This window comes from Schistocerca cancellata, chromosome 1 (genome assembly GCF_023864275.1).
Source record: "Schistocerca cancellata isolate TAMUIC-IGC-003103 chromosome 1, iqSchCanc2.1, whole genome shotgun sequence".
In the NCBI taxonomy this organism is placed as follows: Eukaryota; Metazoa; Arthropoda; class Insecta; order Orthoptera; family Acrididae; genus Schistocerca; species Schistocerca cancellata.
In genome coordinates, this window is record NC_064626.1 from 127,009,624 (window position 1) to 127,081,712 (window position 72,089).

General features: G+C 42.6%; 1 non-coding gene across 1 annotated transcript; it reads right to left on the bottom strand.

Annotated features, from left to right (window-relative positions):
* Nucleotides 1-45,416: 45,416 nt before the first annotated feature.
* Trnas-gga (transfer RNA serine (anticodon GGA)) lies at nt 45,417-45,500 on the bottom strand. The gene is given in 2 exon segments: nt 45,417-45,451; nt 45,461-45,500. It is a non-coding gene; the product is annotated as a tRNA-Ser (tRNA).
* Nucleotides 45,501-72,089: the final 26,589 nt, after the last annotated feature.

Sequence of the window (72,089 nt, forward strand, 5' to 3'; positions counted from 1 at the left end):
CGCTGTCTATTACATTGCTGAAGCGACTGCAAAAATCTGGTAAAAAAATTGACATTGTTTAGTTATGGCGTTTTATTAACGGCACAGCTAATGAAATTATTGGAGTACTCATTTGAATTAGTCCCATTGACCCGGCTGTCGGCCACTGTTATGAAGGAGAGGTGAAATATGAATTTAGCCACATACGTCACACAAAAGCTCTTCAGCGCCACACACGGTGACACTGGCGCTACAGACGCTGCTGTGTTTCCATTCCAGAATTGGCCGACAGCCTGCGCAAACAGCGACCCGTGACCGCGCTTTGTTCAACGTCCGTTCGCGATATTGTTTTCTGGAGCTGTGTGGCGCGGCAAATAATCCCAGATATCAAACCCAAGTTAACCCGATCACCTAACGATAAGAGATGAGGTGCAGAACACTGCCTCCGTCAGAGGTATCACATACATGCAAAGAGTCTTCAGAAACTGTCATGTTTACATGTGCTTCGAAGTCCAATATTGCTAATTCTTTGTATATGACGCTATTACCCGACTACGTTATGAGCTGGAGCCGACAAATTTTATCTCTGACAAAATATCAAATAAATCGTGACACTGAGAGAAATGAAAATTTGTAACGTCTGTTGACAATAGCTACGACTTATTTAGAAAGAGGGAGCATACTAGAATGAAAGTCTTTCTTTATACCTGTCTTCTGGTCCTTCAATGAAACCAAAACAAAGTACTAAACTCGAACATAAATATTCATTAGCAAGAATGTCAAGAGAAGGAAGAAGGAAGTGAGACCGAGTTGAAGCCGATCCCCACGTTATTCAGGCTTTACATTGAGCAAGGAGAAAAAAAGACAGTTGAATGGAATAGATACAAGTAGTGAGATAAAGTCCGTTCTGGAACACTTTTGATATCAGATTGATATGCTAGTTAATTAAACTGATCAATAAAACCATTCCCCCCTAACCTATTATTATGATGATTGATTTATGTCCTCCTGAGGGTTGATTTATGATTGCATCAGGATAATGTGTCCTTCTGAGAAGCCCCACCCCCCACCCCTCTTCCTCCCCTTCCTCCTCCCCCACTCCCTGGGGAAAGGGACACTTCTTTTTCACCCCACGCCATTTCAGTTCTGAGCCTCTTTTCCCCTCTCCTGGGAAATCCCCCTGCCCTCCCCTCCCCTTTCTGACTTCCCCACTCCACTCCCCTCCCCCAGCTGAAAGTTGGTGGGAAAAAGACTCAATCTGTGCTGGACAGGAAGGATCTCAGGACACTAAATTCAGATCAGTGTCAATCCTAATATATTGTTCAATTCAATTTGCATATTCTTTATTCAATCAGTATGCAGGAGACAGGGTTCCTCCCTGGTGCGAAATAGCTCAGTTGTGGTACCTCCACTCTTATAATGCTACCTCACATGATATCAGTGGATACTGGGCCAGTTGGGTCAACATCTTTACTGCATTAATACCACAATCCACTGGTTTCTCAGAAATAATGAGACGCTTCGCACTGAGACTGAGCTCATTTGCAAATTTGGCAGAAAACGACTCATCAGACTGATCGACTGTGCGGAATATTCCAATTTTTTGGAAAAATGTGAACTTGAAACAGTCACTGCAGCCCAGATCAGCCGGTTGTTTGTCAGTAAGTCCGTTACATTGGAGGTAGCTGAAAATAATAGTGAGAATTTAAGATTTGAGATCAGTTACACTATGTCCTGAAACAATTTGCAGGAGACAGAGTGTACTCGCAATACAACAGACTGATAATTGGCAAATCTGACATTGTGACTGAAGGTGGTGTTGTATAAATGGTAGTTATAATTTGAAATTGAGGCGGGAGTTTATACAATCACGGTTTTGTAATTCCTGGCCACCTACAAGGCTGCTAAGTGTATTTTTTAAAGAATTATATAAATCCCACGTTTGTTCTCTCTGCTACATCAGAAAGAGAAAAGAGGAGAAAGGGTATACTGCATGATAGAATAGTACCAACAACAAATCCATTGCTATAAAAAAAATACAAAGCTGCCTCTCCAGAGTCTACTGGGATGTATTGAGAAGCACTCAGGGCCACACACAGGGGTTGTCACCTCAATGGCAGAGCACTTTGTAAATACATCCACTTAAATCACGCCGGCCGGTGTGGCCGAGCGGTTCTAGGCACTTCAGTCTGGAACCGCGCGACCGCTACGGTCGTAGGTTCGAATCCTGCCTCGGGCATGGATGTGTGTGATGTCCTTAGGTTAGTTAGGTTTAAGTAGTTCTAAGTTCTAGGGAACTGATGACCTCAGTTGTTAAGTCCCATAGTGCTCAGAGCCATTTCAACCAACTTAAATCACGACCCATTCTGTAGTAGTTTCCCTTCTAAGTTACTCTTTCTACATTAAGTGGGTCAGTTCTTCCTGCTCTAGGATACGCCGACTATCGTTCAAGGACGTACATAACACAAATAAAAGATGTGAGGACTTTTTAGTTGTCATAACTCTCTTTATTACTCGACAAATATGTGATAAGGACGGTGTGATAAAAGGGTTTCCCTACTGGGAAGCTATCCAGGCAGTGCAAAACGACACCCTGCTGGTGTAATCGTCGACATACCATAATTTTTTAGATGCTATACACCTGCAAATGATAATCACGTTACTTGATGGGAAGGTTATGCTGTTGGAACGTAAAGTTACTGTAATTAGTGTTCCGATATATCACCGGTAGTGTGTGGGAAGCGATGAGACGACCATTCCCTTAAAAAATTACGTATGTCTAGCCTTAAGAGGAGGATAGATTTGACGCGTGGAATTGTGATTTCAACACATTGACGAGTATATCCCACCATAAGGGGTGATAGATTCATTTCTTCTACACATGCACAATATACCAATGCAAGGGTTCAACTGGATCTGCTATAGCGTATAAATAAGGCGGGCAGTACAGCTGCAACGTCATGGATACCCAGAATGTCCTCTCATCGGCTCCTCTAAGCAGATCCTCAGATGTTATTTGTCGCACAATCGACTGTGATGTTTATTACAGTACACCAACACAAACTGGTGACGTCTTTCCCAATCCTTCCATCTGTGGGAGTGCTGTTGATTATCGCACAGTGCCAAACGCATGTGCTTTACGACACTGCAGAACTGTCCGGAAGCACTGACTGAGAATACCTGCAGTCTGTTCTCGAATCTGAATGGCTGGAAGACTGAAATGTCTAATACTTTCCTAGAACAGAGGAGAATCGAGACATCTATCTGATGTGATTGTGGACACAGGATTTTTTTTCGGACGCTGTACACATATAAACGATAATTGCAATGCTTGTCTGAAATTTGTATGTGTCGGAGTGTAAAGTTACTGTGGTCAGTACTCCGACATGTACGAAGAAAATGATGTGGGCGAGAAGTGAACAGGCTATGTCCGGTCGTAAGGGTGGTACAGATTCTCATATTTCTACATGGACCGAGCGGGGTGGCGCATTGGTTAGACGCTGGACTCGCATTCGGGAGGACGACGGTTCAGTCCCGCGTCCGGCCATCCTGATTTAGGTTTTCCGTGATTTCCCTAAATCACTACAGGCAAATGCCGGGATGGTTCCTCTGAAAGGGCACGGCCGACTTCTTTCCCAATCCTTCCCTAATCCGATGAGACCGATGCCCACGCTGTCTGGTCTCCTTCCCCAAACCAACCAACCAACCAACCAACCATTTCTACATGAAAAACTGCGAATTCAGTTCATATCCAGCCGTAGAACTATGAAAAATGTTATGTAGAAATTATATCCAGTCATAAGGATTACGCGGGAAATTGATATTTCCAGAGTCTCAGTTGTTATGAGGAGGTACATCCGATATTTAGCTCATTGTCAAATTTCACCAGATTGGCACTGCAATCGTAATATTTAATTGTAATTACACTGATAAATATGTGGCTGGATTCCTAGTACGAATCTGCTTGGTGTCTGGGTGCGTGGCAGAGGCAGCTTGTGGCCAGAACGAATGCATATTTCCGGCTTAAGGCGTGAGCCGCTGCAGAGTCTCCTGAACTGGTGAGGTGAGGCTCGAGGATGCGGCTGACCTAACAGTGTCGACTTCTGGGCAATGAATAGCGAACTGATACTCAGCACGTACTGGGCAGCCTCCGTGATGGCATGTGTTGCGAACATTCTCCGATTTTTACGTGGAATTATGAATTGGTTCAATATGGCGAGTGTTTGCGCTGGGCGTTATTCACACTATGTAAATTGATTAGTTGACTGTTGGCAATCATGGTGAAAGTCTCTCCAGCATCCAAACGTCTGATACGGCCCGTTCGTTGATGCTGGGAGACTGGTGTGCAAAGACGACTGACAGAGCTGGCCTACTGAAGTTTCCTTGATCCCTGATATCTAACCATGACGACTACTATGGACTGGTTTATGGTTGAAGTGTATGTGTTTACAAGGCGCCCTGTCCATGTAGTTACAGCTGCCGCGTGTGGCATTCAGTACTTTTCAGTACATCCAAGTGGACTCTGTCTTGCATTGGAAGTGTGGAGTGGTATTTTTTAAAATGAAGGTGGAGTTGTTGTTGTTACTATCCTATCACGTGGTAGACACTTTCCCTTCCTTCTTCTTCCTGATGTAGTAGAGAGGGCCAACTTCAGAATTCTATGGTGCTATAAAAATACATTTAACAGACCTGTAGATGGTTGGGAATTTCACAACCACATCTAATTTGCATAGTTTCCAGTGGTAGTATTGCAAGAAGACTGCAGTGAAACCGCTGCCCTGTCTCCTGCAAAGGACAAAGCGCAATTCAGGAGCAGTTTGAAATTCTCACTATCATTTTCAGCTACCTCCAACATAATGGATTCCCCACCAAACGACCAAACTGTGCCATTATACATCAGTAGGAGGCAAGGAAATCCCAGATGGACGAAGTATAAGATTTGGAAACAGGGCAGTTGCAGGAACAGATCCCAGGTAGCCTCAGTATTTCCCACCAAATATGCCAACCTTAGTATCCAGCAATAGGAAGCAAAGAAAAACTGTCCCACACTGGCAATATCAATTTGATTAATTAGTCAATCAGTTTGACTGAGTGCAGGTAGTACAAACGGACTATTTCCAAGATATTGACAGACCAGCATTCCCTGGGCCTGAGGACAATGCTTCTGCACACCATGGGAAGTAGACATGGTGTCACGACAGTCCCAGAAAAATGAGGTAAGGGAGTTATTTTTCTAGCACCATACACCTCCTTGCAACTATTACTGAGTGCGTGTTTTACAGGGTCTGTTTCCAGAGTATGTGTTAGGCCAGAGTTTTCACACTCTTTGTGGAATGTTTAGGGCTAGACTTTATTAGCTACGTTATTTTTGTGGTATGTTATCACAATCAGCACTGTAATCAGGACATCACGTCTGATGTTTGTGGCAGCAGAAAACTAGTGCTTTCTGGCACCTCTTACCTGTCGCTACAACTGAGTTAAGAGCTGCCATCACCTGATGCTTTGTTAAGGGATTAGCGCGACTTCTGGTCTCTGCACTACAGCAGCCAGCCCTGTGTGTGAGCCTCTCTGCTGACTCGTGCACGTGCAAAGACGCGAAGTCCCGGCCAGTGTGGCTGTGGTTCCCGGAATGCCTGTAGTCAGTGGACGGCGCGATCAGAAGGTTTCTCTTTTTTCGCCCAATATGGATTGCAGTGACTGTTTTAAGTGAGCTTTTTTCCCGAAAATTGCAATATTCCGCACTGTCGATCAATTGGATGAGATATTTTCCGCTAAATATATAAATGCCTGTAGTGATCAATCAAGAGGGCTTTAGTATTTCTGGGGAACCGATGGGTTGTGGGATCAGTGCAGTAAGGATTTTGACGTAACTCCTGCAGTATCCACCAACAGGATGGAGGTGGCGTCAGAAGACTGGACGTACCACAACCGAGTTATTTCCCAGCTGGGAGGAGCCCTGTCTCCAGCAAGCTAATTAAAAGAAGAATATGCAAATTGAATGTAATAATAAATTATTATCAACATTGAATTGTATTTCATATCCTGAGATCCTTCATCTGCAGCATAGACTGAGACTTTTTTGCTGCTAATTTTCAGATGGTGGTCTGGAGAGGGGAAGTGGTGGACGGGAGTGCAGGGCAGGGGAATTTCCCAGGAGAGGGAAAAAGAGCCTCAGAACAGAATTGGGGAGGGGTGATAAAAAAGTGTCCCTTTTCCCAGAGGGGTGGAGCAGGAGCAATGGGATGGGGTGAAGGGATTTTCAGAAGGGCAAATTATCCCCAAGGGGTCATAAATCAAGCCCCAGCGGGATATAATCCATCACTGTAACATTAGGTTAAGGGAGGGGTGGTTTTATTTACCAGCTTAATTAATTATTATACCAATTTGTTATCAAAAGTGTCCTAGAACTAACTCTATCCTACTACTTCAACATAAAAAAAGCAAAACAAGGGCCGGCCGCTGAGGCCGAGCGGTTCTAGGCGCTTCAATCCGGAACCGCTAGACTACTATGGTCGCAGGTTCGAATCCTGCCTCGGGCATGGATGTGTGTGATGTCCTTAGTTAGGTTTAAGTAGTCCTAGGTTCTAGGAGACTGATAACCTCAGATGTTAAGTCCCATATTGCTCAGAGCCATTTGAACCATTTGCAAAACAACGATAACACAATATAGTCGAATTAATTCAGGTGATGCTGCGGGAATTAGATTAGGAAATGAGAAACTTAGGGTAAGAGATGAGTTTCGCTACTCAGGCAGCTAAATAACAGATGATGGCTGAAGTAGAGAGGATATAAATTGTAGACTGGCAATGGTAAGGAAAACGTTTCTGAAGAAGAGCAATTTGTTAACATCGAATGTAGATGTAAGTATTAGAAAGTTTTTCTGAAGATATTTGTGGTTATGTATAGAGAGGAAACATGAACGAGAAACAGTTTAGACAAGAAGAGAATAGAAGTTTTTGAAGTGTGGTGGTACAGAAGAATGCTGAAAATTAGATAGGTAGTTCACATAACTAATAAGGAGGCACTGAATATGTTCCGGCGTATCGACAAGCGCCGGCACGAAGACGAAGATCGCAAGAGCAAACAAGACTGTGAGACGACGTCAGCCAATAGCCTGCTCGCAAGGACCGCACCACGACAGGAGCGCCCTCTAGCCGAAGAGAGTATAAGCGCCGCTCCTGCCAGCCTAGGCCGCACAGTACCAGACCAGGACTCGCAGACCAGCACAGTATTAGGACAGTACTAGTACAGCACTATGATAGCAATGGCGTGTGACCCATACCAACTTCTTACATGGACCTTATATACAGCAAAGGACTTTGATTGTTTGCATGTCGCTCATCGCTTGCGGCACCATTGTAAATTCAAAGTTTAGTATTGTCAATACTCTTTACTGTAATGAAAAATCTTAAAGTGATTTGCTTGAACTGTTGTATAGCATTCCTAAAATGCAGCATCCTTTTGGCACCTTATTAGGGACGAGGGGGCAGGACCCCACAGAATAGGACTTAGGAGACTAGAAATTTGTGGCACAAGTTGATTAAAAGAAGCAAACGGTTGATAGGATACATTCTGACAGATCAAGGGATCGCCAGTTTAGTGCTGGAGGTAAGGGTGGGGTAAAAATCTTAGAGGGAGACCAAGAGATGCAAACAGTAAGCAGATTCGGAAGGATGTAGCTGCAGATGTTATTCAGAGATGATGAGGCTTACACAGGATAGAATGGCATGGAATGCTGCGTCTTCAGGCAGAAGACCACAACAACAACGTTAAAGTGAAAGATAATAAAAGAATAATATCGGTGTTTTTTGTAATGCTTACCACAGTATAAGATTTTTTATCGTGTGCGTAAGCAAAACGGCGACTTAATCGCGCGTAACAAGTATTCGTGTCCTGTCACTAATATGGTACAAAATACAGTAATATTAGTTTTCGTCTCCTTCCCTGAAATCAAAATTGTGTGCAATTCCAAGGGTTAAAGTACATACTCTGTGTCTCTGTGCTAGACTAAAGATATAAATTGCTTTCTCCTAAAGTATAGTATTTTAAATATTGTTTGATGGAAATGCTACAAAGCCTGCGATGGGACAAGATATATATACTTGTAAACATGTCTACCATCAATCAATCAAAAAATTTCTTTGGCTGACAGCCATACTTACATTTCCTTTTCATAAGGATTCTTATTTCTATTTTTTTTATAAAATTTAGGAGCAATGTTATTCTTCTTTGGTAATAGTTTTTGCCTCCATAGGAGAAAATAACTGTACACAAAGAGATCAGCTATCAATGATCCGTAAACACTTCAACATGTGCTATCAAATAGATCAAAGCTACAGTAATAATCTATTGGTAATGGTTACGATTCGTTTAGAAAGAGATAATGTACTAGACTGAGGGTCCTTCTTCATGCTTCTGATCTTCGTCTTCATTGAAACTAATAGAAAACACAGTTACAATTTACAGTAACATAAATACCGTTTAGCAGTCATGTAAGGGATAGTAAAAAATGTCAGTGCCTTCTGTAATGCTCAACAAGTTGTAATTTTTCTTAATGTCTACGTACATAAAATGGCGACTTAATAGCGAGTAACAAATATTTACTTTTTTGTCAGTACAATGGTTCAAACGACAGTGATATTAGTTTTAGCCTTCCTCTTCGAAATACAAGTCATGGATCAAAAAATATTCTACGCAAGAGATTTAAATTGCCTGCGCTGAGTCCCTGGTGTAGAAGGGACACATCCGTGGAGGTATAATAAGGGGAGATGATAGTAACGGTTACGCTATACGTTGCTTTGAAGCCGTCGCCACCATGTTAGGTGCCCCAAAGTGTTAATAGGATAGTTTTCGATAATGTTTCTTGTTCCTATTTTGTTTCATATGCATACAACATTTGTTTTAAACTGTAAATGTAACAGTGCTTTCGTGAATCACAGTCTCAGGAAACACCTTCAGACGTTTTTCTGGTATTAAAGACATATAGTATTTGATCGAGGAATACGACGTATTTGCCCTCGCTAATGTTATTTTCTTTCTGTTATACGTTTCGAATAATCAAGAAGAGAAGTATGTGATGTGAAAAACTTGCTTTCGCAGTCTATTATTATCGTTAATACGGACGGGGCTGATGGGTAATCTAAAGTCACATGATAGAAATAAAACGACTGCAGTAAAGTAAAAAGCACAACGAAAAATAATATATGTAGATAAAACAACTTATAACTTGAACGAGTCCACTTATGAATGAAATGTGATTCATTTACACTTTGGACTGTAATGAGAATGATGAGTACATGCGTAAATGACGCTGGCACTTTTTATCGATAGACTTTCCCCAGAAGGTAAAGTGTAAGGCAACGAATATGGCGGACGTGATCCTCAAGTTCGTGACGTCACGACAACTCCCCTTATTATACCACCATGAGGAATACACCGCTAAACCGAAGGCGTAATTTACTTTCTCGTAAAGTATCGTGTTTTAAATATTGTTAGATGAAGGCGCTACAAGAGAGTAAAAATGCAGATAAGGGGAACAGTACTGAAAATACACAACCTTGTTTTGAACGCATTATGCTGGCATGTCAAAAATCGTAGCAATAGCGCCCAGTAGGGAACAGCGGAATGTGACTTTTTTACAGAATAAGTCCGGTAGAACCCTGCGTTAAATGTTTGTCTATCGCGACTGAACTCCATTTAACACAAATGTTGCCAGTTCTGAGTTGCGGTTAATGATATCTAGCAGAGCAGAAAAATGAAAGCAACGACATACATTACTGATCGTTTTCCTCTTTCCATTATCGTTGATAAAGTTGACCAAGATCTGACTTCATGGTGATGACGTTATATGAACTGCTTAAAAATGTTTTGCACCCTTTTTTTTACATCGGAAATCACTTTCTCAACACTTTCTTGGATCACAGGAAATTGGTTCGAATGGCGACCTATGGAATGGAGCTAAACGTGAACTAGCACTGTCAGTGAAGTTCAGCAGAGCGCGTAGTGTTTCAAATGGCGAATGCGCTTTGTGTGCACTGGTCGGTCTGACAAAGCCTTGATGGATCGTTTCAGGCTTGGGACTCACGTATTGATACTTTCTGGCAAGCTATGTTGTCGGCACAGTTAAGTAGCTCGTCCAAACTGGCGAACACCTTGACGGTTTCGCTGGAACTTTCAGTCGCTGTCAGAAAAGGTTGGCGCATAGTGGCCGCTCGTGATCGATAACTAACACCAGCTGGTAACTACCGCCTGCAAATTGTGGATCGCAGCCCTCGAGGAGAACGCAGCAGAACAAAGGACTGCCCTTGTGAAGGTCAGTGGAAGGGCTGTTTCGACACAGTTAGTACACAGCTCTTATTACGCCTTAGGCCTGGCCCCTAGGCACCCATTACGATCACTGCTACAAATACTTCCAGCACTGTGGTGCACGAGGTAGGCGAGCAAGGAACGTCTGGAATGGAACCTGTGACAATGACGTCAGGTGAGGGGGTGTCCGACAACATTTCTCCACGCAAGTGACGTAATATTTGCCCCTCCGCCCCTTTCCCTCCTTCCTCCCTATTTATTCAAGTATTAAATAATCAGATTCACTTTCCATTTTCTACTTTGTTAAAATATGTTTTCGTTACAAATACTAGATTCATACTGTAAATTTGTCTTATTTCTTTTCAGTTGTTAAATGTATTTCCGCCTAAAAGCTTCGTTTACCACCGCCCCGTTTTTCAGTTAACGTAATTATTTCTACGTGACAACAAACGTAATGTTTTCCTATGTAAACGCTTTGTCATTTTTGCACCTTCTATACAAATAATATCTGCGCGAGTTGCACATCTTGTTTATCTATGTTTCCGACTGTCAGTTGTCACCTAAAGATGGCCTGAGAAGCCGAAAGTCGGTTCGTGACCAAACAAAAATAATTTTTCAGAACATTAGGATGCGTGTTCCTTTTTCATACTATTATCATGTTCTCCCAAGTTCGACGGAAAATTCTTTTAATATTAAAATATAGTAATGATTTTGAAGTAATAGGTTTAACATCAGAAGAGGCACCAATGTTAGCACTGAATAGGGGATCATGGAGGAACTGTATAAGGGGGGCTATGCTCCAGACTGAACGCTGAAAGGCATAATCAGTCTTAAATGATGATGATGATAATGATAATGATGATGATGATGATGATGATGATGATCAGTAACATTTAAAGTTGCTTAAAATGCGTTATGATAAGAGTTAATAAAAAATAACTGCTCTTATTCATTCTTTCGAGAGTTTATCAACAAGCATGTCGACTCGTATATGAAGCACAAAAAGGAGCCCCAGGTGTTTATGTTCAGGTCAAGGGAGCTGTGGACTTACAAGCTTGTAAACCACTGTTAATCCCGTGAGAAATCCTGGTCGAAGAGCTGCTTCAGCCGTTACATTCCTACTTTCTGAGTGACGACTTAGAGAAAGAAGGCGTTCTAGAACGTGTGGCGGTAATAGATGAAGAAGAGAAATTCATGATGATATGGGAGTGTTTGTCTTAGCTGCAGTACACTACGGTTCTCTTGTCAGCTTACGAGAAGTTGCTGCAGTCACTGGTATCAGCTTAACATCTTTATTGCGAATAGTAAATGTCGCAGGTTTCTTATGTGTATTGACACAAGAGCTATATGGTAACGACTTCAGTCGATGAGTTACTTCCAGCGAATGCTCTTGAATAATTTCACACTGGACACCTTGCAAAGTCTTCCGTTCTTTGGTGAACTCACCTTCACAGACTGCGTTGCAGTGAACCTTCACAATATGCTTTATTGGGCCACAGAAAATCTTAGGTTATTACGTCACGTCGACTGTCGAAGATGGTACCTTGAAGATCAAATCATCGATTTACGCTATTTCGCAGGTACTCTGACCAGTGAGATCTGTCTAGCTTTCATCGTAGACAATTTAGGAACTCTCCATGAAAATTTTAGTCTAGACATTGTATGTGGATGGACCACTATGGTAACCCAGTCCATTCTCTGCGTGATGTTGTGCAAGAACTGAACAACTGTCTTCCTGGAAAGCGGTTAGGACTCAATGGCCCTCAGGAATGACCCGCACTGTTACCCACTGTGACACCAGTACATCTTTTTTGTAGGCACGTCTAAAGAATCCTCTTCATGTCTCCGAACCCACAACTCCAGCTGACTTCATAAGTGCATCGACGTACCATGTCACCAGCGGAACCAGCAACTTTAGGTGGAGCGTGTTGCATGTTGCATCCGGACGTTTCTCGCTCTCTAACTGAAAGTGCTATAAATCTTATTTAAGCTGATTCGTGCACAGCTTTTTTTGAATACTCACCTGTACGATAGAAAAGAATTGTGTTTTATATCAAAAGTTAAAACTTGTTGCTTTAGAGCTCTGGACTGTAACTACACCTATGCTCATAAATTAAGGATAATGCTGATACATGGTGAAACAACGCTCTGGTCTGCGGTTTGCGGGTTTAAATCACCACGCGGTATGACCATGTGGTGCATCTGAATTGCGGTCGTCCCACGGTGGCGCTGGCAGCAGTCCACATACGCAGAGGTGTGTTGGTGCATGTCAGAGTACGGTGCAGCGAGTAAGTGTGCAGACGTTTTCAGACGTGATAGTGGGACTGTGTTGACAATGGCTCAAAGAACAAATATTGATGCCGTTTTGAGGGGTAGAATACTAGGGTGGCTGAAGGCTGGTCAAACAGAGCAGGTCGTAGCACGGGCCCTCCGTGTGCCACAAAGTGTGATCTCTAGATCATGGCAACGATTCCAGCAGACAGGAAATGTGTCCAGGCTCTACAGTACGGGACGTCCACAATGTACAACACTACAAGACCACCCGCAGACGGCCACAGAGTACTGCAGGTAGCCTTGGTCGGGACCTTAACGCAGCCACTGGAACAGTTGTCTCCAGACACACAGTCTACAGACGACTGAACAGACATGGTTTATTCGCCCGGAGACCTGCAAGGTGCATTCCACTGACCCCTGGTCACAGGAGATCCCGTAAAGCCTGGTGTCAAGAACACAGTACGTGGTCATTGGAACAGTGGTCCCAGGTTATGTTCACGGACAATTCGAGGTATAGTCTGAACAGTGATTCTCGCAGGGTTTTCATCTGGCGTGAACCAGAAGCCAGATACCAACCCCTTAATGTCCTTGAAAGGGACCTATATGGAGGTCATAGTTTGATGGTGTGGGGTCGGATTATGATTGGTGCACGTACATCCCTGCATGTCTTTGACAGAGGAACTGTAACAGGTCAAGTGTATCGGGACGTCATTTTGAACCAGTATGCCCGCCTTTTCAGAGGTGCAGTGGGTCCCACCTTCCTCCTGATGGATGATAACGCACGGTCCCACCGAGCTGCCATCGTGGAGGAGTACCTTGAAACAGAAGATACCAGGCGAATGGAGTGGTCTGCCTATTCTCCAGACCTAAAGCCCATCGAGCACGTCTGGGATGCTCTCTGTCGACGTCTTCAAACCCCCAGGACACTTCAGGAGCTCCGACAGGCACTGTTGTAAGAATGGGAGGCTATAGCCCAGCAGCTGCTCGACCACCTGATCCAGAGTATGCCATCCCGTTGTGCGGACTGTGCACGTGTGCATGGTGATCATATCCCATATTGATGTTGGGTTACATTCGCAATAAACAGTGGCGTTTTGTAGCACATGTGTTTCGGGACGGTTTTCTCAACTTATCACCAATACCGTGGACTTACAGATCTGTGTTGTGTGTGTTCCCTATGTGCCTGTGCTATTAACGTCAGTTTTGTGTAGTGCCACGTTGTGTGTCACGACATTCTGGAATTAACTTACGTTTACCCATCTGAATAAATATGCTCTTCACTTGTTATCTGATAACTTGCAGAGAAAAACATCTTATTGGAAACATCGTGCACGTAACTCCAGCTGTACGGGGTTTTCACGGATATTGCTCCCGACTTCTGAAATACGAACACTTGGTGCAGATTTTCCAGCCGCTTACCACGCGTTGAGTGTTGGGCTGCAAGATGTGGCCTCTGCTGTATTCCACACGCGAGCATTCACCGCATCGGTAATTTGCGGCCTGTTAACGGCTGGCCGTGATTGGGGGAGAGAGAGCAGTGACGCGTCTTCGCCTGTCCTCTATTGTCTGCAGTCGCACTGGTCATTAGGCGAGCTGCAAGTCATTCGCCTGTACAAGTGGTCGCCACTTGTGGCGTGTTTATTACCCCACAGCTAGCAGACAATAGCTTGTCACCAGCTAGATGGGTAATAACCTCAGAGGACCGGAGAATCCTGAGACCTATAAAAGGGGTTTCAGACCTGTGTGTCGGCGGACATTCCGGAATATCGTTGTCGCCTTTCCATTCTCCACACGTGTAGTTTAAGCAGTGGCGGCTGTTGTGGTAGAGCACGTGAACACTCTGATTTGGACACTTTGCGTATTTATTGGTGATTTTTCTTTGAATGCGATTAAACATAATATGGATGCGGTAATCTGAAATATACGGCAGTAAATCTACCGCACTATGCAACATCGCGCCTCTAGACTTGGTGAAACTTGGCACCAGGTTTGCGAGCACGCCTTCAGTTGTGCGCATTTTAAGGAGCTTTCGAGCATTCGCAAGTGGCATGACGTAATTGCATTAGCGGTCAAATACATGCGGATTTGATAAACAATGTGCACGGTTCACGGCGTGCACACTTACCACTCAGCTACAAGTTTACGTCAGTGCCCCTAGATGGTATCGCAGATCCCGCTAGACCCTAGCACATTCCTCAAATATGCCAATTTACTCAATATAGAGTAAAATTAGTTATAGTGATAGAAAAACCTTTTTTGTATGTTCTGAATGAGATACAATACCATATTTAGGTGTCATATGAGACAAAATAGACAAGCTGTTTAAAAATCAGGATCACCTTGACCACCAACAACAACTTAAAAAATAAACTGATACATGACATCTCACATCCCACAGAGAAACTTAACGAAGCAGGAATTTATAAAAATACATGCAGTCGTTGCAACAAAAATTACATTGGCCAAACGGGAAGAAATTATAAAACCCGCTCTAAAGAACACATTGGCTATTTCAGACTCGGCAAACCGAATAAATCAGGTATAGCGAAACATATAAATGAAACAGGACACAATGTTACAATAGACAACTATGTCAAAGTTCTGCATAATTTAACAAAGAGCTGGAAAATGGACATCTTGGAAGAAATGGAAATATTCATCCATGGCCACATGGGGAATAGCGAGATCCTGAATGAAATGACAGTTTTCAAAAATTCACATTTCTTTTCCAATTTCACTTCAGTACTTCTAGAATAAAAGATACATTACATGACAGTCGTTTGACTCTAGCCTCAACAATAGCTTAGAAATATGTAAAATAAATAGTTTATATCATGATGTGTTCAATAATATTGTAACAGGTGCTCAATCTGTAATCTATTTCGTCAACCTACATCCGTAATACGATAACAAGACGTGCAGAAGGCATGTAAACATCTGACACCACATAGATTGATAAATCGATAGTCAAATCTAAACCAGCTGTATTTCGACCGTCATCATGTCCACTGCACTACACAACTGTTTGCGATCATATTTCCAAGTTACTGCTATGTTCGTGACAATTTGTCAACAGTGACCAAGAGAGCCACGGAAATGGAAACACCTCAACGCATCACAACGAGACTGCCACGCCAGAAGAACCAAGTGAGTGACTGTTACAAATCATTTTCGTGCAAACATCAGTCAAAGTGACATCGCGTCTTACTTTTCTCTTCTTCCACAGGATGACCACAGCATTTACGAAAAGACTATAAGGACCCAGGAGTAGACAACATTCCATTAGAACTACTGACGGCCTTGGGAGAGCCAGTCCTGACAAAACTCTACGATATGGTGAGCAAGATGTACGAGAGAGGCGAAATACCCTCAGACTTCAAGAAGAATATAATAATTCCAATCCCAAAGAAAGCAGGTGTTGACAGATGTGAAAATTACCGAACTATCAGTTTAATAAGTCGCAGCTGCAAATTACTAACGCGAATTCTTTACAGACGAATAGAAAAACTGGTAGAAGACGACCTCGGGGAAGATCAGTTTGGATTCCGTAGAAATGTTGCAACACGTGAGGCAATACTGACCTTACGACTTATCTTAGAAGAAAGATTAAGGAAAGGCAAACCTACGTTGCTAGCATTTGTAGACTTAGAGAAAGCTTTTGACAATGTTGACTGGAATACTCTCTTTCAAATTCTAAAGGTGGCAGGGGTAAAATACAGGGAGCAAAAGGCTATTTACAATTTTTACAGAAACCAGATGGCTGTTACAAGAGTCGAGGGACATGAAAGGGAAGCAGTAGTTGGGAAGGGAGTGAGACAGGGTTGTAGCCTCTCCCCGATGTTATTCAATCTGTATATTGAGCAAGCAGTAAAGGAAACAAAAGAAAAATTTGGAGTAGGTATTAAAATCCAGGGAAAAGAAATAAAAACTTTGAGGTTTGCCGATGACATTGTAATTCTGTCAGAGACAGCAAAGGACTTGGAAGAGTAGTTTAACGGAATGGACAATGTCTTTGCCGGCCGGTGTGGCCGAGCGGTTCTAAGCGCGTCAGTCTGGAACCGCGCGACCACTAGGGTCGCAGGTTCGAATCCTGCCTCGGGCATGGATGTGTGTGATGTCCTTAGGTTAGTTAGGTTTAAATAGTTCTAAGTTCTAGGGGACTGATGAGCTCAGAAGTTAAGTCCTATAGTGTTCAGAGCCATTTGAACCATTTGACAATGTCCTGAAAGGAGGATATAAGATGAACATCAACAAAAGCAAAACGACGATAATAGGATCTAATCGAATTAAGTCAGGTGATGCTGAGGGAATTAGATTAGGAAATGAGACACTTAAAGTAGTAAAGGAGTTTTGCTATTTGGGGAGCAAAATAACTGATGATGGTCAATATAGAGAGGATATAAAATGTAGACTGGCAATGACAAGGAAAGTGTTTCTGAAGCTGAGAAATTTGTTAACTTCGAGTATAGATTTAAGCGTCAGGAAGTCGTTTCTGAAAGTATTTGTATGGAGTGTAGCCATGTATGGAAGTGAAACATGGACGATAACTAGTTTGGACAAGAAGAGAATAGAAGCTTTCGAAATGTGGTGCTACAGAAGAATGCTGAAGATAAGGTGGGTAGATCACGTAACTAATGAGGAGGTACTGAATAGGATTGGGGAGAAGAGAAGTTTGTGGCACAACTTGACTAGAAGAAGGGATCGGTTGGTAGGACATGTTCTGAGGCATCAAGGGATCACCAATTTAGTATTGGAGGGCAACGTGGAAGGTAAAAATCGTAGAGGGAGATCAAGAGATGAATACACTAAGCAGATTCAGAAGGATGTAGGTTGCAGTAGGTACTGGGAGATGAAGAAACTTGCACAGGATAGGGTAGCGTGGAGAGCTGCATCAAACCAGTCTCAGGACTGAAGACCACAACAACAAAAATGGTTCAAATGGCTCTGAGCACTATGGCACTTAACATCCATGGTCATCAGTCCCCTACAACTTAGAACTACTTAAACCTAACTAACCTAAGGACAGCAGACAACACCCAGTCATCACGAGGCAGAGAAAATCCCTGACCCCGCCGGGAAATGAACCCAGGAACCCGGGCGTGGGAAGCGAGAACGCTACCGCACGACCACGAGCTGCGGACACAACAACAACAACAACAGGCAAGTCAGTGCAGAACGACCGGATAATTTTACACATGCACTATTAACTTTGAAATGAGAAAAACTACACTTTCAATTGGATTTTTTCGACAAATAATGCATCAAATTATTCAGGAGAGATCAAATATTATAAGAGATAATAATCCGGAAATGTCACTTTTCGACCAATTCCGCCATACGTACTGCCCTTAATACATGAATTACCTTTAACGTAGAATTATGGCACTTAATGAATTGATTATGACAATAGTATAAATTTTTAAATTCGGTCAGTAACTATAAAAAAAATGTTGTGTACGACTTCGTACACAACAGTAAGGAGAGGTGGACTACAGAGCGGTGCGGTAACTTTCGTTGTATGAAAGCTGCGCAGGAGCGGCAATAATTAGCAAATAAGTTAACTGTAGTAAACAGAAGATTTCCTTAACTTGTAGTTCTGCAAGCATACGAAGGTTCATTACAGGTAATGCAGCAAGACATAGAGTGCAGCTCCTACAGTGGCAACTCGTGTAAGTGCGGAGTGTGGCTGCCGTCAGCCGTCCCAAAACGCGGCGGCAGAGGGCGCCCGTAGCATGCAGCCACTGGAGGCTGGCTCAGCGGGCACGCACCGTAGGGTCCGCAAAATCCCACGTTGGTGTCCAACCGAAACTTGTAATTCAGTTACCACCTGTACAACGCTGGTAGCGTGGTGTCGGTATGTCATTACAAAAATGGAAGCCTTTTTGGATGGACGACCTGCAACTGGGACCGTGTGTTTCTAGCAGTTAAGTAATACGGATTACTTGTTTAACAAATCTGTCTTCCTCCATTCTGTTGATACGTTATTTCAATTTAAGTATCCTTGTTCAATATTTCCATTTATATATATATATATATATATATATATATAGTAAATATTACTCGTTCCCTCATAATACTGTTTTGTACTTGATTTCAGAGGTTACATCCTTCGATTTATCTTAAAGATTTCAGATCAGCCGAATGTATTCCTTTTTGTTTTTTAGTTGATGTGCAAGACTTGCTTGCACATATTCGAATAAATGTGAGCATTACTTTGTAAAATTTTAGCTTTGTATCCTTCCTCGTCTTGTTACCTACTGTGACGCATCCTATTACCGCCTACTGCCACTTCCAAGATCAGCAAAAGTGTAATGTCCTTTTGCTATGCCCAGCCAGTATTCTTTACCTCGTCGACATACGTGAAAGTGAGGCGACTGTTATTACAGTCAATATTTGTTGATAATGTCCGCTCTTTGCACTAATTTGTGTCTATACTCTGGGTAACAGAAATATTTTACAGTCTCTTTCCTCAATACGTTTAGATTCAAATTATTACTACCGGCGAGCTGCGTTGTTTAGCGGTTCCCACCAAAGATGCTCACTCATTAGCAGTTACTAAGCTGCCGATTCGCATTTCAAAATGGATTAATATCTTTGACTACCCTAGCGCATGTACACCGAATTAATTCCTTCAAAATACACAGGATTCAGTTAACACAGCACGATGTTTTGTCCGTTAAAAATTATTCCCTTTAATATCAATCTGGAATAAACTGTTATTATTATCGTCCAGAATTAATTCAATACACGGTTCACTTCTCGTGATACTCTGCTCGAAATCGTAGGACACTATAGTTTTTCCTTAACTCGGTTTTTATTAACACAGTTTCCTTGATATGATTCTCTACTATGAGTGGTCACACTTGAACTTGATAAGAAATGTCCAGACAGGGCCTATAATCGAAAGTCAAGTTGTGACGCGATGCTTGAATGGTAGCTTCTGCAACAACTGAAGTTTTTAAACTGGATTCAATGATATTGATCTTTTATCGATTGAGATGTTCACTGGATGTTAGCGTTATCTCCGCTCTGTTGGTTTTCAAACCTTTGACAATAAATTAAACGATCAGAAATTTACTTTAACCAGCTCGATTTCCAATGAAGTTAACTATTTCTAGCAGTGGCGCATGCACTTACGAGATACGAATAGCCAGGGCTCAAACGTTAAAATCTCGAACACAACGACTCCCAGACGCTAAGGACGTTAACAACACGTGCGCTGCGTTTATATAGTAGTTGTGAAACATAATAGGGCCGTCCGTTAAACTCTTTGAATAAAGCCCCTAGCTTCTTTGCATATAATACTCTATTCCATTGGCTTTTATTATTCTTTTGTCTAATTTTCAATTTTAAAACGGAAATTCATGATTTTATCTGAGGCTCCCAGGTAGATGCTATTTTTCTTGACTTCCGAAAGGCGTTCTATACAGTTCCGCACTGTCGCCTGATAAACAAAGTAAGAGCCTACGGAATATCAGACCAGCTGTGTGACTGGATTGAAGAGTTTTTAGCAAACAGAACACAGCATGTTGTTATCAATGGAGAGACGTCTACAGACGTTAAAGTAACCTCTGGCGTGCCACAGGGGAGTATTATGGCACCATTGCTTTTCACAATATATATAAATGACCTAGTAGATAGTGTCGGAAGTTCCATGCGGCTTTTCGCGGATGATGCTGTAGTATACAGAGAAGTTGCAGCATTAGAATATTGTAGCGGAATGCAGGAAGATCTGCAGCGGATAGGCACTTGGTGCAGGGAGTGGCAACTGACCCTTAACATAGACAAATGTAATGTATTGCGAATACATAGAAAGAAGGATCCTTTATTGTATGATTATATGATTCCATTGGCTCTTATTATTCTTTTGTCTAATTTTCAATTTTAAAACGGGAATTCATGATTTTATCTGAGGCTCCCAGGTAGATGCTAACTGGTAGCAGTGACTTCTGTAAAATATCTGGGAGTATGCGTGCGGAACGATTTGCAGTGGAATGATCATATAAAATTAATTGTTGGTAAGGCGGGTACCAGGTTGAGATTCATTGGGAGAGTCCTTAGAAAATGTAGTCCATCAACAAAGGAGGTGGCTTACGAAACACTCGTTCGACCTATACTTGAGTATTGCTCATCAGTGTGGGATCCGTACCAGATCGGGTTGACGGAGGAGATAGAGAAGATCCAAAGAAGAGCGGCGCGTTTCGTCACAGGGTTATTTGGTAAGCGTGATAGCGTTACGGAGATGTTTAACAAACTCAGTGGCAGACTCTGCAAGAGAGGCGCTCTGCATCGCGGTGTAGCTTGCTCGCCAGGTTTCGAGAGGGTGCGTTTCTGGATGAGGTATCGTATATATTGCTTTCCATTACTTATACCTCCCGAACAGATCACGAATGTAAAATTAGAGAGATTAGAGCGCGCACGGAGGCTTTCAGACAGTCGTTCTTCCCGCGAACCATACGCGACTGGAACGGGAAAGGGAGGTAATGACAGTGGCACGTAAAGTGCCCTCCGCCACACACCGTTGGGTGGCTTGCGGAGTATAAATGTAGATGTAGATGTAGATGTAGATGTAGGTATGAGAACTGTCCATGGCCATTTCGAATAAATTTTAGTTTCAAAAAAGACGAGATACGTAACGGGGGGTTACACCACTCTTCTGCGTATTGTGCAACGTATCTAGCTAATGTCGCAGCCCAGCAGCTGAGAAAGTGACATATCGATTGTATCTCAAATACAACTAATACTACGCGATGGAACCCAAAGCAGGGGCCGAGATGCGATCCCCTCGAGCCACTAGTGCAGGTTGGTCTATTGTGACTACTCAGTGCCTCTTGCACCGGTCTGAATTCCCGGGACGGTTTCCTCTGCTGGGAAGGCCGCAGAGGACCTCGCGGAAGTGTGCCAGCGCCACGGGAGGCGCGTCGGCTGATTAGCGGGCGCACAGATTACGTCACGGCGGGCGCCTCTAATCCCGGCCCGCTGGCGTAATGACGCGCTGCCGCCCGGCCTTTGATTGGTAATTTATTGCGAGAGGACGGCCCAGGAGACCCCTAATTGCGACCAATTAGCGTGGGCAGCGGCGCCGGCCCGTCTTGGCGCTTCTTTGTCCGCCCCCTCCTCTGCGTCCGCGGGCCGGCACTTTGCCGCTGCCTCTGTGTACCGCCCGACCACTAGCGGCCGCCTCGGGCAAGTTACAGTAGCGTCGTGGTACACGGTCGCTTTGGTAGTGGGCTTCCTACACCGGCGCCATTGCCCTAATGGCCACAAATAGGCAGATGAAGAACTCTTGCACAGAGCCGTACCTAGGTGATACTGCGCCCCTGGCAGAACTACCACAGGTGCACCCCCCCCCCCCCCCCCGTCCAAAACTCCCCTGCCCAGTAAAACTACCTTCTTTCTGCAACTTCTTCCGGCAAGGATTTAGTAAATTTTATACTCTTGAAAATAACTTCAATAAAATAGATCCTAAACAGCATTTGACGATAAATTATTTTTCTACATCTACATCTACATTTACATCCATACTCCGCAAGCCACCTGACGGTGTGTGGCGGATGGTACTTTGAGTACCTCTATCGCTTCTCCCTTCTATTACAGTCTCCTGTTGTTCGTGGAAAGAAAGATTGTTGGTATGCCTCTGTGTGGGCTCTAATCTCTCTGATTTTATCCTCATGGTCTCTTCGCGAGATATATGTAGGAGGGAGCGATATACTGCTTGACTCCTCGGTGAAGGTACGTTCTCGAAACTTCAGCAAAAGCCCGTACCGAGCTACTGAGCGTCTCTCCTGCAGAGTCTACCACTGGAGTTTCAGTTTATTCAGTTTGACAACCGATTTCGATCGTTATGATTAACATCAGATTGATGTGTCACCTAAAACTTAGTAAAAGAAGCAAACAAAATTTATAGCCATCGTTGGCATAGTCACGTAATATAAAAACATGATAAAACTGCGATGAACATCATGGCCTGTGGTGGAAGGCTGTCGTTAGCACACCACTGACTATGCTAACAATGGCCCTACATTATTGCTAACAAGCAACTTACATTATTGTTGAGTGTGCTAATGACAAGTTACGACTGGCCTACATTATTCTTGAGTGTGCTAATGACGGCAGTATATTATTGTTGAATGTCCAAACAACGGTCCTACATTATTGTTGAGTGTGCAAACGATGGTCCTACATTATCATTGACTGTGCTAACAAGGAACTTACATTATTGTTGAGTGTGGTAATGACAGGTTTACGACTGGCCTACATTATTCTTGAGTGTGCTAATGACAGCAGTATATTATTGTTCAATGTCCAAACAACAGTCCTACATTATTGTTTAGTGTGCGAATCATGGTCCTACATTATTATTGAGCATGAAAACGACGACCCTACATTATTATTGAGTGTGCAAACGATGGTCCTACATTATCATTGACTGTGCTAACAAGGAACTTACATTATTGTTGAGTGTGCTAATGACAGGTTAACGACTGGCCTACATTATTCTTGAGTGTGCTAATGACGGCAGTATATTATTGTGGAATGTCCAAACAACGGTCCTACATTATTGTTGAGTGTGCTAACGATGGTCTTACATTATTGTTGAGTGTGGAAACGACGTCTCTACATTACTGTTGAATGTGCTAACGGTGGCCCTACATTATTACTGAGTGTGCAAAGGACAGTCCTACATTATTGCTGAGTGTGCATACGACGACCCTACATTACTATTGAGTGTGCAATCGACGACCCTACATTGTTATTAAGTGTGCAAACGATGGTACTACATTACTGAGTGTGCTAGCGACAGTCCTATACTATTGTTGAATGTACACTCCTGGAAATGGAAAAAAGAACACATTGACACCGGTGTGTCAGACCCACCATACTTGCTCTGGACACTGCGAGAGGGCTGTACAAGCAATGATCACACGCACGGCACAGCGGACACACCAGGAACCGCGGTGTTGGGCGTCGAATGGCGCTAGCTGCGCAGCATTTGTGCACCGCCGTCGTCAGTGTCAGCCAGTTTGCCATGGCATACGGAGCTCCATCGCAGTCTTTAACACTGGTAGCATGCCGCGACAGCGTGGACGTGAACCGTATGTGCAGTTGACGGACTTTGAGCGAGGGCGTATAGTGGGCATGCGGGAGGCCGGGTGGACGTACCGCCGAATTGCTCAACACGTGGCGCGTGAGGTCTCCACAGTACATCGATGTTGTCGCCAGTGGTCGGCGGAAGGTGCACGTGCCCGTCGACCTGGGACCGGACCGCAGCGACGCACGGATGCACGCCAAGACCGTAGGATCCTACGCAGTGCCGTAGGGGACCGCACCGCCACTTCCCAGCAAATTAGGGACACTGTTGCTCCTGGGGTATCGGCGAGGACCATTCGCAACCGTCTCCATGAAGCTGGGCTACGGTCCCGCACACCGTTAGGCCGTCTTCCGCTCACGCTCCAACATCGTGCAGCCCGCCTCCAGTGGTGTCGCGACAGGCGTGAATGGAGGGACGAATGGAGACGTGTCGTCTTCAGCGATGAGAGTCGCTTCTGCCTTGGTGCCGATGATGGTCGTATGCGTGTTTGGCGCCGTGCAGGTGAGCGCCACAATCAGGACTGCATACGACCGAGGCACACAGGGCCAACACCCGGCATCATGGTGTGGGGAGCGATCTCCTACACTGGCCGTACACCACTGGTGATCGTCGAGGGGACACTGAATAGTGCACGGTACATCCAAACCGTCATCGAACCCATCGTTCTACCATTCCTAGACCGGCAAGGGAACGTGCTGTTCCAACAGGACAATGGACGTCCGCATGTATCCCGTGCCACCCAACGTGCTCTAGAAGGTGTAAGTCAACTACCCTGGCCAGCAAGATCTCCGGATCTGTCCCCCATTGAGCATGTTTGGGACTGGATGAAGCGTCGTCTCACGCGGTCTGCACGTCCAGCACGAACGCTGGTCCAACTGAGGCGCCAGGTGGAAATGGCATGGCAAGCCGTTCCACAGGACTACATCCAGCATCTCTACGATCGTCTCCATGGGAGAATAGCAGCCTGCATTGCTGCGAAAGGTGGATATACACTGTACTAGTGCCGACATTGTGCATGCTCTGTTGCCTGTGTCTATGTGCCTGTGGTTCTGTCAGTGTGATCATGTGATGTATCTGACCCCAGGAATGTGTCAATAAAGTTTCCCCTTCCTGGGACAATGAATTCACGGTGTTCTTATTTCAATTTCCAGGAGTGTATTAAAGACAGTCCTGCATCACAGGCCATGAATGTTCACGACAGTTTTATCGTATTATAAATGGTATTTTCTTCTTTTTCTGAGCTTAGGGAGACAGATCAATCTGATGAGGATCGTAATGATAGAAACCAGGTTTTTAAATCAATAAACTTAGTGATCAGAGAGTGTTTTGGTTTCATAGTATTCTCAGAAAATGGATTGTTGTTGCCTTCAAGGTGAAAACATCATACCTCATCAGAAACAGATTATTATTGCATAATATTACTTAAATGAACTGTGTTGATACAAAATACTGCATAAAAAACTAAAAATTTAATTGTAGTGAGTAAAACACTGAGAAAGTTAAATAAAATTGAAATTAAAACAAAATCTATATCATATTCTTCATGGCAGGCGCTGTACATTGGTTTAGTGTGATCTATAATTTTAGTTGGTCCTCATAAACAATTGATAATGCATTAATAACTAGTTAGAAGAGGACTATAAGTTAACATGGAATTTCCTTGATTTGAGCGAAGCCAGCTCTTTCAGTATTCCGTTGAAATCAAGCATAGCAGTTAGGTCGTATTCTGGTGACAAGACAGCTAAATTTCACTGTCTGCTTTCACCCATACTCGACCTGAAGTAGATTTTTTTTTAATTACCTGCAAATACGTTCATAATATGATGCAGACTCTAGCATTATATTGAACACATTAAAAGCTGTTTCATTTTTTGGATAAGCATCTCTTAAGGCATACTTTGAAAAACAAAAATTCAAATTATCCATATAGTAAGTTGCGACCATGCTCGTCATGTGCTCTTTCATCTAGAAATTGAAAGCAGCTGTTTCATTAACTGTCTCCGCTGTGTTAATATCTTTCCTAAATTTTCCACCAAAATCACAAATTCAGCAACACATTTTGCAAGATGACATACAGAGCTTTCATTTAAGTAGTTTCCAGAGAGTTAATTTCAGTCATATGGAATAGTGTGACATGTGTGAAATCTGTCAATAAATAATCCGTAGAACAGCAACCCAAAATGCAGTCCAGTTGAAATACAGTAAACAGCCAAGCTACAGAAGTATAGCTTAAGCGAGCTAGAAACTTATTTGTGCCTGCATGCTTGGCAGGTGGTCTATCTCGCAACGTCTTCTATACAGCAACCCAAAATGCAGTCCAGTTGAAATACAGTAAACAGCCGAGCTACAGAAGTATAGCTTAAGAGAGCTAGAAACTTATTTGTGCCTGCACGCTTGGCAGGTGGTCTATCTCGCAACGTCATCTATATGGCCCTATTGCTGTGTTTACATCGATACAGGTGCACAGTAAATTCCCATTTACACGTTCCTCCTAATGGTCACTAGTTCGTGACTGGGACGTGCAGATACTTATTGATCTGTCAAGTATTCTGAAGCCTTCTAACTCAGTCTCTCTCCATCCTTCAGTCGGCAGTACCAAAACATGTGGTGCGTGGTTGGAATGATCTCAGCGACAAATCTAAAGTGTACAGTGAGAACTATTACGTGTGCAACAACGAGGATGCAGTGGAAATGCATTTACATCGATTGGATGAACGTTATGGAAACAATCACTCGAAACCGACGTTTCACGACAATTAATCTATAAAAAACACAACAAATGTCAGAAAGAAAGCATGTAAACCGTCTGATGATGAATCGCAACGATTCGAAACCGGTAACGGTTTCCTTTGAATAAAGGAACTCAAAGTAAATTTGTGGCTGGTTGCTGTCATTACACCATCAACATTTGTCTTCAAAAACAGCCACGGTCTCCAACATGTCATCATATGACAAAATTGCAAGTCGGAAGAATTTGGTCAAACGGCACGTTTGCTTTACCACCCACTATGTGAAACACACGCATTCTTGCCATACAGTCCATCGTAGCGACAGACATCTGCTCGATGGTAGCTGTTACTTTGCGATGCTGTTTGGACGAAAAGACAGTACAGAAATAGTGTGAGTTACACTGACTCAAGACATATGCACCGTTTCTGACTTTAAGACACCAGTAATTGTGTTCAATCTTTGGTTGGTTGGTTGGTTGGAGGGGACCAAACAGCGATGTCATCAGTCCCATCAGACTAGGGAAGGATGGGGACGGAGGTCGTTCGTGCCCTTTCAAAGGAATCATTCTGGCATTTGCCCGAAATGATTTAGGAAAAACGTGGAAAACTTTAATTAGGATAGCAGGATGCGGCTTTCAAACATCGTCCTCCCGAATCTTTAATGTAAGATAATATATCTTAATGAGCAGATATCAGCATTTTAAATTAGGTAATTAATTACGTGAAATATACTGAAAATGAAATTTTTGTTGCCGCTGGAACTTCAGCACAGCATGATTTGAAGTGACTTGTAGCCGTCCAGCAGCCGGGTTCCTACCTCTGGCGTGACGTCAAGCCCAAGGACCTCATTCTTGTGTGGACAGACTACCTGCTGCCTGCACTGTTGGCACGGGCAGACTCCGTTGCTGGTGACTGCTGTTTCCGCACGCAGTCTACATAGTGATCATGGCCGCCGTGGAGGCCTATTTCCTAGACTGCCTCAGCGACTGGGCGGTGTGGGTGGCACAGTGAGTCGGCTCAGTGGCGTCGGGGACCTTGCTGTATTGTTACTACCGCAAAATGTTATTTCATGATTAATAGGGAGAGTATTGTCTTATAATTATTAATCATTAAGGCTCGGCAGGTAGATTTTACCGAAGGGTGAAGAGTGAAATGTATAACACCTCCGTCTGCTACTACTATACCATAACCTCGAAACTGAAGGAAATTTGCAAAACAGAATTATTTTATTAGAGTAATAATGGTATAAAGCAACAGATCAGTGTTACCCTCTGAGAGGAATTTTGATATTTTGACCGTGTTGTATCTAACGGAGGTGGCTTATCGGAAGTGAATGTCAGAATTACGTAAATATTTGAACAATAACAAACAAAATTTTGAATAGCTATACTGTTTATAGAATAAGGAAAACGGTCGCCAGCCTAATTAGGCAAGAGAAAGATTAACGTTCTCGTTTAAGAAAGTAGGTATAAGTAACTATAACGGATCAACACAACCTATACTTTGTCACACGCGAGTGCAGTGAACTCTGACACATACTTATGTTTACGGTAAGATTGAAACTAACCGTTCAGCAGAAACAATTTGCAAAATTATAACAGATACCGAAACACACTATTACTTTCAGGGCTTACACAAAGTGAATAGTCTTTATAACATTACTATTAATATGCACTTCTAATTCACAAGAGAGACAAACACTTAGCAAACATGAGAATGTAACGTTTCACAAGTGCAGCTTTCTCACTTTTACTACAGCGAAACACAATGTTGACAAAATTGCAAGAAACTGACTCACCTTTTAGAATTTACTACAGACAACAATGTGTTCATTTACTTTATAAGCCTCAGTCTTAAGAACTTTTAATTTTGAAGTTAGCAACAGCACTTTAATAAGCAGTTTTACTAGGAAAATTATTTTCAGCAAGCATCATTGACTTTAACTCACTCTATTGCCACATTAACTTTAACTTTCTCTTTACTATGTTCAAGAGGCATTAATTAGAAAAGAAACACTGGTTTTTAATGTTCTTTCAGTAGGGACACTCGGTAATCACTTTAGTTCAAACGGAGAGGAACCTGAGAGGTGTTATGATAAGGAAAAAATCAAGGTAGGTACATAAATTCAGATATAAATTACCTTATATTTGAGCACACTAACACATCCATTAGGCTGATCCTTCACTGTACATCAATGTAGTATTCCGATACAATGATTGCGCAATGTGCTGGCAACTGCATGTTGGTAGGTGGAATTGCAGGTAGAATTGCTGGACTCTGTCATTTCTTGGTGGCGATGATAAATACAAATTCCAGAATAGTTCCAGCTATTTATCCATCCATCCGAGGCATTGGAAAGTAGCAGAAAAAGCCTCCCTCGGAACCAGCACAATATGCATCTTTTACATGGCAGTGCACAGTTTGGTAGCTTGTCCTCGACTCGTAGCTTGTCCCCGACTCGTAGCTCGTCCCTGACTCGTAGCTTGTCCCCGACTCGTAGCTCGTCCCCGACTCGTAGCTCGTCCCCGACTGACTATCAGTTCCACCTTTTCTACCTAGGCCAACCACAATTTGCGCGCGCTACACAGTTCCGTTCTCGAGGGGAACCACTACACCATTTACATACAAAATAACTAAGAACCTTAAGTGAGGATCAGCAATTTACATAACAGCAATCAAATGCATTAAATAAAACAAAACATTTACACATATTGACATCTCTACAAAAAATTATTCACACAAAATTACAATTATATACAGTAAGTTTTGTTCCCTCCAAATGGGACAAAGAGTTTAAATTACAGATACACTACATTGCATAGAATCAAATCATGACATCAAAGTTTTAACAAAGAAAGGAGTATACAATTTTATGTTATCGATTCAATCAAACAATATTTACAGAAGCTCAACGATGTAACGTTAAATGAAACAAAAGCAAAATAAATCAGTACAGCATTAGAGCTATGGTGTTACAAATGTTAAGAGCTAAGGTGGTATTACTGACTGTAACCAGTCTCACTGTTCACAAGTAAGCATGTCACATCAACCTACCGACGTGAAAAATGACTCTATATGATTCGCAAGTAAACTTAAAAATCCAAGTGTTCAAATGAAATACATCATGCCACACTAGCCAGTTTGTAATCAAAGTATGAGTATGTACACGTTTTCTCTGATAAGCCGGGAATTATTGAAGGATGGAAGTAGTGCCTCACGAAACAGTCTGTCGCGCAACATAATGGTTCAAATGGCTCTGAGCACTATGGGACTTAACATCTGTGGTCATCAGTCCCCTAGAACTTAGAACTAGTTAAACCTAACTAACCTAAGGACATCAAACACATCCATGCCCGAGGCAGGATTCGAACCTGCGACCGTATCGGTCACGCGGTTCCAGACTGAAGCGCCTTGGACCGCACGGCCATACCGGCCGGCGCGCAACATAATCGATCCCACAGGTAAAGAGGGAAACTAGAAGACAACCAATCAAAAGAATGTTACATTATGGAACCTAACCGATTTATTGCGACATATGCTCCTAATCAACAGACTGAGTGGGTCGAGTTCTTATCTCTGTTTGAACAAACTGTACAGAATATACCAGATATGTCCACACATCATACACCACCCGAGACCACGGTAGAAGAAAGAGAAATAAATGAATGGATCGTTCCCATTCCCTATATGCTAACTAATGAAGAAACATGGGAAAAAGGTTAGGCAGAAACTTGTTTCTCTAACAGACAGCACAAGAGCAAGAAATTAGCCTCTGACGAAAACATAAACCGTATACAAAGATGTCGTGTGGGTGATAAAATATTACGTAGAACACATCAAAACCCACCGCTGTTAAAGAAGGATAATAAGTGGGAGCTCTTCTACTCTGCCCCTCACAAGAAATGCATTCCGGCTGCGCAGTTAACAGACAAACCTTTTACAATTAAAACGCGCCTGCATATTTATACATTGACGTCTAGTACCGAGAGTGCCAGAAATCACACAATTCTGTTTTCTCTCTCTCTAACCTCTTTTTTTAATTTGTCTACTGTAATTTGGAGTACTCTCGTAACTTCCTTGATTTGTATTCCTCTGCTTACTCTGTTTTCTGGTATTCTTATCAGATATCCAAGGAATGAGATACGTTTCTTAATAATCATGCTCGTTACTGGTTCTATTTTTTGTGCACTGTTTCATTTGAAGCAATTCTCCAATGTCCATTTACTTGATATCATTTACTGACGCGTGTCCTAATTATTCGTTTTTCTATTTTTAGTATTTAGTCAATTTCTGCTATATTAGTTGATTTGAAGATGGTTTCAGTTGTGTAAGTTATTTCTCGTTGTGTAACTGTTTTATAATCTTTTAATTTATGGATAGGCTTTTTTTGTTGTAAGTGTTTTTGACAATGTAGTTTGCTTTGTTGAGTTTTTTCTTTCTGTTTTGCCATGACAGTTCCTAAGTTGATTGTAAGTTACGATTTCATGTAAATAACGGATTTTAAATTTATAAACAATTTTGATTTCTTATTCTCCTATTGTAATTTTCTGTGGTCAGTTAGCATAATCTCTGTTTTTTTAAATGTATTCTGAGAGCGATTTTCTGTGCTATTTATTGTAGTGATTTAACTTGTTGCCTGGTTTATTGAACGTTGTAGGCTAGTAGTGCAAGATCAGAAAATCCCAAGCAGCTCAAACTTGCGTTATTTTTGGGCTTCCAATTCTTATTTTCTTTGACATGTCCTTTTACCATGCTCTCATTATGTATTCCAGGGCACAGCTGGACCGCAATGGTGATAGTCACCTTGTCTTAAGCCTGTTTTTTTAAGGAATGTTTCAGAAATTTGTTCACTAAACTTCACTTTCGATTGAGTGTTGATTACAATGAGTCCTTTTAATTTAAATAGTTTTAGATGGAGTGCCAGGTTCCTTAAAATTTTTGGTACTGAAGGTCTATGGAGGCAGACATACGCCTTCTTAAAGTTTACAACTGTTATTGCGAGAGGTTTGTTCTGTTTCATGTAGTATGCTATGATCAGTTTTAAAATAATGATCTGCTCTTCACAGCTTCTCAATAGTCTGAAACCCCCTGCTATTCCCCTAACTCTTGTTCTACATATTCCTTGATTCTCCCATGTAGGATCTTGTATAAAAACCTGTATGTGCAGTTAGAAGAGAGTTTCCTCTGTAGTTGTCTGGATTGCTCTTATCTCCCTTCTTGTGTAGTGCGTGGATGATGGCCGTGGTCCAATGTCAGCTAACTGTTCCCTTATCTAAAATTTTTTAGAGCCTTGTGTAAGGAAATCTTGATTGTATCACTTGAGTATTTCCACATATCAACAAAAACCTGATCTTCTCCACATGCCGTATAATGTTTTGTCCTTTGAGGACACTTTCTACTTCTTGGAAATTGGGGGGTCTATTTATACTAAATGAAACACTTACAAAAATTAAATCACTAATAATTCAATAAGCAGACTACAACTTAGAAACTTACAACACGCTTCCACACAACTAAACGACAGGCAAGAAAGTGAGTAAGTCTGCACGAGACAAGTGAAGAATTATAGCAATTTCTTGTCAAAAAAATTAATGAAAAATTATGTAATCCGTATCTTAGAATAAAAAAAGAAATCTCTTATTAGTGAACATTTTAAGTACTTTGTGTATGAGAAGTACAAATATGTTACATATAATTTCTTTAATTAAAAAGAAATTTTGTAACATCTGAAAGTGAAATTCTAGATGACGTATCTCTTCCCAGTAAAAAGTGTGAACTGATGATGTAAATCTGGTAGCCAATCCCTCATGCTCTGTTTAGATATTAATCGAATCAAAAGGGCGGAATGCTAGCACAGCTCTTTTCCACGACTACAGAGCACAGCGGCTAACAAAAGTGTACTACCAACTCGAGTTGGCAAAAAATAACGCTAATACTGTAAATAACTGGTTAATGAGAATTTACTGCCATCGTATAAACCGATTACGTGTCCTGTGCAGTTATTTTAGTAACTTACAACTCTGAGCACCATCTGTTCGCCGATGGTACACTGATCATGCAATACACGTCCTTCCAGTGAAACATGCCGTCTCTCCGCTACAGAGCAAAATACTCGGTCTCAGTATTCCTGCATGTGGTGGAATAACGTCCGTTGACACGGATGTAGCAATACTAGGACGTATGGCGAATAGATAATTCTTATATATCTCGAACAGACCGTTAAAAGGGGCGGAAAACAAATTGATTTACTCGGTTCATTTAATTTCTTTTCCAATTGTACCGAGAAAACCGAAGTGCGAATATTTTACAGTTTTCCGAACCCTAATTACTGCATGAAGAAACCAAGGCAGATCGAGTGTTGACATTTTTCGCTGTCGTAGATAAGGGCAGGATCAAATGTTATTTATGTTGGAAATAATTTTCATTTAACTCTCTTAAATTCGTGTGGTTTCTCAATTTCTTAAATTCGTGTGGTTTCTCAATTTGATTTTTTTAAAATAATTAAGATATACCAGTTTTTCGTGACAGAATACAGGGCTTTATCTAAGCCTATATAAATAGTTTCATAATAAACGCATGATGTAATTTTGGTTTCCACATTTTAGTCACAAATGCTGTAAAAGCTAAATTTGCACTGGGATACAACAAACTTGCACATTGTTGGGCTCTAAGCTCTGCGCTGTTAGTTTTATTCTACGGTTTTGTAATATTTCATAAGCTTCACATATGATATGCGACAAGACAGATAACAGTACTTGTACGCTCACTGTAAGGAACATTTGTTTCCAAAATGAAATACATAATTTTAAGTAATAATAACAGAATTACATGGTACATTACGAGTATGTCGTTCGCTAGTGAACAGTTTTAAAACATAAGTTTGCTGGTGCTGATACACTAAAGGGTAGCCTCGGCTGTAAAGTCACCCTCAAATTTGGGTTGAACAGATACAAAGTGTCCAACAAAAGACAGCTTGATTTTAAATTAAATAACGTGAAAACTAAGATCAATATAAGAATACAACAATGCTCATTGTGAAACTTGTGAAACTCTTTCGCACGAGTTTAAAAACAGCAGTTCAAAATAGTAGTTGCAACAGCTGCTAACAAATGGTAATCGTATCAGGATGCTAGCGTACCCTTTTATTCAGGGCGTTACATCTATAGGTTTACTACTAATATAACTGTAAAACCGTCATATCTGTGCGTGTGTTTGAAGACGGTTATCTCCAAAACTGCTAGATAAAATTCCATGGAGTTTTCACAGGTAACTTAAGTGTAGCTTAGGTCAACAAACAGGCTTTATTTCAACAATATTAGGTCACGGACAAAAATATATGAATTTAACGTTTTATATACAACTCGACATAGGCAAAAATACACTCCTGGAAATTGAAATAAGAACACCGTGAATTCATTGTCCCTTGAAGGGGAAACTTTATTGACACATTCCTGGGGTCAGATACATCACATGATCACACTGACAGAACCACAGGCACATAGACACAGGCAACAGAGCATGCACAATGCCGGCACTAGTACAGTGTATATCCACCTTTCGCAGCAATGCAGGCTGCTATTCTCCCATGGAGACGATCGTAGAGATGCTGGATGTAGTCCTGTGGAACGGCTTGCCATGCCATTTCCACCTGGCGCCTCAGCTGGACCAGCGTTCGTGCTGGACGTGCAGACCGCGTGAGACGACGCTTCATCCAGTCCCAAACATGCTCAATGGGCGACAGATTCGGAGATCTTGCTGGCCAGGGTAGTTGACTTACACCTTCTAGAGCACGTTGGGTGGCACGGGATACATGCGGACGTGCATTGTCCTGTTGGAACAGCAAGTTCCCTTGCCGGTCTAGGAATGGTCCCAGGTCGACGGGCACGTGCACCTTCCGCCGACCACTGGCGACAACATCGATGTACTGTGGAGACCTCACGCCCCACGTGTTGAGCAATTCGGCGGTACGTCCACCCGGCCTCCCGCATGCCCACTATACGCCCTCGCTCAAAGTCCGTCAACTGCACATACGGTTCACGTCCACGCTGTCGCGGCATGCTACCAGTGTTAAAGACTGCGATGGAGCTCCGTATGCCACGGCAAACTGGCTGACACTGACGGCGGCGGTGCACAAATGCTGCGCAGCTAGCGCCATTCGACGGCCAACACCGCGGTTCCTGGTGTGTCCGCTGTGCCGTGCGTGTGATCATTGCTTGTACAGCCCTCTCGCAGTGTCCGGAGCAAGTATGGTGGGTCTGACAGACCGGTGTCAATGTGTTCTTTTTTCCATTTCCAGGAGTGTATTAACGCTTTGAAAAACGTACTTACTCTTTGACTTTTGAGCTTTATCATATTTTGAAAATGCTTTTATTACCTGATATATTCTACGTAATACGATTCAACGTAATATGTTTAAACCATACTTCTATCCTAATATTATAAAATACAAAAGTAACTCTGTATGTTAGGTTTTCATGACTTAACTGCTGAACAGTCGTATGATGTAACACGTTCACGTCAGTGGCTGCTTAGTCACAGTGTAGTGATGTTTAAAACTGTGATTTAGTCGTTTATTTTATTGCACAACCACATCAAGTGAATACGTAAGCCAATTGCCAGTCAGTTAGCCTCTTACACAAACGTTTTCGCATTTGCTTTTGACAAAATTGCTTTATGTAATGGAAGACACATATTTTGACGTTGACTTGTGTTCTACTCAAGCATAACGATTCTTGATACTTGTAACACTGGAAAATGGCCAAAGGCCAAAATCTGGATTTTGGAATAAAACGTGTTGTACATTCAAGTGGCGATTATATCTTTCAAAAAGTTTTATATGTCAGTGGCTCCACACCAAAGAAAATAATTAATGAAACATACTTTTCAGCCAATTCACTTTTGTCGACAGACGTTCAGTTAATTGAATTAAGAAAACATTTTTGCTCGAGTCAATTTTTATTAAGTAAATAAAAACATGGCTTTGCAGTAAATCAGTAGTTCACTGTTTGTGGAATAACATTGTCACTAAACAAATTTCATACAGGCCTAAATTTGCAAGCAGTTGAGCTACAAACTCTATTTAGAAGGAAGCTCGAGAACGACTCAAAACCAGCCAACATGTGGACTTTCAATTACAAACGTCTTTATAATTTTTTGATATCCGCCTATTACACAGTCGGCCGACGTCCATGTTTCGGCGACCGCAGACTCTTGGTGCGTGGTTGTCGTACGGTAGGTTTTGTTCTGTGCGTCGGCTGCAGGTCATTTCGGATGTAAGCCGCTCGGCTACCGTCTCGCACTGTGAACATCTGAGATGTAACAAAAAGCAACGGGAATTTTTCCTTTTCTTAAGGAATGTTTATTTATTCATCAACATCAGCTTCGTCCTCTTCAAAGTAATCCCCCTCAGATGTAATATCATTGTGCCACGTGCTTTTTCCAATCTTGGAAGCATTCCTCGAACTCACTTCTTGCTATGGTGCTCAGCTATTTCAGTCCTTCTGTTTTAATCTTGTCAGTGGTGGAAGAACGATGTCCTTTCATGGTTCCCCTGTTCCCTTCAGCGTCAGGAGAAAGAAGTCGCACAGGCCATGTCCGGTGAATACGTTGGCTGAGGCAACATAACGGTTTTGTTTTTGCGAAAAAATCACGAACAGTCATTGAGCTGGAAGCAGCACCATTATTGTGATGCAATTTCCACGAGTGGTTTTGCCACAGTTCTGGTCGTTTTCTTCAGATTTCTTCACGCAAACGGTGCGTAACTTCCGGGTGGTATTCCTTATTGAGCGAGCCATCATGAGGCAGGCACTCACTATGCACTACCCCGCTGTAACCGAAGCAAACAGTGAGAAGAACCTTCATATATGATCAATTTTTGTCGAATTTTTTTCCACATTTCGCTCTTCAGGCAGTTTCCATTGGGACGATTGGGCCTCGGTTTCGTCGCTATACTCGTACATCAGAGTTTCGTCACTTGTGTTATAACCTATCTTATAAGTTCCGTGTCGTTGTTGACTTCATTCAACAATTCCTGAGTGAGGTCAACGCGACGTCGTTTTTCGTTGAAATTCAACCATTTCTGAACAAACTTTACTGCTACACGTTTCATGTGCAAGACAACCGAAAAACGTGCTTGGCATACGTCAGATAGGTCGATATCGTCAGCAGCTGCTCTGGCGGTGATATGCCGATTTTCCAGAACCATTTTCTTTACTTCTTCTACTGTGTCGTCAGCATCTGATAAGCAAAGGAATCTAGGGCGGTCGCCGTCTTCAGCGTCTTCTCGACCTTCTTCGAAACGTTTATACAACCCATAAGTTCTTGTCTTACTTATAGTAGATAAGCCAAAAGGCACAGTCAACATTTCGAATACGGTGCAGCTCCATATTCCATTTTCAAACAAAATTTAATGCAAATCCTTTAATCCATCTTTTCCAAAAGTCAGAATTCGCCGAGCACTCGAAAACACGTATAACCTTTCACCTTCTCGCGTCCGTCGGCCGTCGTAATTTAATATATTATTATTGTTATTATTATTTTTTGATTGTTGCCGACTTACGTGGTGGGCCTTAATAAAAATGTTATTTCATTTAATTTTGATTTACGATTAAATGCCTTCCTGAAGTTCTCCTTTTTAACAATATTAATCTCAAATTATTTGTTACGTTAATGAATGTTAGACTCGCTGAATCTTAAAACATGAGCACATAAGTTGAACAATGTAATAAACTTTTCATATTAATTTCCTCGGCTAGTCAGCTCACTTTAAAGCAAGACATCTTTAGTTATTAATTACAATTGCGGCCCACACACGCGCGAGAGTATTTTTCTTACCTCCGTTAACCATTGTATTGTAGTCGGAGTCCTGGCTCTGGCTCTCGGCTATGGTACTGAAAATAAGAACCTTAAAGCTACATATTTTCTGCAACGTCGGGCGGCTATGGAGAAAAATTAATATTATTTAATAGCGGGCCAGTATTTCGCTTCCGCTAATTTCTCATAAGTTAATATCGCCACATAATGGCGTCTTTGGCTGCATCGGCCGCTGCGATTGTTGAACTGTAAATTACTTGAATACAGGTTAATTCAAGGAAGGCGGACATGAAATCGGGATCACCTCTTACAAATTAAACGTGCACAATAATATTAAATGAATATATTATATGCTTAACTCATACAAATATGCTTACATTTGCCAGCACTCGCAAGATGTCCGTCTATACACAATCAAGACAAGAGAAGAAGTGAAGTCGACTAAAATATTAACAAAAGAGCGTATCTTGTCGTCTCTTTAGATCATTTTGTCATAAATTATTTCTTTGCAATCGAAACTTACATAGAGAAATTATTATTTTACAGCTACATGATAAAAATATATTATTCAATTTTTAAATGTCTCTTTTTTATAAATACTGTTTTTTAAGTCTTTTCGTAATATAGCACTGGGGACGCTATATACCACCCATAAGTTCTTGTCTTACTTATAGTAGATTAGCCAAAAGGCACAGTCAACATTTCGAATACGGTGCAGCACCATATTCCATTTTCAAACAAAATTTAATGCAAATCCTTTAATCCATCTTTTCCAAAAGTCAGAATTCGCCGAGCACTCGAAAACACGTATAACCTTTCACCTGTCAACAATAAACTAAATACTCGAAACAACTGGGATGCAAACACACATCAAGAACGTGTATACAAACAATAAAAAGAAATTTTGAATACTGGATGTATAATGCCCTTACTGGATGTATAATGCCTTTAAACCTGGTAAGACAGAGAACATAGCACAATAAAGCAGTCCTTACCTTAACAGATTATACTAAAAACACAAATAAAACACTTATTTTACTTGCTGTGAGGGGCTGAATCAGGGAAGTAAAATTATCGTACATCACGTATCGCGAGACTACTGTTTTCAGCTCGAGGAAGCGCTGAGTTGTTTGGTCGGATTTGTGAGAATGTCCCTACATTATTCCGCCATTCTCGTGACGAGCTGTTAACGACGTCTCTCAGACACAAAGCTGCACAAAAGCACCTACATCATTTGCTATTTCAGAAGTAATATATTGACCACAACTAGGTCTAAAAACGTGACACATTAAAATCAAGACCTGCAGTTTATTGGCCTGATGCAGTATGAGTTGAGTTTTCGCTGCGTTTCACCCATGCGGGAAAAGTGGACGCTAAAAATGGAATGGTCTGTTTTATTTTCGGTTTCGGCGGTTAGGAGGAATTGACAACTTGCAGGTATTAAGAGTTTCCTAACAGCTGATGTCACTGCTGTACTGAGAACTATAGTAGTGAAATGTATCATTGCTTAAGATACCTAATTCAAATCATTAAATTGCTCAGCAAATGTTTAAGGCACAGGCATCATAATCAGGGGTGGTCAGTTCAACATCTGATCCCATGATTTACCGTTTCCGTTGTTTCTAAGATTTGAATCATGTAAATACATAGATGGTTTCATCAAAATCTCAGAAGCGATTCCTCCTCTTGTTATACTTGCAGCTTCTTCTCTAATGACACTGATTTCGTTAAACTCCAATGCTTCCTCAGTTAACCCTGTAAATTACACGTAAATTGTTATTTGGACTTTATTATTCATCTGTAAATCAAATCAACAGTACATTCAGTTAAATCTGCTAAAATATGGGACTCGCGATGCTTGCGTAAAAGGATCTGTTAGCTGAGATGAATAACGATTTAGAGAGGGAAGCCACGTCATCATAACACCCCCTAATCGAGGGGACCTGATAAACGGTGACTGCAAACGCTGCCCAGAAAAAGCTTAATTTATGTTTCACTAACGTTTCTTTTTTTTTCTCACTTTTGCTAATTGTAAATCACAGAGGATGATGAAAAGCACTGTATGCGTTACGGTGCAAGTGATCGGGGTAATTATCGCAGAGTTTCCTTAGAGCTTTCGCAATTTATGAATCTCTCTTTCTCCAAACCGCTCCTGCTCCACCACTGTGATTCTGATGAAGTAATTTTCGGATTTATGGTCTAAAGTTGGCTGTGTTACCTATCCAATTAAGGGGAGATAATTCCTGCCCTTGCAACAGATATATAGGTTCCACTGAGATATAAATCATGACGGAGTAGATTATGCTCTTTGCAAACAGAGGATACGCTGGGTTCAATAAATAGACGGATAATCTTCTAAAGACAACTGAACACGCAGTTCTAACCGACGAGGAGTCGTGAAAGAGACACTGGAAGTCTTAAACTACCTGGCAGAAAACTTTCTTTTAGGTCTATGAAGCTGTTAGAAGACAAAACAATAGTATAGACTGATTACACGTCAGTAGAACACGGTTTCAGAACGCAAAAATTCTTACAGATAATGAAGTGGTGCTAAAACAGAATACTGACTTTCAGAATAATAAGTGTAGTGTAGTGAAAGTAGGCTGGCCGCGGTGGCCGAGCGGTTCTAGGCGCTTCAGTCCGGAACCACGCGACTACTGCGGTAGCAGGTTCGAATCTTGCCTCGGGCGTGGATATGTGTGATGTCCTTAGGTTAGTTAGGTTTAAGTAGTTCCAAGTCTAGGGGACTGATGACCTCAGATGTTAAGTCCCATATTGCTCAGATCCATTTGAACCATTTTGAAAGTAAGTGGATTAAAAGTCCAGATATCATCTAACAACATGATAGGTGATATATACGTAGAATGACTCACACCGAATATGACGGTTTCTGTCACAACGTGTCATACATTTTATTTCGATCATTTTAGTTCAAGCATAGCTAAAATCCGATCTCTCTTTTGAAGCCTTTTAATTATAATTGAAAAGGTTGCTCATTAAAGCATATAACAGAATTTTTATTGTGTATATTAATATTCATGTCTATTTTCGTAGCTGTATACCACGTCACATGTCTATTTGGCATAAGCGAGTAGAAGGGAGCTTTCGATATCTCTAAGAGTTTTTCATTTCTCGTGTATAGTCTGGCTAATGTGAAGCCTAAATGTCACAACAGAAAGCCTAAAATTTTACAAAAAATACATATTCAAAATGTCTGCTGAGCAATCTGTGTAGTAAGAAGCATTTTTCTCCCATCTCCTTTGTCGCATTCTCGACAGTGCTTCAGTTGAGATGAAAGAGGACGAAAAACCACTGATAGTGTATAAAAAGAGTGAGTGTAATATATCTGTTCGCTATTTGCTTGAAGATTAAATTCTCGTTAGTACAGCATTAGCGAGCAGTTTCAGAGCAATTTTTTAGCAGCATCTGTTAATCCATATCACTGAGAACTAGAGAGAGATTTTCAGCAGAAATTATATTTTTATTAGCACGTGGCAACTGACTGTGATGTGGTGCCTACCTTTCAATTTAAAGTTAATCGCATTTGGTCTCCAGATAAAGCCGAATTTTCGCATCGATGATGTATTAGAGAGAGATCAGAGCACAAAGCGAACCTCTATACGTCATACAACGAGCGCATGATTTTGTATTTCAGCTCACGGCTAAACTCAGAAGTGAGGAAACTAACAGAAAGAGATAGTCTTTAAAGAACGCATAGAAAAAATCTACGTATCAGGAAAAAGAAAACTGAAATATCTTTTTTTTTTCTTTAATTCGAAACCAAAGGCATCCCACAGAAAAAGGTTAGGAATCTATAAACGTTAATCTACTGTCAGAGTTTTAAATAAGTTGTGCAGGTGTATGTAAAAGAAATTGATGAAACGCCACTCCAGTTGCTTCTTTTTTTATTAACATTATCACTATTATTATAACATGCGACCTTTATATTGTAAGCTCTCTCCTAAGTGTTCCAGCATGACAGTTAGCCGAACTTTACCTTGCACTCTATAAAAAAACCTTTCACTTAGCAGAACCTTATTTGAATTGATCTTTAACTGGTCTGAAAGCAGCCTGCTTTTATATTAAATGCACAACTGAAATAAAACAACTATCTGTCCCTAATCAAAATTTCCACTCACCCCCGTCTTGACAACATTGTTGCAGATTTCTCAGAAGCGCAACAGCAAACAGCAAGCAGGCAGCAGCTAAACTAGATTTCTACTTGTATGAATGCATGGTTTCGCGGCGATATGAATTAATCAAATTTTCTAGGGCATCCAGCCGCGTAGATTTCTACTTTTAAATAAAATTTCGAAACAGTATTCAAACTGTTGTATACCATATGGTATAATGTGATAATGGGTAATTATAAACCTTTTTTAAACAGTGGGATGTGGATAGTAAATATTCCTATGAAACAATATTCCAAGAAACGATTATAGAATGTAGTATGCATTCAAAAGGAGAGAGTAAAACTTCGCGTGCTCTTCACACATAACACTGGTCTGAACAATACTATGCTCAAGAAGTGAACAATCATGTGAAAAGGGTTCAATATTAACAGAGAATTTCTATAAAAACTAAAGAGCCTAATCAGTTGATATGTTGATGCATGACTCAGGGAAGTGTTGTGGTCTTTCTCTCAGCTCTGAGCAAGTTAACTAGTTTACAGTAATCGTTACGAAAAAATATCTGTGCAGTGCTGCAGTCTTACCTCATTCTTCTTGTCTTCGGAAGTACCAACATAATTAAAAATTTATATTCTTTTCGCCCTCCAGTGTATATGTCATATTCATCCTCGCTGTTCTTTAGAGTAAATATTTTTTCATCCAACAGATACAGTCACAAGTAAACACAGCACTACTGAATATGTCCATCACCTACCACATTTCAACAAAGAATGTATCAAACTACGGAGAGGCAAAGACTGTGCCACAACAAGAGCAAAGAGCATTAACTTAACTTGCTCCCTCTCTCTCTGACGTGCACATCGATAACTTATAAAAATCAACATGACATGACTACCTCACAGCATTAGGCCTTTGTCAAGCGTATCTGAAACTATCTAGTGTTAACACATAATATGATGAGGATATAGATATTTTTGTTTTTTATAATAAGAAATGAGCACACACGCACACACACACACTCACACAAAACAGGTGCAGAAATGACATATAACTTATATTATCCTGTAGAGAAGCAACGTCAAATGTTAAAACCACTAGAAGTCACTTGGGTTTTAAACATTATCGCACCTAATGACGTCATGAGAAAAATGAGCGTCACGTAATTATAAAACCAGTACAATCAGATACTTTAATACTCTTACATGGTTTACCTTAAAAAGCATTATTTGATGTTTTTCAAAATTACTTTGCAAGTTTGTCAGATAAAATCCTAAAAGTAAACAATAGAACAGCAAAGTCACGTAGATTTAAAAACGTTTTGAGCTCAACGACGTCATGAGGAAACTGGCGTGTCGTAATTATAAAAAGGTACAAATCAAATACTGTTTGCATGCTTTAGCTTAAAATAGTTATATCCTGACTATTTCAGAACTGCAGTTCCATATTTTTAAAAATGAAGGCTGAGAGTAATTATTTGGAATTGATGAAAGTGTAAAATAGTTCCAATGAACGAGGTGTCCAAGTCGAGCGTAAAGGTACGACCTCTAACGGACAAAATTAGAAACACCGGGAACTGTTGAGAATTCTCGCATTACTTGACGTCGATTGATTGATTTATTGATTGAAGGGGGTAGCTTTACGTCAGAATACAACTCTTTTAAGCTAAAGCATGAGAACAGGTTCTCGGATCATACTTTTTATAATCACGATGTGCCCATTTACTCATGACGTCATTGGGTTCAAAACTTTTTAAAATCTACTTGACGTTTCTGTTCTATGGTTTACTTGTACCATTTTACCTGAAAGACAAGCAGTGTTATTTCGAAACAAGTCGGACAGCTCTTTTTAAGCTAAACCATGTTAACACATTTAAAGTATGGGATTGTACAGTTTTTATAATTACGACACGTCTATTTTTCTGAAGACATCATCAGACGCTATAATTTTTTAAATCCAGCTGACTTCTACGAGGGCAGTTCAATAAGTAATGCAACACATTTTTTTTCTCGGCCAATTTTGGTTGAAAAAACCGGAAATTACTTGTGGAATATTTTCAAACATTCCCGCTTCGTCTCGTATAGTTTCATTAACTTCCGACAGGTGGCAGCGCTGTACGGAGCTGTTAAAATGGCGTCTGTAACGGATGTGCGTTGCAAACAACGGGCAGTGATCGAGTTTCTTTTGGCGGAAAACCAGGGCCTCTCAGATATTCATAGGCGCTTGCAGAATGTCTACGGTGATCTGGCAGTGAACAAAAGCACGGTGAATCGTTGGGCAAAGCGTGTGTCATCATCGCCGCAAGGTCAAGCAAGACTGTCTGATCTCCCGCGTGCGAGCCGGCCATGCACAGCTGTGACTCCTGCAATGGCGGAGCGTGCGAACACACTCGTTCGAGATGATCGACAGATCACCATCAAACAACTCAGTGCTCAACTTGACATCTCTGTTGGTAGTGCTGTCACAATAGTTCACCAGTTGGGATATTCAAAGGTTTGTTCCCGCTGGGTCCCTCGTTGTCTAACCGAACACCATAAAGAGCAAAGGAGAACCATCTGTGCGGAATTGCTTGCTCGTCATGTGGCTGAGGGTGACAATTTCTTGTCAAAGATTGTTACAGGTGATGAAACATGGGTTCATCACTTCGAACCTGAAACAAAACGGCAATCAATGGAGTGGCGCCACACCCACTCCCCTACCAAGAAAAAGTTTAAAGCCATACCCTCAGCCGGTAAAGTCACGGTTACAGTCTTCTGGGACGCTGAAGGGGTTATTCTGTTCGATGACCTTCCCCATGGTCAAACGATCAACTCTGAAGTGTATTGAGCTACTCTTCAGAAATTGAAGAAACGACTTCAGCGTGTTCGTAGGCACAAAAATGTGAACGAACTTCTCCTTCTTCATGACAACGCAAGACCTCACACAAGTCTTCGCACCCGAGAGGAGCTCACAAAACTTCAGTGGACTGTTCTTCCTCATGCACCCTACAGCCCCGATCTCGCACCGTCGGATTTCCATATGTTTGGCCCAATGAAGGACGCAATCCGTGGGAGGCACTACGCGGATGATGAAGAAGTTATTGATGCAGTACGACGTTGGCTCCGACATCGACCAGTGGAATGGTACCGTGCAGGCATACAGGCCCTCATTTCAAGGTGGCGTAAGGCCGTAGCATTGAATGGAGATTACGTTGAGAAATAGTGTTGTGTAGCTAAAAGATTGGGGAATAACCTGGTGTATTTCAATGCTGAATAAAACAACCCCTGTTTCAGAAAAAAATGTGTTGCATTACTTATTGAACTGCCCTCATACTATTTTTATCATTTGACGTTGCTTTTCTACAGCGTAACGCAAGCTGTATATTATTTTTGCACTTGTACTGTACATATATAAGCACTGTCAGTCATCTCCTATAAAAACCAAAAATGTTCACCGTTGGCGGTGTTCGACGACGTCACCAGGCAGCAAACCCGTAAGTTATTTGAACATTCGATTCGCCGGGAAAAGTTAAGGTCTCACAAAACCAAAAATGTCTGTATGCTGGTCATATTATGTACTAATATTTAGCAGCTCCAGATACATTTGATAATGGCGGACTATAAAGGCCGAAAACGGTCGGTGAACCTAGTAAAGATTAAGAATAGCAACTAGAACGATGTTTCATTAATTGAACAACAGTTGCGGTTTCAGCAGCATCATCCACACATGGAGAAACTAATAAGTAAAAGAAATCATCTCATCTTTTAAGACCATCGTAGTGCTAATCAATGCAGGACGAAGTGTGGTTACCAGATACTGCTCGCCAAAGCCACTGAGTCGCTTGACGGCCAAAAACTAGCAGTGAAAATTTGTTCCACTACCATGATTCTAAATGCCTATTTCCGGCTCGAGAGCCAATAAAAAGCTCGGCCGTGGAGGTGTTAGTGCGACAGGAAAGTTTAACGAAGAGATTAAGCTAAATCGGGAATACTGAAAGGTGGAACAAAAAAATGGTTCAAATGGCCCTGAGCACTATGGGACTTGACATCTGAGATCATCAGTCCCCTAGAAATTAGAACTACTTAAACCTAACTAACCTAAGGACATCACACACATCCATGCCCGAGGCAGGATTCGAACCTGCGACCGTAGCGGTCGCGCGGTTCCAGACTATAGCGCCTTGAACCGCTCGGCCACCCCGGCCGGCAAATGTGGTACAGATATGAAGAAAATATGTCATCACTTGGTACGAGTACTGTTAGAAAAGTATCTAGCCCTCTTCTTTAATAATATTTTAGCCTCTGAAGAATAAAACTGTAACCATGGGTGGATGGGAGGAGGTGTTCGTATGGGCGCACGACAGCAAGGTCTTTAGCGCCCGAGCGAAAACAGATTGAGACGAGTGTCAGTGAAAGAGACAAAACAGAAAGCTAAAATAGGACGTAAAACACACGTAACCAAAATTTGGAAAACTGTGTGCGTACCCGATTAGAAGCACAGAACGAAGTATTGCTTCAGTAGCAAAACACTGACGACACATGAAGAAAGTGGTGTAAGGAGCTAAAACAATATAGCGGATGGATGTGGCTGGCTGACGGCAAGGAAGAAAAGAAAGGAGGAGCCAGACACTCTGCAACACACTAGAACCTCCAGCCTAAAAGTTTAGGCCAAAGTCCAGATATATCGCAAGACTTTAAAACCCTAGCTACACTCATCATCAGCTAAAATAGAGGGCAGATCCCCACCAGTATTTGCTTCTGCCCTTGCATCACGAAATAAAATGCACTCCGGTAAAATATGACGGACAGAGATGTGCGCGCCACAAGCATCACAAAACGGGAGATCCTCTCACTGCAGAAAAAATCTATGTGTGAGTGGACAGTGCCCAACTCTAAGACGCGTGAGGGTCACTTCAGCGCGCCTGAGCAACTGGCAGGAAGAACGCCACAGCCGAGTTGACTTCACCAACCGCAGCCTAGTGGCCGTCACCGCCAGCCATTCCTCATCCCACGACTGCATGCACTTCGCGCAAGCGGCTTCTAGGTCCATCTAATTTTATTGCGTCGCCCTCTTTTGTGGTGTATATTTCACTTAGTTTTGTGTTGTAATTTGACTCCACCCTAATCTTTTAGGCTGGTGGTTTTAACGTGTTGCAGAGTGGCTGACTCCTCCTTTTATTTTCGTGATCAGCCAGGTGCAGCTTCCAATTAATGGTAGAATAGTAACATTGTAATGACCTTTATAGTAGACTGAAAGCCTCCTCGTTCTTTCTCGAATAGTTCCCGTATCCATAAATAGGAGGATGATGGAATGATGTTCAGTACTGGGCCAGAAACACTTGGCGTCTTCACCAACAGATGCACCGTGTCTTTAGGTCGATCAGTTGATGAAGAGGCCAGCTGGTTTAGAAAATTTAAGATGATCGGAAAGCTAATAACCTCCTAGGTACGAAAACGTTCTAATCACGGTTCAGCTGGTTCCCATTTACATTAGATAGGCATCAATGACAACTTTTCTGCGATCGCCAAAAGAAAGGAAGAAGGAGATGCAAACCATTTGCTCGGACAAATCTTACATGAGCTAGGGCCCATCGTAATATTTCTTGTATATTGTCCAGTATTTGTATATCGATTTGGATGTTCTACAGGTTGCAATAAGCTTTCAGTCTGCATGACAGAACAGAGTCGAGGGCCTCTCGAATCGCTGTCGCTTCTGCGGTAAGAATTAAACATTATGGAGGTATACGATACTGAGGGCAAGAAATGCACGTCCTAATGCCGAAGTTTCCATACCGAGAGCCATCAGTACACAGACAGCTGCACTTCGACACCTTTCTTAGGAGGAGCTCACTGGTGCACAGTCCAAAGGCCACAAAGTGTGCGTTGCTAGCAGGTGTGAACGACACATTTGCCAGACCACTTTGCTTGTCAGTAACGTGCACTAGGGAAGTATCCGAAGTATGTGGATAAGGATTTGAGCCCCGTCATTTAACTGGAAAATTCTTAAGGAGTGTATTACATCATCTGTGAATACAATCTAGTACGCTATTCTAGCACGACACCTTGCGTGGTGTAGTGTGGTAGAAGCGTCTAGAACCACTGAAGGGAGATACCGAATAAATTCTGGACTTCTGTTTCAGTCAATTGCAGTGTTACTCGGACAATATAAATGGGAGTTGTAGCAAGGAAAAAAAAAAATCTGTGTGCGCAGTTCGGGTCCACGCCATAGATGTTTTCGTGAAAATGTTGGGATAAAATCATAACTAGGGTTTCGTATTGATATTTATTTATTTGTCAGTCTTTTTAACGGAATGGTTACACAGAGTGCTATAATGGTTACAGAATAGGTAACTCACAAGTTTATCGCATGTAGCTTCGTCTGAGAACACGGGAGTATTTAATGATCGCGATACTACACGTCTGATGCTGTCACGTTGATATCTGTGCCTATGTTATAACTGTTTTGTGTAGTGGCTTCCAACGACGCCTAAAGGTGATACGTAGGCGTTTGAAAAGTCGATCGGTGCTGCACCATTGCCCGATAGGCCAGCTACGTAATCGCTTTGCACCATTTTTTAATTTTCTTTTCGACGATGCCGCAGCTCTCGTGTGCACTCGGCAACGGAATGTTTACGCGTTTTGGATTTCTTTCGACGCCAGCTTTTCTATTACTTGCATCTTCTACAATTCCGAGCATATTTAGGAGCGTATAAAAAGATGCGATTTTCGCCATTTTGTAATTTTCAATTTAACGCCGATTTTCACTTATATTCCGGCGATTACTTTTGTTCTCTCTTTATTGGTCCTAGTAGCTTACCGCAAGCTTTGATAATGGCACCCGAATCAATGTCCTAGCTAAACACTGTACCACGCTACACCTTACACAAAACTAATTCGTAACCAACATGCACAGGTTCATGCACTGGAACCGTGACGTCACAGGGAAAACAAATACTACGTGACAAACACGTACAGAGATGATCTACGGTTCTGGACCCAAACATTGTTTACGCATTATTACTCTCGTACCTATTAACGATTGAAATATGACGATATATTGTCACACAAGGAAGTTTGACGGATTAACACGATAACGATCATATAGATATTTCACTTGAAAAATGTTAATATCTCATAATGCAACGTCGTCATAATTTAGAGAATTCTTGACGATGGATTTATTTTATGCTACTGCATCTGCACTCAGCGAAACAATGTGAATCGTGTGGTAGAAGATATTTTTTACGGTACCAAATTTCATCTCAAACCTTTTACGGAAGGATTGTTGGTACAGTGACTGCTCGATACCTCTTCGTGTACTGTTGACTGTATGATTTTATCTGTACGACTCTCCATGGGATAGGTAAGCCGTGTGCTAAAGAGGCTTGGTAGTGTCTGCCGTGAAAGAAGGCGTCTTTCTTCGAGGCTTTGTGATTTAAGACTTCTCAACATTAGTATTATAATCTCTCGCTAGTAAAAAAGCTCTGTGAGCATTCCTGCTGACCTTCTTAGTATACGCTTTATGTCTTCGTGTGCGTCCTGTAAACTTGGACAGTACGAATACTGGAATATGGGCTGTACAAGACTTTTCGAAGACACAGTATAATGTCTCAGCACCCTACCAATGAGTCGTACAATTGCCATATGTTTTGTCCAGAAGTGAACCAATGTGATCATCCCACTTGATGTTTCTGTACTTCGTTACTTTCATATAACTCTTTGATATGAATGATTCTGCTGCAAGGGGTTTTCCGGACGGACTAGTTGTAGATATGGTTCTCGGAAGAAACGACGGATATTAGTGTGATATTTCACAACGACACCCGATGTCTCTCCCGAGAACCATATCTACGTGAATGATTCTAGATGAGACTCGTTAATCCTATGGTCGAAAAATACCAAGCTTCTACGTTTTGTAATGTGAGCAACTCTGCAGTTTTCTATAGTAAGAGTTAGTAGCCAATCTTCCCACCAGTCTGACATTTTGTCGAGGGTGGACTGGACACCACTTTAACTTTTAGAGAACAGAATTTCCACGTAGGTAAATGGTTCATTTGCGAAGAGCTTGAGTTTGCGGATCGTGCACGGTCCAATAACGTTAATATGACAGTAGATGAAAATCCTGAATAACCACATTTTGCAGCGTGGACGTGCAGGAAGAGAGTTAGTGAGGTCCTGGAAGGTACTGACTGGGACTGGAAGCCATGACGACTCCAGTGCTGTGGCCAGCTGCGCTATGTTTCTTGGCTGAAGATCCATAGCGCATTCAGCTCGATGGAGGTGATCCAACAAATTGTCAACTGGGTTTAAATCGGGCGAGTTTGTGGTTAGCGGGGTACAATAAGGGTCTATAGATCAGTCACCATCTAGGATGAGGTACTGTGAACTACATGTCAGGAAACTTTTGACTCAGTGGCAAACCTGGGTGCTTATCCCATATTTTCTTTAGATGGCATCGGTGTAAAGACTGATCTTTTCCAGCCACATAAATTCTCTCTTCTGCAGTATATTATGAATAAGGCAGTGTCAATTCAAAGACAACTACAAGACTTAGGGTCCTCTCGTCGTGACATTTGCTGGCAGATACAGTGGTTCTGTCTCTCTCTTTAACATTTATCTCATTAATCGTTCAATGACCTTGTACACAGTTAATTAGAAAAAAATAATTACGATTTTTCCATCACTGTGACTTCAGATGTAGTCCAATTACGAGGGCGTGCTCAAAAGCAATATATCCGATTTTTTCATTCTGTTCTTAATATCGGTTGAGGTGTTGCATGTCACACCTATTACTTAGACGACTTTCCCGCTTCGCTGACTGAATTTGCAAACCTCTGCCGCTGGAGGGCTAGTGTGTAACGTGGCGGTGTGTAACGTAACCATGTCGGTGTGTGAGAAAAAGCTCGAAACCTCGAATTCGAAGAGTTCGTCTAATGGAGCAGCCCCTCCTTCATCATGACAATGTGAGACCACACAAGAGTGCAGAGACATCTACAATAAACCGATGCCTTGGGTTCACTGTCATCGATCATCCTCTACACAGTTCGGACTTGGCACCATGCGATTTTTATCTGTTTACATAACTTAAAGAACACCTTCGACGACTTAAATTCGACAGTGATGAAGCGGTGCAAGCAGAGGTGGGACTGTGCCTTCGTCAACAAAGTCAAACGTTCTACAGTGTCAGTATCAACAAACTAGTGTCTGGTTGGGAGAAATGTCTTCGTTGCTAGGGTGACTATATTGAGGACTGAATACGTAGGCATCAAGAATAAAGATGTAGAATGTTGGTAAATTTTGTTTTATTTAAAAACCTTCAAGAGTTTCACAATACAATTTCGGAGACATTTCTTTTCAAAACGCCCTCCTATTTTTGCCGATGTATAATGTTTTTCATGAATGTTACGTAATGCTGAAAGGACCTAATCAACATATCTATATTCTCTTTCTTACGAATCTCTTTCAATGAAATAGAAAACCGATCTGTATTACTAAACGCCTCGAATGGTCACTCGGTCCGCATTGCAGTTTGCCGGCCTAATGGCTAATAGGGCAATAGAAATTTGATATTCATTATTTTATGTAATTATTGACGGATTTTAATGATTTAAAATGCTGTTATGCCCTTTTGATTAAGAAATGTAATCTTAAACATTTAACGTAATAAGTCAACTATTAAACTTAGAAATTCGAACGTATTGGGTGATTCAGCTGCCCCTACCTATAGTTTTTATGCAAGCCACAATACCTTCAAATACCACATGCACGATTTTCATATTCTCTTGCTCGCTTCTTGGGAACTATTAGTCTTCCAGAAAAAATGAACAGGGTCTTCTTGTAGGATACCTTTTCGCTAGAGGCCATAGTTGTCGAATTATTCAAGAAAAACGTACAAAAGTGACCCTGAAACGAGATTTCTTGAATAACTCGAGAACTGTGGCCCCCAGCAAAAGCATATCCCAGTACAAAATTTAACTGCATTAAATTTCCTACAAAAAGATCCTGTTCATTTTTCATGGAGGAATAATAGTTTGCCTGTAGGGAGCGGAAGAATGCAAAATTCGTCCATATAGAATTTGAAGGCGTTGCGGGTTGATGAAATCCATATGTAGGGGCAGATGAATCTCCCTCTACGTACGGCTCGAGGCACCGTAAATCACGTGGGGCTATGTACCCAAAATGTATTCATATACTGTGCCTTAAATCATGTAGGTTTTGTGAGCTTGCCGGCCGATGTGGCCGAGCGGTTCAGCGAGGTGCCGGGGCTAGTAGTGTATTTAACACTAAATTCTTTGAGAATCTTCATATGTAAATGATGCTCTAAGCCCCCCCCCCCCCTCATTCTAATTCCGACTTTTGCTGTTGCACATGGATTAAAAAGAAACGCGAACTGACTGTAATCGACCCTGCAAGTTGGGTAGAAAAGAGTTTGGCACCTGCAATAATTTAATTTGATAGACATTAATTAAATAGAAGAAAGTTTCAGTAACGTAGTGAGAAATGAAAGGGTTGCTCTACCGATTAACAGAATGAAAGTTCTGTCCAAAATAACAATTTGATTCATTATTACTAAACTCAAAATCATAAACAAAACACATGAAACATTTACAATACATCAAAATGGATCAAATTGGATACTCAAATAAATGCTGTGAAGGTGAAGTTGCCCATAAACTAGATTGTGACATTTATGACGAAGTGGTATGTGGAGCCAATCCCTTGCAACTCAAATCTTAAGAGAAAATGCGACTCTGAGGGAGACGAAGAAGGCTCGCCACACAATCACTGATGGTACAGTGATTGATTTTAACAAGCGAAGTCATACAGACACTCCGATACAGTCAACTTTAGCCAAAACTGCCCAAGACCGACAACATAGGCCGCTTGTACGCAGAACGCTCAATTGCCAACTGTACTCGGAATGTTACATTGAAGTCGAAACTTCAGCAACTTCATTAAACAGTTATAATCAAATAAAAGTATATTAGACAGCCAACGGAAGGCAGGCTGTCCAGAGCAGCGAGAGCTCAGTCTTGTAACCTACTCTGACCGAAAGGCGAGAGCCGACTCCCCACAAGAGCACCTGTACAAACCGAACACAGAACATTCCCACCCCCACAACAGTGGCCGTGGTGAACCGTTCCAATCAGCAACTCGAAAACCGGCGGAAAATTCCAGTCTTTTGCCGGAGCACTACCATTCCACCAATGGAGATTCTTGGCGCCAATTTATGGGCAGATTTTGCTACGTCACGGAGCTATGCCCTGAGCAAGCCAATCACAGTTACGATTTTGCAGAAAGCGCGGGAATTTGCCCGCCAAAACTGCCTGGGTACACAAGGCATTCCCACACCTCGCTGTTAGCCCGCCAGAAAGTGTTTTCGCTAAGTTTCTGCAAGGTAACGGAACCTCTAGCCCAGCCGCTACTTCAGGCCCCTGCGAGCGTGTCTCCGCCGCTATTCTACAATGTCGGCGTCTGGAAAGCATTCACTCGACTCCCTCACACCCGTGGCTTACCCTTTCAAGATCAGCAGAGCCTGCCTGTCACTGGACCACCCAGGTGACGAGAGACGCTGCGTGGGAAGTCCGCGTATGAAGGAATAGCAACTTTTCACCGCATGCAACTAGAGAGGAAAATCGTAAGATAGAAATATGAGAGGGGGCTCATGCCACCTCTCATAGCCCATACGCCGTTTTGGCCATTTTAGTAATTGGTGAGCGGCTGGCTCACTTAGGAGGAAGGTAGTGAGTCAATCGCCCAAGAACAATCTTGCAAACTAACTCCACATGCCGCACTCTATAAAAAAAAATCACTGCAACTGAAAAATGCAGCTCATAGAAGGAGGATTATTGATAATGTAGCCAACTTCACCTTCTTAATATGGAACTCTAACACTCACATCACACATCCATACCCAGGGAGCCCCTTCCAAACACCAATTCACACAGACATTCACACTCTAAATATGGCCTGGGCACGTGAGCCAAATATGGAGCAGTTTATTCTTTACAATCAGAGTTGGAGTGCTCTGCAATTAAATTCCCAAGATGTTACAACAATTTCAATCATTAAACTAACCTGAACTCAATCACACATGATAATATTTAAGTTAACCATCTCTTTGTGAGCTTTCAGAATCTAATTGCAACCTCCGATTTATTCTGTCTCCCTGCAGCAAGAATAACCTTTACAAAATGTTCCTTGAACTGATGGTCCATTCACAATGACAGTGGTGGTATCTGCTTCAGTTTATGGGGGCTTCAGGCACACTGTTTGCATAGGCACAACAAAAAATTCAGAATACAAAAAAAGCATGGTGTAGAGAACAATACAGTAATTTGTAATTTGTGCGCCTTACTCTATGACTTACATAAGAATTACAGTGCAAATTCACAAGCACATCCAAGGTATAACATACATTACAAAAACAACACTAGAGAAAGAAATTTAAGAAAAGAAACAAGGTTCATGGGGTGTCAAGTTGTGCTTGCCCATTGCACAATGTTCACGACTGTGCTGAGAATTCACATTGTTGGAAATGTTCGAAGCACTTCACAAATTCGTTATTTTCTCTGAGGGGGTTGGTATATTGAGTCATATGCATTGATGCACGTGGTTCCATGTCTTGAGCACCGTATGGGGGCGTTTGGGATGGGGCCACAGTACTGACATCACATAGGGCTAAACTTCGGGTGTTGTTGCTACGTTGTTGCAACAGCAATAGGGAGTGCTGGAGCAGTACTCTGTTGAGATTGCAGCAAGACTCACGCATATGAACACGGCAGTACGGTAGGAAGACATAGTGATAGGCTCTTCTCACGTCGATTAATTGTCTCTGAGGTCTACTAGTTGGGATACATCATTAGTCCAGGTCTCTTCTCTCCCTGGACAGTACTTTACGTTTCCCAATATTGCAGTTCGATGAGGGATGATGGCACGTGGAGTGACTCCACAAGTGTGTGAGGTCATCCAGACAGGATCAAACTAGGAGCGACGATTGCTACAACTGCTCTCTAAGTGAGAGGAGAAGTTAGAAATGAGACAATTAATTTGTTAGAGTTTGGGGCACGATACTGCTTTGTGTATGCAGATCGGCCAATGCTAGTGAGTTGTAAAAACTAAAATTGGTGATTATATAGCGTCCCTTTCTGTCCTGAGGCACATGAGGTGCAGGTTCTGGCACCTTATGTGATCTTCGTGTACTCACGACATCGTGGTCTGCCGCAGGGAATCCCTCCAAACGGCTGCCGCGTCTGGAGAGCTAGCTGGCCGTAGCGTGCTGGTCGCGTGTCAGTGTCAACGGCCAGCCACACTTTCGCTTGCGGCTGACTCTCCCCTTCTTGCAGATAGCCGATGACCTCTTGCTTTTTGCTCTTGCTGGCCTCTGCATTGCCACGATTCCCGTCATCTGCACAGTTCTGACAAAAATCTTATGCCTAACTTTTTCCCATGACCTTCTATGCTATAATAAATATACATAACGATACATTGATGGTCTGTCATTTCAGACACTCTTATTTTAATTTTATAGTTATCAATCTATGGCTATCATTATAACAAATTCTTGGTATATCCAACCTAGACATGGAAATAATTTATTTTGATATTTGTGTAGAGACTGATCTCAGTACTGTACATGGTGTGTGACAACTGATGCTATGTAATGGATGAACAACTAAATGTGCGGGCCCGCACTAATATTACTATTACTTATATAGAGCGACAGTAGACACGCTCAAGAGTTAACTACCAATTGCCAACGATCTACATTCTATGTCTTTTGAATAAATTATGTTATTATGCAGGCTGAAGTTTTACTGAGTTATAAAGAACATACAACTATTCTACATTCGCTCGTCCGTCGTCCCTCCACTCGGGGTCTGTGGTCTGGTGACCTGAAAAAGAGCATCCCAACAGGCACACGCCAAACACTTTTAGTAGCAAATCCCCGCGATATTAAGGATCTAGTTATTGTTAAATCCTAAAGTTTAACTTATCCTAGTATATAGTACTGTCCTTTTTTATTTTTATTTTTATTTTTTTTTACCTTATACAATACTCTTACATAATTCCTGTTACGTTGAGATGTCTCGCTGCTCGCTATTGACGACAGTGATGTGCGCGCCGTACGACATGACCTCCGAGTTTTCATTACTCCTCACTGAAACTCTGGAGACTGGGTTAGCCATGGCTATACAAGACAATAAATTTAAAGTTGAACTTAATTTTGTATGTGATGCAGTTTTAGCAACGAAAGCGCACCTTTCCAGAGGCCATGTAATATGACCAAGCCAAGCCTGGTTCCTGTTGAGGATTCAGTCGCCCACCACACGCCAGCTACACAGTATGTCACAAATATCCAAGTATAATTCCCTGGTTATTCATCTGTGACACTCGCAAGCAGCATGCTAAATCCCCAACCAGCACATTGGCATGGTAGGCTTTATGCCCGCATTTCTACCGTCTAGGGCACCATTGGAGTCAAACGCTCACAAGTTCACCCCGACTTGCAAGACAACGATGCTGGCGCATCACTGTAAAAACTATACTGCCCATATTCATCCTCGAAATCATGCAATATACCACAATCTTGCAGTGCACTGTTTCGTGCCTGCAAGCATTGGTATGAACGTCTCACGAACTGGTTGTGGCCGCTATAGAGCGTATCACGACTTCTCAGAACGCTTCTAAAAGCACGTTCTTGTATGCGCCCGTTTGTGCGACATCTCCTCACTCATCATTATCCCTCAACATGGACACCAGACAGGAAAGGACAAAAACATTCCTCATGGAAAGGTAGTGTCTCCTACTCCATTGACATTGGAAGTCGCGAACATAAACAAAAAAAGGATAGCAGCAGTAAATTCTTATGCGAGACAACGCAGCGTGTTAATACTTTGGCAATCTTAATCTATTAATGCAACGATTATTGTTCCCCGAAAAAGGTTCATATATTTGCTTATTCTACTATGTACACCACTTACACTACTACTATAGCAAGGTTCATGTATTTGCCCATTCTACTGTGTACACCACTTACACTACTACTATTCCACGAACTCCTTTATGTGAGAGATGTGGTGGAGTCCTATGGGCTTCTTTCCTTTCAGCGTCTCCAATTCATAAGCATTGTGGTGAGCTGCTCTCCTTATACGGTACGGACCGTTGTAAACAGAATAGAATTTTTGGCATTTCATTTTTTGTTTGTTAGAGAGTCGGAAAGACTTCACGAGCACCCTTTGTCCAATTTGGAAGTGACGTATACGAGCTCCCCTGTCGGCACGTCTCTTCCTGACCTCTGATGCAGCCCATATCCTCTTGAGAGCCAAATCCACTATGGCTCGGTGCTGCGTAGCGCCCTTGGTGGGAAGTTTACGACCTCGGTTATTAAGTCCTTAGGAATCCGGTTTTTCAGTACTGTAATGGGTGCCAATTTTGCTATCCCATGGGGTGCCTCATTGATCACCTCCTGGAAGTCTTTAAGGAAAACGTCCCCTGTCGTGTGCTGTTTGTTACAGTACAACCGGCACAAGTTTCCGAGTTCCTTAATAACCCGTTCTGCAGCATTCGAGCTCGGATGGTGTGAAGATATAAAAATGGGATCAATTTTACATCGTCGCAACGCCTCCTTCCATGTTTTTGACTTAAACTGTGGCCCGTTATCAGAGATAATTCTACTCACATGACCAACCTGTGGTAGGAAATCCCGGATTAGGGCTCGTGATACAGTTCGTCCTGTCGCCCTCTTCAGTGCCGTAAAGGTAACGTATTTGGACGTTAGTTCAACAAACACTAATACGTAAGTATATCCTCTTCTTGTTCTCGGCAAAGGCCCCATCAAATCTGTTGCTGCTAATTGTCTTAATTTGGTCGGTACGATTGGGTATAATGGTGCCTGCATGCTCACGGTGGTGTGCTTAGCCTTTTGCCAGTCTTTACACACCGACTGTACCCTCCGAATTCGACGCTCCATGTTTCGAAAGTAACACATGGTCCTTAGCTTGAGATTTCACTTGCGTGGCCCGAAGTGTCCATAGCTGAGGTGAGTATGCCATATAACCTTGTTTATTAGGTGTTCAGGGATGCATACCCCCCCCCCTTCAGTGTCATTGGCATAATTTCGGTGGAAAATTATGCCTTTCCGCAAGAGGTAGAACTGCCTAACGGTGGCTAGTACTCTGCTACCAAACGCAATTGTCTTCCACACCCTGTTTCCTTCATGTACATAGTCTTGGAACACCATGACACCCAGACCAGAGTATGAACTGTCCGTTACTATGCAAAGCTCTTCTGGTGAATTAGGGTGTGAGAGGATAGGTGCTTGTAATAATGCGAATTTTAATGCTTTCCATTCGGATTCGGCCGCCTCATCCCATTTCCAAGCAATCTTCTTTCCTGTAAGTTGGTGCAACCTAGGACTGCTATGAGTTTTGACATGTATAAAGCGGTTGTAAAAATTTATGATCCCTAAGAACCCCCTTAACTACTTCTTTGTCGTAGGAATGGGAAACTTTTCAATCGCTTCGATATTTTCGGGATTTGGCGCAATGCCCTCACCCATTATGATATGTCCTAGAAATTTGACAGAGGACGTCCCAAAATTCGATTTTTCGATATTGATAATCACTCCGTATTCCTTGAATGTCGCAAGGAGTTCACCGAGGACCGCATTGTGCTCTCCCCAAGATTTCTCCGCGATCAGCAAGTCGTCCACATAGCTGGTGACATGACGTTTCAAATTATCGCTTAGTATGCCGTCCAGCCCCCGAATGAATGCGGCAGACGAAATGTTCAAACCAAACGGGAGACGACGAAACCGGTAACATCTTCCAAATGCTAAAAAGGCTGTGTACTGTCTGCAATTTGGGTGGAGCTCGATTTGCCAGTAACTCGATTGTAGATCAACTGATGAGAAGATTGATATTCCATGGAAGTTTTGTAAGAGTTCCTCTAATCGTTCCGGTCTGTCTGTTTCGGGTTCTATTATGGTATTGGTTTGTCGCGAGTCCAAGACTAAACGAATACTACCATCTGCCTTCTCGACTACTCTTAACGAGTTATTATAGGCTGAAGCCGTAGGTTCTATTATTCTTTCTCTCAGCATTCGCGTAATTTCAGCTGCTACTTTCTGTCGATATGCCAAGGGGATTGGGTAGGGTGGCACACGAAACTGGTTGTGCGGACGTACACGGAATTCATATTGGAAGTTAGTATCGACAGGAAGTGGTTGTGGTCAAAATCCTGTCTGATCCTCGCACTGGTGTTGTCACTCGTTTCCGATACTTGTCCGTCTGCTGAGTGTCCTGTTCTATCTTGCTGATAACTGTGATGTGCTACCTCTGTATCACAGTGGAAGTGGCACTCAGAACTCACTCTCCTAAGTGGGCTACAATTATTGGAGCTATTACTCGCTGTTTCTGCGTGTGCATTGTTAGTTCCGCACTCGGTCATTTGGCTAGAGCACGGCAGGCTTTTCCTCGGAGACACAATTCTGTGTACTCCATTATTGGTATCCGAACGCTCAGTGCTCGTGTGCCCGTTTTGCTCTAGTTTTGCTATCCGACTCTACTTCTTCCATTCGTTTCGTGGTGTTCGCAACCGCGGTATTACCTTGAGTTTCTAGAAACGCTAGGGATTTTGAGTGGGATTGTGTTGTACGTCACAAGCGCCCTGCGAGTTTAGAAGTTGCTTCCGCGACTTTCATTGCCCCTATTGCTGCCGTTTTGGCCAGGCCTGCTACTTTTTGTGCAGCCATTGACATTTGTTTTACTTCTCCACATTTTTTCTTTATTGTTAGTAATTCCCCTCGAATTTCTCCTATATGCGAAATTATTGCCTCAGTGTCCTTCTTACGCTGTTCGTCAGCTTCTTCCTTCTCCTTCTTACGCTGTTCGTCAGCCTCTTCCTTCTCCTTCTTTCGCTGTTCATCATCTTCTTAATTCTCCTTCTTACGCTGTTTCTCAGCTTCTTCCTTCTCCTTCTTACGCTGTTCGTCAGCTTCTTCTTTCATTGATCGTAGGAAGCTCAGTATTGGGTTTATGTCATCTTTTTGATCCTCTTCAAACATGGGCGATGTAACTCTGGACACCTGGGCGCGAGAACTCTGACGTGACCGAGCTGACCCCTGTCTGCTCTCGTTCGTTTGATTATAAACTTCTGCTGCCGTCTCGACCTGTGTGCCTGTCTCTGTTTTATCCTCTACCTCACTATCATAATCACGGCCGTGACGTTGCTCTAAGATCGCGTCCAAATCACCATCCTCATCAATGACCCTGTCGTCCTGTCCTGCTAAAAATGTGCCCATCTCATCTCCGAACCTCTCCCCGTCAGTAAATTGCCCCTTATCCATTATGCTATCCTCTTTTGCTTTAGCTTCGCTGGATAATAGTCGTGCCTTACTTCTCGTGATCATTCATGAAAAACTAATTTATATACAATGCACAATAAAAATCATCTACTCCATATATTTTTCCACATAGACACAAAATTTCAACAACGCCGTTCCAAAGCTTTAATTACATGCACGATTTGTTGTGGTACAGAAACTGCACACAAACCCGACAAAATGTGATGTGGTGTGGACACCACATGAAAGAAACACACAAAACAATGAACATACAAACAAATATATACGCTGAAAACAAAAACTGTAATCATGCGCCGCTACTTAAAACTAATCACGGAACTATAAGAAAAAGAACTTGGGTATTAATCATTAAAAAAAAGTAGAGAAAAAAAATTTGAATGTTCCTACTAAGAATACTGTTTGCTTATCATGGATTCACAAGAAAGATCCGCTCTAAGCCCCCCCCCCCCTATTCTAACTCCGAGTTTTGCTGTTGCACATGGATTAAAAAGAAACGCGAACTGACTGTAATCGACCCTGCAAGTCGGGTAGAAAAGAGTTTGGCACCTGCAATAATTTAATTTGATAGACATTAATTAAATAGAAGAAAGTTTCAGTAACGTAGTGAGAAATGAAAGGGTTGCTCTACCGATTAACAGAATGAAAGTTCAGTCCAAAATAACAATTTGATTCATTATGACTAAACTCAAAATCATAAACCAAACACATGAAACATTTACAACACATCAAAATGGATCAAATTGGATACTCAAATAAATGCTGTGAAGGTGAAGTTGCCCATAAACTAGATTGTGACATTTATGACGAAGTGGTATGTGGAGCCAATCCCTTGCAACTCAAATCTTAAGAGAAAATGCGCCTCTGAGGGAGAAGAGGAAGGCTCGCCACACATTCACTGATGGTACAGTGATTGATTTTAAGAAGCGAAGTCACACAGAAACTTTAGCCAAAACTGCCCAAGACAGACAACATAGGCCGCTTGTATGCAGAACGCTCAATTGCCAACTGTACTCGGAATGTTACGTTGAAGTCGAAACTTCAGCAACTTCATTAAATAGTTATAATCAAATAAAAGTACATTAGACAGCCATCGGAAGGCAGGCTGTCCAGAGCAGCAAGAGCTCAGTCTTGTAACCTACCCCGACCGAAGGGCGAGAGCCGACTCCCCACAAGAGCACCTGTACAAACCGAACACAGTAGCCGTGGTTAACCGTTCCAATCAGCAACTCGAAAACCGGCGGAAAATTCCAGTCTTTTGCCGGAGCACTACCATTCCACCAATGGAGATTCTTGGCGCCAATTTCTGCGCCGATTTTGCTACGTCACGGAGCTATGCCCTGAGCAAGCCAATCACAGTTACGATTTTGCAGAAAGCGCGGGAATTTGCCCGCCAAAACTGTCTGGGTACACAAGTCATTCCCACGCCTCGCTGTTAGCCCGCCAGAAAGTGTTTTCGCTAAGTTTCTGCAAGGTAACGGAACCTCTAGCCCAGCCGCTACTTCAGGCCGCTGCGAGCGTGTCTCCGCCGCTATTCTACAATGTCGGCGTCTGGAAAGCATTCACTCGACTCCCTCACACCCGTCGGCTACCCTTTCAAGATCAACACAGCCCGCCTGTCACCGGACCACCCGGGTGACAAGAGACGCCGCGTGGGAAGTCCGCGTGTGAAGGAATAGCAACTTATCACCGCATGCAATTAGAGAGGAAAATCGTAAGATAGAAATACGAGAGGGGGCTCATGCCACCTCTCAGTTCTAGGCGCTTCAGACTAAAACCGCGTGACTGCTACGGTCACAGGTTCGAATCCTGCCTCGGACATGGATGTGTGTGATGTCCTTAAGTTAATTAGGTTTAAGTAATTCTAAGTTCTAGGGGACTGATGACATCAGATGTTAAGTCCCACACTGCTGAGAGCCATTTGAACCATCTTTTGGGAGCTTAACGCCAAATACTTAGCACATCAATTCATTTTTAAAGTAATCGGACTACTGAAGCCATTTTGTGTACGGGAGTTTGATTGTTTAAGGAATCGGAAGGGTGTGGAGGTTCCAGGTTAAAAATATTTAACGTTAACAATACGAGCAGCGTTATGAGGCAGTGTGGAGTTTGTCTCCTGAATATCTCTGGCCAGTGCAGTAGGAGTTACCGCGGCTAGTTTATTGTCCATAGAAGACGAAATTCAGTCGACCGCTGCACTCGCTCCCTACAAATGACATTGAAAAGAAAAACAACGCACGAGGATCAATCCCTAGAAAAGCAAAATTAGGCAGATTAAAAGAAAATATGTATCAACTTTATTTTAAATGAATTACAAAGCGTAGCTAAATGAGATGTGGTACTGATTGCTCCAGCGTAAAGTGTATTCACATTAGCGTCAGCAAGTTTGTGACACAACTCGTGTTTATGAATGAAACAGCAAAGATGATAACTGCAGATGGTAGCCTTCCTCCACGCAGAGCGCAGTGAGTTGCGCCATGCTGGCAACAAGTGACGGCCGGCGATGGACGTCGAGGCAGATTGTTTTGCTGCCGAGGTAATCCGCGGCCCACATGGGAGGCCTGAAGCGCGCTCTCTGCAGCGCCGCTGACGGCAGCGTGACGACTGTCTGCTCTCTGGGGAGCCGGGGGCCAGAGGCCTCGCAGCAATCGGCAAACACGGGGCCGAAGCGGCGGGCCGGGCTAAGCTGATTTAGCGAGCCGCTCCCCAGGGCTCGAGGGCAGGACCAATCCTCCCTGCGGCGAGGCTTACGCGGCTTCCTAAACACTGTGCTTGCCAGAGCGCGTCTGCCGAGGTGCGTACGGCTGAACGCGGCTCTGCAGTATCCATGCCAACAGCATCCTGGGGAACTGGCAACACGCAAAATCCATAGTGTCATATTCCCAGATAGCGTCTGACATATAGCCACACACTGGAGACTAACCATGGTCCATGCCTATTCACACACGCGAGTGCCTCCAAAATTTTTAAGTCACAAAACCCAGTAATACTTTTTTCATAATGCGGGTCACAAAAATGGTTCAAATGGCTCTGAGCACTATGGGACTTAACTTCTTAGGTCATCAGTCCCCTAGGACTTAGAACTACTTAAACCTAACTAACCTAAGTTCATCACACACATCCATGCCGAGACAGGATTCGAACCTGCGACCGTAGCGGTCGCACGGTTCCAGACTGTAGAGCCTGGAACCGCATGGCCACTCCGGCCGGCTGCGGGTCACAGTCAATATATTTCTTTAAAGTCAGTATCGCCATTAGACTGTTGTTTATTTGCAGTGTTACATTCACATTTACACTATCATGATTTCGGCTTCAAAGTGCCATTATCAAGCGTTTGAAATGTTATACAGTGCCTAACACGGCATACTCTCGTATTTAAAATACACTATTCGACACATTGTTGTGATAAAGCCTACTGTTTTGTTTCACCGAGTATACCATCTTGAGATAGTATGCTCGGTCAAACAAAACAGTAGGCTTTATCAGAAATATCGACCCTTAGACAATGTGTCTAATACCGTATTTTAAATACGAGAGTATGCCGTCTTAGGCACTGTATAACACTTAAAAACTTGATAATGGCACTCTGAAGCCGAAATCATGATAGTATAAACGTAAATGTAACACTGCAAATAAACAACAGACTAATGGCGGTACTGACTTTAAAGAGAACCCCGTATTCCATGAACTGTGTACAAAGTCAGAGCAACAGGCATTACATGCATTGACCAAGAAAGGATAGTGCATTGAGAATGGCTAGTTGCTAGCCGAAATCTAGATCTGCCAATAATTATTCCAAAGGACGACTGATAGATGAAATCTGTTATTTACAAATCAAAATAACGGTCGCTGCGTGCAATAGCCTCTGAATGGAGGGTAACCTGAAGAACCCAGTAAGTTGCCACGGACGGCGAACGTTCCTCCGAGACAAAGATATCCTCAGTAGTGCACCAGGTGATAGGACCACTCGGTTTCCACATATCCAGAAACTATATGACAGACAGGCTGAGGAGAAGTCTACGACTATTTGCTGATGAGGCTGTAGCATACGGGAAAGCCTCAACTTTAAGTACCTGTAAGAGGATACAGAATGACCTTGACAGAATATCTGTTTGGCGCGATGAATGGCAGCCTTCTCCAAATGCGGGAAAATACCAGTTAATGGAGATGAGTGGGAAAAACGATTCCGTAATGTCCGAACGCATTGTTAGTTCTTTCCTGCTTCGCATTGTCACATCTCTTAAATACGTAGCCATAGCGTTGCAAAGCAACACGATATACATGCAAGACAGGTTGTAGGGAAAGCAAATGGTCGATTTCGGTATTTTGGGAGAATTCTACGAAAGCGTAACTCGTCTACAAAGGAAACTACGTACAGAATACACTCCTGGAAATGGAAAAAAGAACACATTGACACCGGTGTGTCAGACCCACCATACTTGCTCCGGACACTGCGAGAGGGCTGTACAAGCAATGATCACACGCACGGCATAGCGGACACACCAGGAACCGCGGTGTTGGCCGTCGAATGGCGCTAGCTGCGCAGCATTTGTGCACCGCCGCCGTCAGTGTCAGCCAGTTTGCCGTGGCATACGGAGCTCCATCGCAGTCTTTAACACTGGTAGCATGCCGCGACAGCGTGGACGTGAACCGTATGTGCAGTTGACGGACTTTGAGCGAGGGCGTATAGTGGGCATGCGGGAGGCCGGGTGGACGTACCGCCGAATTGCTCAACACGTGGGGCGTGAGGTCTCCACAGTACATCGATGTTGTCGCCAGTGGTCGGCGGAAGGTGCACGTGCCCGTCGACCTGGGACCGGACCGCAGCGACGCACGGATGCACGCCAAGACCGTAGGATCCTACGCAGTGCCGTAGGGGACCGCACCGCCACTTCCCAGCAAATTAGGGACACTGTTGCTCCTGGGGTATCGGCGAGGACCATTCGCAACCGTCTCCATGAAGCTGGGCTACGGTCCCGCACACCGTTAGGCCGTCTTCCGCTCACGCCCCAATATCGTGCAGCCCGCCTCCAGTGGTGTCGCGACAGGCGTGAATGGAGGGACGAATGGAGACGTGTCGTCTTCAGCGATGAGAGTCGCTTCTGCCTTGGTGCCAATGATGGTCGTATGCGTGTTTGGCGCCGTGCAGGTGAGCGCCACAATCAGGACTGCATACGACCGAGGCACACAGGGCCAACACCCGGCATCATGGTGTGGGGAGCGATCGCCTAGACTGGCCGTACACCACTGGTGATCGTCGAGGGGACACTGAATAGTGCACGGTACATCCAAACCGTCATCGAACCCATCGTTCTACCATTCCTAGACCGGCAAGGGAACTTGCTGTTCCAACAGGACAATGCACGTCCGCATGTATCCCGTGCCACCCAACGTGCTCTAGAAGGTGTAAGTCAACTACCCTGGCCAGCAAGATCTCCGGATCTGTCCCCCATTGAGCATGTTTGGGACTGGATGAAGCGTCGTCTCACGCGGTCTGCACGTCCAGCACGAACGCTGGTCCAACTGAGGCGCCAGGTGGAAATGGCATGGCAAGCCGTTCCACAGGACTACATCCAGCATCTCTACTATCGTCTCCATGGGAGAATAGCAGCCTGCATTGCTGCGAAAGGTGGATATACACTGTACGAGTGCCGACATTGTGCATGCTATGTTGCCTGTGTCTATGTGCCTGTGGTTCTGTCAGTGTGATCATGTGATGTATCTGACCCCAGGAATGTGTCAATAAAGTTTCCCCTTCCTGGGACAATGAATTCACGGTGTTCTTATTTCAATTTCCAGGAGTGTATTTAAGAATATTTTGAATATTTTTAGATAATTTAAGATAGTTTGTAATGGTAAATCTCTGAGTCGTGTTGCCCAAGAGCGCGATGAAATGGTAAGACACAGCCGGTAAAGCGTAAGGTCAGGATATATCTTAAATTATGATGCGTGTGTGAGATACCATTCATGTTTTGAGATTGGATAGAACAGCACGTGTGACTTACAGATTCACTGTGCACGAGCACCCCAGTGGCGAGAACAAGGTACGTGTACTGTGTTTCCATGTTTTGTGAATTTGTTATTTGTTCTGGGACTTTGTGTTTCGTGAAAGAAGGAATAGTAATCACGATCCGAAGATTTAATTTGAATACTAGGCTAACACGTGGACTTGGTGGCCACGTGGTAAGCAATGTGCAGATCCACCGTTCGCTTAATACCGTGAATTAGGATAGAGAGTTTCTTCTTGTTATTTAAGTTGTGAATTAAGATATTGTAGGGAGAATTTAATAATTATCATGTGGGTAATGTTCCAAGTAACACGTGGGTTCGATCTTATAGCCCAGGGAATGCCACGTGCCTTACGTGAATTAGCCTGTCTTATTAGCGTTGTGAGTAGCGAGAGCAATATTCCATTCTAGGGCAGTTTCTCTTAGTTAAGCTACACATGCAGCTTCACACATGAACAGACCCTAGTCGGCAGTTTGCTTAAGGAACCCTCTTAGAGTTCGAGTCTGAAAGGAGTTGGACTGCGAGGTAAGGTACCGCACTGTGCAGAAGGGACAGAGGCTGCGGTGGACCGAATTCTGGTGGCTCTGGGGTAATCCGCCGTCTTGGAGGCCACCAAGTAAGGGCCCTCTAAGCAATGTGTAGCCGCTCGTTAGTGTGCGGAGCTTTTGGCCAGACCTCTGCTAATTTAGAATCGCGAAATACACCTTAGCTCCGAATTCATAACCAAGTCCAGATAGCGTTCGACTGTGCTGCATTACATGTAACTTGCAGCACCATACTAATCGTGATGTATGAAATAAAATCCGGTGTGCAGTAAATGTATAACTCTAGCACACCAGTACTAGCATGAATGTGAATACATCTCGTCCTCATCCATTACCTGAGTAAATTATCCGTTGGCTTATAACTGTAAAGGCACCCATGAGATTGACATTACTATCGAGATTTTAAATGTTGCAGTCAGTAAAGTAAACTAAGTTTTAATTCATTGGTTTGCTATTATTCCAAACAATTAAAATATAATCCCGTATTCATAATGAGAATGAAAATCGCAGAAGTAAATATCAGAGAAAGAGAGAATGATAAATAAGCTAGAATTGCTAGAAGGAGAAACCTTTTATTAACCCTCCACCTGACCAGGAATCTTTCTTCTTGTGCCGTTAACGTAGATATCTCCACGAAAAGAACCTTCCCCTTAACAGGAGCCTTTAAAATATGTCCAGGAATCTTTCACTGATCTATTGATTTAGTAGCCATTATGTCTGTTTAATAAAGCGTTATTGGCACTCAAAGAAAGGAAAAACGTATTTTCAAAGAAAGAGTTATATGACTTTAACTAAAGGGAAATATAAATCCATAGAAAAGAAGAGAAAGAGTAAAGACAGATTATATTTTGCAAATCAATTTTCAGTCAGAAACAGTAATGAAATGTAGTCAGACCTCTTCCGGCGTTACACTTAGAAGAAAGAAAATGGCGTCGAAGTCATAAAAATGTCAAGTCTCGTAAAATAGAATCATATTTTTACAGCAGATCAGTGATATAACTTAAAAGGAATTGGTCGTGATGGAATAATAAGCAGTTGATCAGTCTCATAATAGCGTTTCTCTCCAGAGAGTTCGTAGATGTTTTGTCTTAAATCATGCGGTAATAAAAGGAAGGTTAAAAATCAGTATTTCGTGAAACTCAGTTATGAAGAGAGCAAAGCTTTCCTTCACGTCAAGATACGGTATAGTATACAATACTCACGGGCGAGACTAAAATTTAAACCAAAATATAGGTCATTTATATTAACCGAAGCAGAGATACTACCGGTTCTGGATTACACGTTGACGTTTACGTAAACCCAAGAAGGGCATAATTAGTCTAATTGGAGAAACGTCAGTTTTATTGCTATCTAAATAGGCATTGTACCATAGCATTACGGTATCGTCATTGTGTTTGTGACAGAACAGTGGTTGTTATGTATTGATTGTTTGTAACTCATATACAGGAATTGTAAAACTCATATAGAGGAATTGTGTAGTGTTACGAGGGGTGTTCAATAAATAATGGATCACTTTTTCGTAAGGCAGGTTAGTTTAATTCAGGATTCCAATAGACCATATTATTCCCCATTCATTACGACGCCCTTGCACCACTTTACCGGGAGGGGCTGTTTGCCCACATGGTACCACTCTACTGGTCGACATCGGAGCCAATGTCTTCCTGCATCAGTAACCTCCCCATCATCCACGTACTGCTTGCCGCGGATTGCGTTCTACACTGGGCCAAACACATGGAACTCGGAATCGGAAGTTGCGACATCCGGGCTGTAGGATGGATGAGGAAGAGCTGTCCAATGATGTTTTGTCAGCTCACCCAGGATGCACAGAGTTAAGCAGTGATGTGTTTGATTGTGATGCGTCGATCACGTCGAATGAGAGTGTCTGCACCTTCCAACACTGCAGGAGCTACAGCTGTGCGCGGCCAGCCGGTACGTGCGAGATCGGACGGGTTTGCGTGACCTTGTGGCGTCGATGACAGACAGTTAGCTCAACGACACACCGCGGTTTTGTTCACTGCCAGGTCTCCGTAGACACCCTGCCTGCGCCTGTGAATATCTGCGACGATATGGTTTTCCGCCAAAAGAAACTCAATGACAGCTCTCTGCTTGAATGCACCTCTGTTACAGGTGCCGTTGTCAGGTGTGTGGACAGTGCAGCCGCTATCGGAACTTCATGAAACTATTGGGACTTAAGAGGGAATATTCCACTGCCTCACAAAAATTCCGCATTTTTTCAGCCGAAATTGATTTAGAAATAAAATGTGTTTCATTAATAACTGAACATCCCGTACGTGGGAAAAATACAGTCTGTCCCAAAAAGAATGACCCGATTTTAACTTATAATAATATTGAGACAAATGTCACTAGGTTACTGAAACAGCGCTAGATGTAATCGGCATGGGGTTTCAGAAATAATCCGCTAGATGTCCGCACGAGCGGTGACCTGGAGCGTGCAGCCAGTCTCGCGTAATATGCCGTCGGCGAAAGAGAAGGCGTATCGTGTTATTGAATTTAGTGGTACTCAGTCAGTGATTGCAGTTCAGCGGGCGTTTCATATTCGATTTCGTGCTAAACCACCATCACCAAAGAATATTCGACGGTGGTATAAACAATTTGAAGAAACAGAGTGCCTCTGTAAAGGCAAAAGTCCTGGCCGGCCACGTGTTCCTGAACGAAAAGTGGAACAAATCCGACGAGCATTTGAGCAGATCCCTCGCAAGTCTACGCGTCGTGCTAGCCGAGAACTTGCGTTATAGCGCATGGCAGTGTGGCGTGTGTTATGGCGTCGTTTAGCCCTCAAACCATACCGATTACAACTGGTACAAGCTCTTCGAGATACTGACAAAGTGAAGCAAGTGGACTTTAGCAATGCTATTCTAGAGGACATTGAAGATGACACTTTTATGTCACGGTTGATATTCAATGATGAGGTAACTCCATATTAGCGGTAAGGTTCACCGCCATAATGTGCGTATATGGGGGCTCAAAAATCCTCATGAAACAATTGAACACGGACGTGATTCACCAAAAATGAATGTTTCTTGTGCTGGTTCGCAAAGCAAGGTTTATGGACCCTACTTTTTGAGGAAGAAACCGTAACAGGACAATGCTGCAGAAGTGGTTATTCCCACAACCTGACTGACAATTTCATCTACAGCAAGATGGAGTACCAACACACTGGCACAACAACGTCATCAATGCCAACGTGCCTCAACATTAGATAGCGCGTACAGGACAGTGAGACCAGGCTTTACACTCTTGGCCTCCTAGGTTCCCTGACTTAACACCATGCGATTTCTTCCTATGGGGATGTGTTAAACAATGTGTTTACGTTCCTCCCTTACCTTGTGACAGTGATGAACTAAAAACCAGAATATCAGCTGCTGTAGCTTCAGTGACAGAAGACACCTTACATTCAGTTTGGGATGAATTCGGCTATTGGCTAGATGTCGTTTGTGCAGCCAATGGAGGACATATTGAACATTTATGATGTATTTTTATAAACATTTGTCTTTTCTGAGTAATTTAGTATGCAATTTGTTGGTGTTAAGCTATTGTTCCTAATAAATAATTCTATTTAAAATCTGGTCGTTCTTTCTGGGACATCCTGTGAGGGCGTGCTGAAAAGTAATGGGTCCGAATTTTTTATGTGACAACTGTTAAAGTTTTATTTATAAACAAATGCTATTAACATTCTACATCTTTATTCTACATGTGTACACATTTGTAGCCCTTTGCCACTAACGGGCTCCGAATTGTAGCGTGTAACATGGTGATATGTTATGTGACCATGTCGGCACATGAGGAGGAACAGCACGCTGTAGGCGACTTTTGAATTCCAAGAGCTCGTCCACTCATGGAGCACTCTTCCTTCAACATTACAATGGCAGACCAGTCACAAGCGCTGCGACATCAACAACAATCCGACGCCTCGGGTTCTCGATCATTCTCCACGCAGTCCGGAGTTGGCTCCATTCGATTTTTATCTGCTTACAAAACTTAAAAAAACACTTTCGACGATTTCACTATGATAGTGATGAAGTGGTGCAAGCAGAGGTGAGGTTGTGGCAAACTACAACACGTTACTTGATGAAAACAACATAATATTCGTGAATGTTGGAGAGTTCTCTTGAGAAACATTACGCTGGCACCAGCTATGTCATTATCGCGTTATGCAGCGCCAAAATTGTAAGAAACTGGCAGTCTACTGATGACTGAGCACATTTATGTTCAGAGAAGAGGGGAATTGTTGTCGGTTGGTTGTTTTGGGGAAGGAGACCAGACAGCGTGGTCATCGGTCTCATCGAATTAGGGAAGGATGGGGAAGGAAGTCGGCCGTGCCCTTTCAAACGAACCATCCCGACATGTGCCTGGAGTGATTTAGGGAAATCACGGAAAACCTAAATCAGGATGGCCGGACGCGGGATTGAACCGTCGTCCTCCCGAATGCGAGTCCAGTGTCTAACCACAAGAGGGGAATTAATGGATGGGAATGGAAGTTGTGTGTGGAAGAATAGCATAGCTATGCAGAAAGAGAATAATTAGATTATATTCTGAACATTTTACTTGTTATGAGCATTTTATTTTTCCAAGTAAAAGCTTGAGTCAGTGGTTTTAATTAACGAGTTGTTTATCTCGTTGTTGATGACAATTGCTATTAGGTCGCAGGAGATCGGTAAATTGAAGTAATTCACCCTGGTAATGACGGTTTGTGGTAGAAATGCAGTGATAAAATAATAAAAACAGTATCTACTGCCCAAATAATACAGGTTGGTTATTTGTAGTAGCCAAATGCCAGTGTAGTTTGCATCATCCTACGTTCTGTGCTAATATGGCCAGACTTCCCTTTGTCAAACAGTAAAGCAAATTCTCCAATCTTCTTCTACTTACGCTTCTTTCTCTGTTCATTTCGCATACAGTCATGTCACTTCCTTTTCTTCTGTCTTCATTATCTTTCGTCGGGTTCTTCTTTTTCTATCCATTCCGTTCCTTCCCCGACGCCCATTGCCTACCTTACTGTAACTTGTCGTTATTGTAATACTTCTCTTGAACTAATGTAAACTATGTTGTGATTTGGCAGGAGCCAATTCACGGAGTTTGGAGGAAGCCGAAAGGCACGCGATTAAGCTCACGCAGGCTGGCGTGAGGTCTGGAACAGCTCAGAGAAAGAAGACTAGCAAAACAAGAGTAACTGGTAGAATACTTAACTTTAATCCACAATTGGTGAACATCTCTCGTTACTGTACAGGCTTCACTATATTAATTATCAAATGCTATGGCGCCTTGCTAGGTCGTAGCAAATGACGTAGCTGAAGGCTATGCTAACTATCGTCTCGGCAAATGAGAGCGTATTTGTCAATGTAGCTTCGCTAGCAAAGTCGGCTGTACAACTGGGGCGAGTGCTAGTACGTCTCTCTAGACCTGCCGTGTGGCGGCGCTCGGTCTGCCATCACTGACAGTGGCGACACGCGGGTCCGACGTATACTACCGGACCGCGGCCGATTTAATAGCTACCACCTAGCAAGTGTGGTGTCTGGCGGTGACAGCACAAACTATGTTATTTTTTTCATCTTCTGCAGTATAGTAGTCGTCAAATGTTTAATAATATTGTATGTTAGATGTAACTTACAGCATGCTTATCCTACTATATGTAATGCAAAATGATTAGCCCTGCTTAAACCGCAGGACAGGACAGGTAATCTAAATTGTGGAAAGGGGCCAAAATAAGCGGCTGTCAGTTACACTCGAACATACAACTTTATTATTTGATCAAACATTACAAGAGCCCTAAAAAAAGTTTTTTTTAAACAAACGGCTTTAATCTTTGGGACTTAATTACCGGCTGAAAGCCGCTTTAATTTAAAAACGGCTGAAG